Here is a 72,089-nt window from a genome sequence, read left to right on the forward strand (position 1 = left end):
CCAGCCAGCCTTACTGATACAGTGGTGTTAATGGGCAACCAGTGCTTAGAGGAAGTCTGGAAACCTCCACTGAAGTGGAACCATGATGAAGGAAGATGGAAGACTAAGTAACCTCAGCTTCTTCATCTGGTCCTAGGTCTGGGGTTAATGAAACAGCTTGTAGCCAGAAAGAAGAGAAGAAAAGCAAGCAAGCTGGAACAGACCATACCATATACATGCATCTCATAACACATGAGGAAGTGAAGAAACTCCTGGACTTACATATATCTATGTACCATCACAAATATTCACAGTGACCTACAGAGAGACATGACTAGTGCTGCACTTTAACCTTAAAAATCTCAAGTAAATTTTTGTTTTGGGTCAATTTTAATCTGGAGCCAGATGAAAAGAGGCTTTTTTCCCTTATTTAAAATTAAAATCTTAGTTACTATTGCACCAACTATTCCAGTGAAAATTATATATATGCTGAATCAGTGAAGAAGAATGGTGATTTCAGTAAAAGAAGAGCATACACCTGTTATGATGTCCTTGGGCAGACAAGAGGGCAACACAGATAAACAAACAGGAGATGCATTTTGAACAGAGCAAAGGCATTTTGAGTTTATGAAAGCTTAATTCTCTGGAATGGTAATCATGTCTTTGAATGCATTGATAATAAAGCTCTAAGATAAAGCATCGAAATCATCAAGGTAGAAAAATTACCACATTTTAGGAGATAATTACCATTTAGCTAAATATAAATCTTCATGGAAGCAGGTTAGTCTCTCATAGCAAGAAATGCTGTGTTTTTTCTTAGTGTATCTAAGTAATGTGGCATATTAAATGAAGGTACAAAATGAATACAACATTATATATATACATATATATACATATAATATGCTTAATTCTAAAGGTGAAATAATCACATATATGGTGCTAATTTCAATTATCATCTATAATCCCATGATTCATTTATCTTTTCTCTCTTCCCCCTCCCCCCTCTCTCTCTGTGTATATGTATGTACTTGTATGTAATGATGTGTTCACCCATGTATGCACATGTGGAGGTCACGAGTCACCATAATGTTGTTGTTGTTTGCTTTTTTTAAAAATCACCTGAATTTTTGAGACAGGTCTGTCTTTTATTTTATTTTTTTATTAATTTTTATTGAGCTCTGCATTTTTCTTTGCTGCCCTCCCTACCTCTCTCCTCCCCTTCAACCCTCTCCCAAGGCTCACATGCTCCCAGTTTACTCAGGAGATCTTGTGTTTATTTACTTCCCATGTAGATTAGATATATGTATGTCTCTCTTAGAGTCCTCATTGTTGTCTAGGTTTTCTGGGACTGTGACTTGTGTGCTGGTTTTCTTTGCTTTATGTTTAAAAACCACTTATGAGTGAGGACATGTGATAACTGTCTTTCTGTGTCTGGGTTACCTCACTCAAAATGATGATTTCTAGCTCCATCCATTTGCCTGCAAAATTCAAGATGTCATTTTTTTCTGCTGTGTAGTACTCCATTGTGCAAATGTACCCCATTTTCCTTATCCATTATTCAGTCGATGGGTATTTGGGTTGTTTTCAGTTTCTGGTTATGGCAAACAATGCTGCTATGAACATAGTTGTGCAAATGTCCTTGTGGCACAATTGAGAATCTTTTGGATATATTCCCAGAAGTGGTATTATTGGGTCTTGAGGCAGGTTGTTCCTAATTTTCTGAGAAATCACCAGACTGACTTCCAAAGGGGCTATACCAGCTTGCAATCCCACCATGAATGCAGAAGTGTTCACTTTACCCCACAACCACTCCAGCATAAATTGTCATCAGTGTTTTTGATCTTGACCATACTTACAGGTGTAAGATGGAATCTCAGAATTGTTTTGATTTGCATTACTCTGATGACTAAAAATGTTGAGCACTTCTTTTTTTTTTTTTTGAAAAAAATTAAGTAGTGATTTATTGCACCAAAAATTAGAGGTTCAAGGTTTCCATTTTTTTGTAGAATAACTAAATTTATTTATTTTTTTTTTAAACTTTCTTTTTGTTTTATTGAGAAAAAAAAAACAATTTCCGCCTCCTCCCAGCCTCCCACTCCTCCCCTCTCACTCCTCTCCCCGTCCCCCCACTCCTCACCCTCTCCCCCCACTTCTCTCCCCCTCCCTCTCAAGTCTGAAGAGCAGTCAGGGTTCCTTGCCCTGTGGAAAGTCCAAAGTCCCCCCCCCCATCCTGGTCTAGGAAGGTGAACATCCAAACTGGCTAGGCTCCCACACAGCCAGAACATGAAGTAGGATCAAAACCCAGTGCCATTGTCCTTGGCTTCTCAGCAGCCCTCCTTGTCCGCCATATTCAGAGAGTCCGGTTTTATCCCCTGCTTTTTCAGTCACAGTCCAGCTGGCCTTGGTGAGCTCCCAATAGATCAGCCCCACTGTCTCCGTGGGTGGGTGCACCCCTCTTGTTCCTGACTTCCTTGCTCGTCTTCTCCCTCCTTCTGTTCCTCAATGGGACTTTGGGAGCTCAGTCCAGTACTCCAGTGTGGGTCTCTGTCTCTATCTCCATCCATCGCCAGATGAAGGTTCTATGGTGATATGCAAAATATTCATCAGTATGGCTATAGGATAGGATCATTTCAGGTTCCCTATCTTCAGCTGCCCCAGGAACTAACTGGTGACCTCGCCTTGTCTCTCAGATATTTTAGATTCCTCTGTTGAGAGTTCTCTGTTCAGATCTGTACTCCATTTTTTATTGGATTATTTGTTCTTTTGATAACCAATATCTTGATTTCCTTGTATATTTTCGATATCAGACCTGTCTTTTAAACTACAACTTGCCATTTGACTGTAAGTCTCTGGATCCCCCTTTCTCTCCTCCACCTCTTTCCCAAGTGCTGGCTCAGATGCTCTTGCTAATGCAGCAAGCACTTTACCCACTGAATTACCTCTCTAGCTCCTCATTTGCTTTCTGTTGAAGATACCTCTGATAGGTATTTCTGATTGTCAGTTCCACATAAAACTTAAATCTCCAAGGCAAATGTGGTTTACCCAGAACCAAGTTTAAAGCATTGTTTTGTCATGTGATACCCCCTAAGATCCCAGTATTCTTTTATTATACTTTTGCCAACACATATGGTAGAATTCTCATCTTTTTCTCTGCATCATTCATCCTTCATATAATTGTGCTGCATTGTATACAGCTCTAAAATTTGTTTAGTTTGATCAGTGCATATCAGAATGCCGTACCACACTATGCAACCTACCATTCCATGGATCACCACAGCAGACTTATTGTTCACCCCTTCTTAGCAGTGTCCATTAACTTTTCCCTAGAGAATTGTCCTGATTTCCTCTAATAAGTTCTTTTTGGTACTTGAGTCTTTGAACTGAATCCTACCCTTGCATGTGGTCTTCACCAAATGACTTGACACTCGATCTTATGACTTGTCCAACTATGTGAGTTGGAACCCTTACATAAATAAGATGGACAAGCCCAAATTATCCCAAACCAACATGATTACTAGTATACAAATTTATGTTTACAAAATATGCATCACTGAACTTTATTTTGGAAGAAAACAGCATTGAAGATAGCACATTATCACAGCTTCGTAATATGGAAGTGAAAATAAGCCTGGATTTTGAAGATAACATTTTACTATAATAGAAAACAAAGCAAAACATAAGATTGAGAGAACAAATTTAGTTTGTCAGATGTTGCCAAATGTTAAAGAATAATTTGAGGACTTGTGGTTTTCAATTTTCTCTACTGGTGACAATTAAAACATATAAATCTGTGATGACTAGACATATAGACCTTGCAAAATTTCTTTGGTAGTACCCAAATTGGTGAGATGGTTTGTTAGAAAAGTCACTGACTATTTCATTTCAGAAAAAATCATCACTACAAATACCAACTCTGTGATGTATAATCTAATATGAAGAAAAAATATGCTTTTTTCCATAATTTACAGAAAAATGGGGAAATCCTTTCTGTATTCTTTCTTTAAATAATACCAGTCACAATTACTTCTAATAGCTATGACAAACTATGCTTGCCAGTACAATAGTATTCAGTAATTCTTTTTTGCAGCACTGACCACTTAAATCATAATATGGGGAATGTCTCAGAAATATCCCTCCCAAAGATTACTAAGGCACATACATTATTTTTCTGTTATTTGAGAATAATCATTACATGGTATAAAAGAAAAGTTTAAACCATACTTCATCAATGCAAGTATCAAAAGGACACAAACTCTAAGCTGTCACTGGGGCTAAAATCTCAAAAATGAGAGGCTGTTTTAGTCTACCGCGTTCACAAGAAATCTTCTTGTAAGAAATTTCTTGTAAGGGTTTTAGCACGATTTGATCACAAACAGCACATGTAGCTTATTAAATAGACTAGACACAAATGTGCCTGATGTTGCAGAAAATATATCTTTACAATATTTTTTAACATTATTTTTATGAGGGGCAATTTTTTAAAATTCTTCTCAATGAGTACATTCTCAAAATAATGGGCTAATTGGTGATAGAAGAAACAGCAGCAAATATAACTCACTATGCAGAGAGTAGAACAGACTATATCCTCCTGAGTTTCATTAATTTTTTAGTAATTTTGTGTTGGATATTTTTATTTCAACTTGACACAAACAATAGCCATTTTGGAAGAAGAAACTGTGATTGAGGAAAATCCCCAATAGACTGGACTGTGTGCATGTCTATAGCAGTTTTCTTAATTACTGATTCATGTGAGAGATCCCACACAATTGTGGGTGTTGTCAAACCCTAGGCTTGTGGTCCTGGGTGCTATAAAAAAAAGCAGACTGAGCAAGTCAAAAGGAGCAAGTAGGTAAGTGGCCACTGTTAATGGATTCTTCATTGGCTCATGCCTTCAGCTTCATGCCCTGAGTTCTTTAGTCACTCCCCTCAATAATGACTATACTGTAGAAATTAAGCCAAAATAAATCCTTTGAACCCCAAATTGATTTTGGGCAATGGTGTTTTATCATACTAACAACCCTAACATGCTTCTTTTTTTTTTTTTCTGAATTTTTGAGACAGGTTTTCTCCGTAGATTTTGGTTCCTGTCCTGGAACTAGCTCTTGTAGTCCAGGCTGGCCTCGAACTCACAGAGATCCGCCTGCCTCTGCCTCCTGGGTGCTGGGATTAAAGGTGTGTGCCACCACCGCCCAGCCCTAACATGCTTCTTATAAAATATAATAACAACTACATGATGATCGACCTGCCTTCACCTTGATTGCCTTCTCAAAGGGCTTTTTCTCCATCAAGTCATCCTAATATGTCAAAAAATGGAAAGAGGAGAGGATAAAAAGTCATGGGATGAATAGTTTGAAAATTGGTTCTGTGTAATTGAGTGTTGGTAGTACTTGGCACAAAGAGAATCATTAGCCACAATTCATTCAAACTTAAAAGAAACTCTTCTAGTCCATTACTTCTAGTCCATTACCATTACCGTCTCCCTTCTGTTTGTTTTCTCTGGTTTTTCTTCACTGTGGGAAACCTGAGAGTCACACTTTATCTGGAATTAAAGCAATAAGATGACAGGCCACAGCCACATTTCTGCACTATAAGAAATATCCCTCAGGGAGAGCTGAGTTTATAAATCCACTGTGTAAAAATGGACACTAGAGACCACTCCTTATCTCCTGATTTGCATGGAAAGAATCACAAATGCATAGGTAAGAGAGAGCGCCTTAGAAAACACAAAGAAACCAGAAAAGGTGATTGACGATTCTGAATTCTAAATTTTAATAATTCAATGTAACAAAAAATTACACATCTTGCTATACCAAATATTATTGAGCAGAACAAAAATTAAAATAAATTTTTCAACGTTTGCATGCTTATTTAAATCAGCCTGTATTTGAGTTAATACTTAATTTAATTTCCATTATATCATTAGATAACCAATATATGAGTCTGTATTGCTTGTCAGAAATAAGATTTTCACTATCGCAGATTTTTTACTGACTTCTTTGGATAATACTGCTTAGTAGCAATTGCGGGATGCTAAAAAAGAAATCTCACACTAGCTCAGAATTGAGTATAATCAAAGGTTATTTATTTAGGGGTAGATTCACAGATCATAATCCTCTGCTGGAATGGGAAACAGCAACTGAATGCTGCAGCTGGAAAGGAGGCCAGTCACGTGCTTTCAATAGGTTTATATAGTATAAGAGGTCATGCCCAAGTTGGTGGGTAACTTAAAGGCTACTGGCAGAAGGAATTCCTACAGCAGGAGATCAGGCCATATTTGGAAGCTACATCACAAAATAAGAGAAGTAGAGAATTTTACAGAGGACAAATACAGAGATTTGAAAAGCCAAAGTCGTGAGAGTAGGAGTGTCAAGATCATTTTGAAATCAAGCATGAGATTTGGAGGAACTATCCAACAGAAAGGGAAATGACAAATAGCCCAGAAAAACCACAATGTATTGGAGACTAGGTAGTATGAACTATTTAAGTAACTACTAACAGTTCATAGCAAAGTATACTTTTCTTGGTGAAAGAGATGCAAACTGAAAGAGCTAACTTGTACCGAGAAGGTGACTTACATCTTAAAGGAAGAAAAGCTCACACCTTGAAGAGAATGCACTTGCACTTTGATGTTTAGTACGGTCATTCAGTCTTCCAAGTACAGCATGCTGATGATGTAATGCAGATGGTGCTTGTTAATATTTTGAGTATGAGAATGGTAAAATGTTGATTTCAGAAAAAAAGATAGAAGATAGAGAAGAGGTGGGATAAAATATTTGGATGTGTTTACTCTTTAGGGACCAGATAGGCAAATAATCATCATGAGTTATGAGCTGAGACTGAAGGTCAGTACTGAGAGAAAACTGCAGACATAAGTTAGAGAACATTAACCCTGGAGAAAGTAGCAATAAATGTAATGAGAATGAATAGTATATTTCAGTTTTAATTTATAAACATTAAAATAAAGAAGCCTAAACTGGAGTGAATTACTGAAGGAGTACCAATGATATAGTAAAAAGAAAGAATTATACATAGGCAAAAACAAAGGTAGTGTGTGAAGAAAAATGAATCACTCTGCTGAGCCACTGACCAATGAGAGTTCAAATGAGCAGAACAAGGCATCCCTTCTGTCTAGCACAGGGTTCTTGGATGCCATATAATATGCTTCTGGGTCTTTTCTGGTTAGAAACATGACTGCTTAGGGTAATTTGAATGAACTTTCAAGCAGGGCATTTGCATGTTGCATCCTCTATATTTTCCATTATTTTGTGCCCTTTGAAAGCTGTAATTTTAGTATGATATCTATTCCATAGCCAATTTATGGTTTGAGCTATAAGGAATATATTGCTACTTTTCAAAAGAACAAAAGATACCTTTGTCGTTAGTGACTTGTGTAAAACTATGCTGGCATCTAGATACACACTTACAAAACCAGACTATGGCATCCACAAAGACAGGGAATTCATTTAGTTTGACTATTATGTGTTGTGGCACTAAACATTATGAGTGACACAAATTAGGTATTCAAAATAAAATCCTGACTGAATAATGTATGAAACACCTGAGAGAAAGCATAAAACCATTTGCTATTTTATTAGATAATATAAAATTGGAGATATTTAGATTATATGGAAACCATGGAGCAAAATAAACATTACCCCATCTGTGAGAAAAGGTTTCTCTCAGCATGTTTACAGACTAATTACCAGAAGTAAAGTTCCTTCTTTACAACTTTTAGATGCATCATGAATGTACTGGCTAACAAAAGTGCTTAGTTGACTGTACTCTAGTAAGCATTGCAAGACCTTTAAGTGTAACAAAACTAACTGGACAAATTTTCCCTATGACAACAAACAAAACCAACACAAGGACAACATAGTGCAATGTGAAAACAACAATTCATAATGACTCACTCATGACAACACCGTTGAAGTAATGGCAGGTCCTCAGGAACCTGTCATTAATCTCAGTCACTTTACTTAAATCACTGGCTAGGATCGATCACAGAGAAATACACCTACTACCTCTATTTTTTTTCTGTGATAGTGTATTAAGAATAATAACTCTACTACTGCAAACATAATAGTTGAATTTTAGGTGATTTATTTTATTGCATACTGTATTTAGTGATAATTCATGCGAGCATTTCAGTGGACAGAATATTGTACGAGGCTGCAACAGAGCAAAACTTAGAACTAAAAATCAGTCAGCTACCCCATATTCAGGCAGCTTTAGAAGCGTAAGGGTAGGAAGAGTAGAAGTTTCCTAGCCTAGAAACAAGATGCTATATATATATATATGACAGATGAATCATAAACCTCTCAAGACATACACAGCAAGTATCAATAGAAGCAGAAAATACAAAGCTCCATCCCCACTAATACAAAAGAAATCATCCTTGCAGTCAATCTGTGTGAGCTAACTTTTTTCACTAACATCCCAGTAGATCATTATTTTAGTCCTTAACTTTCATCTATTTGTGTTTGTGTTGTAAAACAGGTGACACAATTTCAGAAATTTAGTAAACAAAGTACAAAGTATATCCCAAGGAAAGGTTTTTCCTCTCTCCTCCTTCCAACATGACTTTTCCTTTTCTTATTTTCTTTTTCTTTTGCAATGGAGGGACACTTCACAAAGACACTCAGAAACTTTAGCCCAGATTTAATCATTCAAGTGCAGAGGCATTTGCCCATTGGCCTACTCCTTCCAGTAGAGGAGATGAGAAGTGAGGGAAAGAGTAGCCTCAGTCCCCTCTTTTGGACGAGCAGTCACACGGCAATGGTCATAGAGATCACACTTGTCATTTACCTTCCTTGAGGGTTTTTTGTTTGTTTGTTTGTTTATCTTAGCCTTTCTAAATTGGCTTCATTGAAATTATATAAACTTATTCATTTGATATTTTTCCTTCTATTTTTATGTATAACTAGCACTGAGAAATCCCTGAGGAAATACCTTGGTCTGTGGAGTTCAGGATTTAATCAATAAGATTCAGAGATAAAGACTTTAAAAGTTCAATTTCTCAGGCAAGAGAGTTTAGGAAAAGACATTACTTATACATACAAAACTGAATGATTTTGTCATCTAACTTGTCCATAAACATTTTGTTCATTTTAATGAGATTTTACTTAGCAAATATTGATGTGGGAGTGTCATATATCAATCTGCTGATTTCATTGGTTAAGCAATAAAGAAACTGCTTGGCCCTCATAGGTTAAAACATAGGTGGGAGGAGTAAACAGAACAGAATGCTGGGAGGAAGAGGAAGTGGGCTCAGACTCGACAGCTCTCCTCTTTGGGGCAGACGCCTCAGAGAGACGCCATGCTCCCCTCTCCCGGGTGGACGCGAGAGCTCTGCTCTCTGAAACACACGCAATGAAGCTCCGACCCAGGATGAACATAGGCTAGAATCTTTCCCGGTAAGACTGAGGCTACACAGATTATTAGAGATGGGTTGATTGGGATGTGAGAATTAGCCTGTAAGGGCTAGAGATAATGGGCCAAGCAGTGTTTAAATGAATACAGTTTGTGTGTTGTTATTTCGGGGCATAAGCTAGCCAGGCGGCTGGGGTGCTGGGGATGCAGCCCCGCTGCTCCTATTACAACAAAATATTGTTTTGTTTCTCAAAGAAAATAAAATCAAAATGGATTTATAGAAAAAAAATCTATATACTTATTTTTAAACTAGTCATAAAATTCTCATCTTCTATTTTTTAATTGTAAGCATAGTCCCAGCTGCTAGAAGAATGAAGCCCTTTCCTGCCTCAGAAAGTTTGATATACAGAGAGGTTGTGTAACAACAGAGAAATCATGCTTCTGAACTGGAAATTATATCATTTTAGAACATGGATGTAACTCCTGGTATGAACACTCACTGAACAGACAGGAAAAATGAAAACAGGAAAAAGCACAGACAAGCAAAAGCACAAGAAAAAAAAATCAGAGGATTCAGAAAGCTCTCACTGAGATTTCAAGTTTTTCTTTTTATTCTCTGTAGCACCTATTACACTAGGGAAAGTAAATTCTGAAATTACATGAGATAATTTAAGATGTCTGTGAATTACGGCAACTATTAGCCACAAATTAATCAGAATATGGCTTTGAGTTTGAGAATATCCTCAAGTACCTTACATGATTTATAAAGACTTAGACAAATATTTCTAAACATTTTCTTAGGCATTAATGATGTGTGAGCACCTTACACCTTCAAAAAAATCCTTTTATGGTTTTAATATAAAATTTGAGTTTAAAAGTTTGAGCAAAGCAGATTTTAAGAATACTAGTCTTAGATTATTTTTAGACAGTGCTGGTTTGAGGAGTTTTGTATTACTGAGTTATTATATTTCTTAAGGTGAGACATAGGTTATGGTTCAGATGTGCATTGTCAACAAAGGTCAATAAAAAGAGGAAAACATTCTGACCAGGAATTCCAATCCCTATTTATTTCAGCCTTTTTATAGCTCTAATTTTATCCAACTGTTTATGAGAAATGATTGAGTTATATGAAATGTTATTGAGGAGTTGAGATGATTAGGAAATTAGAAGCCTCTGTTGTTCTTGCGGAAGGCCACAGCTTGGCTCCCAGAACCCACATCAAATGCCTCAAAACTATCTGGGACTCAAGTTCTTGGTACCCAATGCACTCTTGTGATTTCTCCATGTACCTGCACTAATACTAAACACAGAGAACAGCATATAAATAAAATAAAATATATCATTTTAAAGATATCAATAAGAGCTTATTGAGGTTATGAAGAGCTAGTTGATGTCATTCTAATCCATAACCTGTGGACCCAACACCTATGGTAATATAATGTATTGGTAGAACAGCTGTGTTACTGAGGATAACAAGAACACAAATAGCCTGTTCTTCTGCCTTAAAATTAGCAAGCCTTAAGGAGGTGATTGGGCAGAGTTAGTTGACTCCCCATAGGAGGCTTTAACCTCTCTAAGGAGTAGATGGCGGGGTCAGAGGAAGGTAGGAGGAGCAGGAGGAGAGGAGGGAGGGGGAACTAGGATTGGTCTGAAAAACTTATTTAAATAAATAAATAATAAAAATTTTAAAATAATTATTTAAATTTGAGTAAAAACTATTTTACCTAATTTTTTTAAAATGTCAAATTCAAAAATTTAATTAATAAATTATACTTGAAAGGATCACAAATAAATCTGAAAATATGAATTTATTCCTATTTTGCATTCTATGGTTTTGATTTGGAGTTGAGCTATGAGAGACTGTCTTATAATGAAGTCCCTTTGTAACTCCTGTAACAAAACATAAAGTACACACACATTACAAAATTAAAGATAGGCAAGCATTTGAGAGAAAGCAAGAGGGTACATGGGAGGGTTTGGAAGGAGGAAAATTAAGGGGAATAAGATATAATTATAATTTCAAAAATAAAATTTATTTAAAAAATTAATATGCATTTCAAGTACATACTAATAGAAGACTATGTGCATTGGTTGTGCTTCATCTCCTACTTATTTATGGAACAATTTATTTGTCAAAATATGGAACAAGAGATTAGAACGTTAAATCTATACATGAGTCTCACTTGAAAATGACACTTAACATCCTGTTCTCTAAAGGAAACAGTTTCTTCCCTCATCCCAGATATCAATAAATATCAATAAACTCACGTGAATAACACACTGCATTATTAGAACTTGTTATTAATAATCAATTTGGGGAATTGGGTTTGTGACCAAGACAGTGGACAGCTGGGAATGACTTTGCACCCTTCATATTCTCTGAATTGATGTCTCATGAGCAGCTGCTTTCACTGGTTTCTATCTCAGAAAAGAGACTAGAAAATGGAGAGGAAAAAAAAAAACCCACAGAAGCAGAGAAGTTTTATTTGCAGCTGTCAATAACGTTTCCTGGTGCTGCTTCCCCCGCCCCCCCAAAGGGCAAGTTAGCTATCTTGTTCATTTAATCTGATGCAACCACTCTCACTATATTTCAAGCCATTTCCTCAAACATATCCCCTTCCAGTCTGTGTTGCTCTAACAAGATAGCACAAGAAAATACTTTAATCATTTATATGGTCTTTGTGGGGTGCCTCGTGTATGTAAATACTTTCAGCTTGCTTAGAGGCTTCCCTATTTTAATATTCTATTTTATCCCGGGAACATTTCTCTGTGGTTTTACGGCTAGGATGAAATTCTAAAACCAAGAAAACCAGGGGCTTCCAGTCTTCATCAAAACTCTGTAGCAATAAGAGTGGCAGGGCTGCGTCCCCAGCACCCCAGCCGCCTGCTAGCTTATGCCCCAAAATAACAACATGCAAATTGTATTCTTTTAAACACTGCTTGACCCAGTTCTATCTAGCCTCTTCTAGGCTAACTCTCACACCTGGACTAGCCCATTTCTAATATTCTATGTAGCACAGCTAGGTGCGCTTACCAGGAAGATTCTAGCCTATGTTCATCCTGGGTCGGAGCTTCATCGCATGTGTCTGCCCAGGAGCCAGGAGCATGGCGTCTCTCTGAGGCGTCTGCTACGGAGAGGAGAGCTGTCGAGTCTCTCCGCTCACTTTCTCTTCCTCCCAGCATTCTGTTCTGTTTACTCCACCCACCTATGTTCTAAGCTATGAGGCCAAGCAGTTTGTTTATTAACCAATGAAATCAACAGATTGATATATGACACTCCCACATCAAAACTCAGGTTAGCAGTTGGTCTGTTTAAAAGGCTTAATTCTACAGAAGCCTAGATCCACAACTTTTTTTTTATTTTTTAAATTTATTTATTTATTAAGGATTTCTGCCTCGTCCCCACAACCGCTTCCCATTTCCCTCCCCCTCCCCCGATCAAGTCCCCCTCCCTCATCTGCTCGAAGAGCAATCAGGGTTCCCTGACCTGTGGGAAGCCCAAGGACTGCCCACCTCTATCCAGGTCTCGTAAGGTGAGCATTCAAACTGCCTAGGCTCCCACAAAGCCAGTACGTGCAGTAGGATCAAAAACCCACTGCAATTGTTCTTGAATTCTCAGTATTCCTCATTGTCCGCTATGTTCAGCTAGTCCGGATTTATCCCATGCTTTTTCAGACCTAGGCCAGCTGGCCTTGGTGAGATCCCAATAGAACATCCCCATTGTCTTACTGCAACTGACAAAGGTTTGATCTCCAAAATATATAAAGAACTCAAGAAACTAGACCGTAAAAGGCTAATCAACCCAATTATAAAATGGGGCACTGATCTGAACAGAGAATTCTCAACAGAAGAACATCAAATGGCCAAAAGACACTTAAGGTCATGCTCAACTTCCTTAGCGATCAGGGAAATGCAAATCAAGACAACTTTAAGATACCACCTTACACCTGTCAGAATGGCTAAAATAAAAAACACCAATGATAGCCTTTGCTGGAGAGGTTGTGGAGAAAGGGGTACACTCACCCATTGCTGGTGGGAATGCAAACTTGTGCAACCACTCTGGAAAGCAGTGTTTCGGTTTCTCAGGAAATTCGGGATCCACAACTTTTGAACAAGGTTGCAGTCATTCTTTAGGCACTATTCCCATTAAGGGATGAGTGATAGAAATCAACTTTGCCTAAACTAAAAAGCATTTGTTAAAAGAAATTATTAGTAGGAAAGAGTGTGAGATGAATCACCCTGCAAGAATGCAGGGAAGTGATAGGATCTTAAGTGGGAGGAAAGAGTCCCATCCACCCACCCCCAAGAAAGAAGTTAGTGAAGGAACTTTAGGACCCGAGTGAGATATTAAAAAAGAATAGGCAGCTCCCATGTCCAATAGAAAGTCAATGAACTTACCGGCTACCTACAGTGTTACCCTAGGCTTAGAGAGGGCAATGGATGTCAACAAAGAACCTCCAGATGAAAAGTTTCTGCACCCTGACAATAAGCCTCTCCTCCTACACAGCAATCCAAAACAGACCAAATAAAACCAAATTAGAAAAAGCCTAGGTTTAATGGGTAAGACACTCTCAGATGATTTTCTGCCCCACACCCTAGAGGAGATGGGGAAGAGAACCGGAAAAAAATACCTGTCTGTCTTCTGGGCAGTTTAAATACCCTGTGGGAGTGATCTAGAGCATCTCTGGGGGAGGAGCCTTGTTTGGTGGGCTTTCTGAGTTAAGGCGGCGTTTAGGGAAAGAGAGTTGGAAGAGAGGATTGAGGTGGAGCATCCATCAGAACATACCAGACTTTTGGGGTAGATGGATGCCAGGGGCTGGGGTGGAGCTTCCACCAGAACAAATGCCTCCTCCCATCTCGTTTCTCTTTTATCACTTATAAGGAGCAGTAAAGATCATAACTGTTGCTAAGTTTGCTTTTTCTTCTACTTTGTGCTTTTGTCAAAGCGGCTAACATGGTAGGAGGGAGACACACTTTTGCTTAGAGGCATCATTCACAATTCATGCCCAGGAGTTCCTCGTGTCCCCTTAAGACTTCATGAGACACAGTTCACATTTTCCGAGGCTTTTCAAAATCTCACTCTTCCAAAGGATTGCTTCATATTTCTTCTTAGTCTTCAAACCAACTTGCAGAAAAATGCTGATGTGGTTGCTAAGTGACTTTCCATAACCCTTTACTACCTCACTGTGATCACATGTACGGACATTAGTCTGCTGTTGGTTTCACCACCCTATCACCCCTATTCAGACCTCCACACCCAAATGAAAAACCAGAGTTTCCTTGCACATGATAGATCCCAATCTTCAGTCTTTGCCAAGATACTATTTCTAGAATTCTCTCCTTTCCCAGATCACTAGTTTTAACTTCCGCTATACTATTCCCAATCTGTTTGCCCTGTTCTCCCCCATGGGAGAAAGTACCCCTTAAATAGCAATCTCCCAGTTCTCTCAAACCCCAACAGACAAGGCCCTACACTGTGATCCTCACCACCCCTTCGGCTGTCAAGCTCCTCAGATCCATGCTGGTACCATCCCTGCAGGCAAAAGTCAGAACCTATTCAGGATAGTTGGTCAGTCCAGCAGCTGGGACCTCCATGCTCCAGTATGACAAGATGTCCCAATGAAGAGCCTACCTGCACTTCTTCCTGGCACATTCAACTAGGGCAGGTGTTAATAATCTATTATTTTCCTAGCAACTTGCATTTTCTGCTTCCTCAAGAATCAAATGCCTGAGGACTACAGGATGGCAGTTAACTGGAAACTTCTCTACCCACCACATCTCGTACTGAGTGTGAGCTCACTGACTCTGATCCCCCTTCCCCACCTTATTCCATGCCTGCAGAAAGCAGAGAGACATAAACCAAAAGAGTCTGGGATGTTCTGGTGGAAGCTCCACCTCAATCACCCTCCCCTATATCTCTCTCCCCAAACCCCGCCTCATCCCAGAAAGCTCACCAAACACATACCTCTCCCAGAGATGCTCAAGGTCACTCCCACAGAGTATTTAAAATATCATCCAGGAGCATTTAGCCCATTAAACCTGGGTTTTTTCAGAGAGAGAGAGAGAGAGAGAGAGAGAGAGAGAGAGAGAGATTATTAGCAAAACATGACCTAGCTGACAGAAATAAAGAAAGTGAAGTGTCAAAACAGTAAGCTAGGATGGAGAGGAGCTTCAGAAGTTCTTGCCAATGCTCCACAGACAATTTAAATTCATCATGGCTTCTTTTTGGATACCCATGCTGAAAGAATTCCCATCACTTTGTGGAGTTTCTAAATCCAATGATGGTTTTCCTAAAATTGACTAAACTAAATGGGGCGGGCTTTTGACAGTTGATATTAAAAAAAGAGTCATGATAAAGGTGTTGGGCAGAAAGGAACAAAACCGAGAGTTGATACCAGAAGGAAGGAGAAAGTATGATAAATATGCCAGAAGAAACTAAGGGTTGATCTTACATCTTTCACAGAAAGTATTTCAGAAAATAAGAAAGCAGAACAGAGTTGTTTTTTATTTCATATAACACTTAGTACCACCATGTGTAATAACATCTAGCACAATTGTACATCCAATGCAAATTACCCATAAAACCAAACAGGGTGTGTGTGTGTGTGTGTGTGTGTGTGTGTGTGTGTATTGAGGGAGTTGCACGATTCAGAGTAATGTACATTTATGAAATACTCATTCTAGAAGAATTAATTATGTCATCACTAGAAGAAAGATGGGGTACAAATAAAAAAAAATGGAGGTTTAAACTAAAATGCCCTTTGATGGTTAAACCAGGACCTAATTGCTGTATTTTCTGTTGAAAAACAATGGTCACACTTGTGATAAAGTAATCAACTGCTTAAAGTAATCAAAATGCTGGACCAATAGACTAATAGAGGCACAAGACCCTCTACACTTACTAACTCATATCATTCACATTACTTTTATTTTAGGGACCTCACCAGTTTGCTCAATAAATTGATAAAAAGGGTAAAATACAGTCATTCATAGACAGTTATTGTTGATGTTCTGCAGACAAGGAGATTAAAACCACAGAGCCCATAATGGGAAATACACACCGAATATGATAACAGCTTCTAGCCTAACATGTATTCCCATTGCCTGTTCTTTATCAGCTGAAGTTACTCTGAAAATCTTACTATCACTTATTTGAAAGGAATCTCTTTGACTGAGTAAGAATGATGAAGTTCAGCCAGTTTATTTGGATAAAGGTCCCAAACCATGAGTATTCAAGCTAAACCAGTCTGCTTTAGTGCCCTTCACCTAAGTCACCAACAGCATCAGAGTAAAAGTTAAAACTGGTCTCAGAGAAAGAGCCGTGATGCAGACTAGTGCCCTAAAACACTCCAGAGAAGGCAAAATCTTGCCAACAATTTTTTCCCGCGAGCATACAGAACTTCTTTAAATACAATTGAGTCATGCTGTAAGAGAGTTCACTTTGAGTCATCCTCACTGATAATTCACAAAGTACCAAACAAAAGTTTGAATTAAGTCTGAAGAGATCACTGACATGTCCACCTGGTAGCTTGTTAACGTGCGAGGCTAAGAAAACAACTCTGGGCTGTCCTTTGCTGAAGCTGATGATGGTATTTGAATTAGAAAGAAAAAATATTCTCTGGAAAATACTGAGAGAATAAATTATACAGAATGTCTTTGTACAATGTGAGCATCTTGAGCTAATACTGGATGTTGTACACTTTGATAACCCTCAAACCACTTCTCACAATAGTACCTTCCAGTGAAATCTTCAAAGCTAATGGTTTCAGTTCTAAGCCATGAGCCAGTAAATAATTTACAAACTACCAAGCTTGTTTGTATTGTTACTGGCTCTACTGGTGAGGCATGGAAGATGTCTCATCCCACAAACAACACATCTCACTTGCTAAGAGTTTTCAAGTTTGTAACATGGTGTGCTGAATTTCTTACTACTGAAGGCAACAACCAAATTTCCCTGGTGAAGTGCTTAGTCAGTTCATGAATATCCCAGTGCAGCCCAATTTTCCATTCTGTACCTAACAAGTTTCTGTACTCACTTTCTGCAGGCAGTAAATGACGAGTGGAAAATATCACGAAATATTTGTTGAGACAATTACTTTTCTTGTACATAACAATGAGGTCCTGAAATTTCAAAATAAATGATCACGTTTATAAAAACAATATATCATTAAAACATTGACGGTCATCATCAGTGAAAGGAAACATTTTCCCAAGTATTTCCAGCCAACCTGAAAATAGAAACTTCCTCTGCCAAAAGATGCTCTACCTGCCTAAATGTTCCAGTGAAGAATATGTTGGATAATTTCTCCACATGCCAAAGCCTAACATGCTTTTTGTCCATTGTTATTTTCCCGATAAGAGTTCACAGCCTTCCTAGTGCTGTGACCCTTTAACACAGTTCCTAACGTTGTGGTGACCCCAACCATAAAATTATTCTCAATGCTACTTCATAACTGTTGCTTTGCTACTGTTATTAATTGTAATGTAAATATCTGTGATCCTTGTGAAAAGGTTAATCAGCCCCCAAATAGCCCAGGACCCACAGATTGAAAACCAAGGCCTTACATCTTCAATCTTATGTGTATAAATATGGATATCAGTCACATATATATGTTAAATAAATAAAAAGGCTAGTAACATTTGGATATACCTAATTGTATATCAAATAGTTACTTAATTTTATAAAATTTTTAAGCCTAGGCAAGAATATCATTCAAATAAAGGATAACTGTTCCTTAATCCTCACCCATACACATGTCTCATAATCTATTCAATAAAATATGAAAGGGTGTCTATGAAGTGACAGTGACTCAGAAATACTATCTCTTTTCTCTACAAATGAAATTCATAATAGGAGATAGCATGTTCATCTGGGAATAATGTAGAGAAAGTATCAGTTTAGACCACATGTATCTATCCTTTATCATCAACCAGGAGTCAGAGAATTAAGACATCTAAACTAGTGGTTTCCAAAAGAAATACCATACCCCTGAGAGCTTTATAAGTAACCCAGAAAACTGTATTGCATATGAACAATTCACCATTACCATTCCTCTTCACCAATTTTTTATTATTATTATTATTATTTTATTGAGAAAAGGAGAAAAAAAACAAGTTTCCACCTCCTCCCAGCCTCCCATTTCCCTCCCCCTCCTCCCACCCTACGCCCCCTCCTCCCTCCTTTCTCCCCCTCCCCCCACTACTTTCCCCCTCCCTCTCCAATTTTTAACAAGCAAATATGGTTTTCATGGCTCATAATAATTCAAAAAATTACCAAAGACCAAGACATATTAAAAGTCTGAGTTCACTTAGCATAATGTGAACTATTCCTTTAAATGAGCAACGCTGAGTGATTATTCATTGTATTCAAGGCATTGCGGACATTCCTTTGGAAAGTTTCTGCAGACAATGTGTTGTAGACTTCTGACTTTCAACTTTTAAAGTTGGCACAATTACAGACTAGTCAATTTGTTGACTAGTAACAGATATTCAAAGCAGCAAATCACTCCAGGTAGCCAATAGCATGCTTGACAAAACTTAAGTATAAAGTAATAAGATGCGTGGCTTCTCTGTGGGCAAAAGCTGTGGAGACATGTCAAGACAGGGTATTAGTCATCATTTTTCATGTATTTATGCAGACCAAAACCCTGAATAAAACAGGTTTACTTATATTGTTTATATGACCAAATCATTATAAATGTTATTACCATATTTCATAGAGAAAGAAAAGAAAGGATGAAAAAGACAATGTTTTTAATTCTCTCATATCAGAGAGGAATGCACTAACATTTTCATCCATCTTTGCACTGTAGGCTTCATTAATTCACATTTTTATTTTAATGATCCTTAACTCAACCACTTCCTGCCAGTGTAATATTTGAAACTGGCTGTATATATGACTATGACAGAAACCCAAATAAGAAAACAAAGCTTTTATTAATTGTTGTATGAGTCTATTGCTAGTCTATGAATACTTTCCAAGGAATTAAAAGTGAACAATAAAGATAAACAAAAAAGTTAGTTGTATATTATAAAAATACATTAATTCATAATTTTCTACAAAATAAGGTCTTAATAATAGCTACCATGTATTGAATCTTTGCTTTGTGTGATGAAATAAGTCTTTAGACACACTGTCTTGTTCAAAGTCCACAATGAATCTTATGCAGAATTCTGCAGTTTGTAAGTGATAGAAACTCTAAATAAATGTGTTCACATTCTCTTTGATCAGTTCTCTGCATGGATCTGGCATTCCTGGTCTGTGACAGTCTATCATATGATTCATTTCCCTTCATCACACTTTCCCCCCTTTAACAAATTAAGCATAGATTCGATTTTTGCATTTCCATATTAAAAAAATAACATTTTTTTGTTCTGTTGTTCTGTTCTTGCTTTTTTCTATTTTACAACATGCTGAAGTTCTATTGCGCTGGTCCACAATCAACCCTTTATATATTGACTAAAATAAGAAATCCATTAAAGTGCATAATAACTAAACAAGGTTATACATAACGTGTAAATAAGGCACATATTTACTAAGTTATGAAATCCATTAATTAGTGTTCGATGGATCCGAGAGTGAAAGAGCAAACAGACAGAAACTGCTCTCTCTTTAACTCTGGATGTTTTCATTCCGCTTTATTATTTCCCAATTACAAAGACATTTTGTTATTTTTTAAAAAGCAGCACATTCATATCCACTATTACTCAGTAAATACATTCCTCCTCATAATTGCCCATGGTGTTGTCTGCAGGGTGTAGATGCTAGCTGGGACAGCAGTAACACACTGCATCTACCAAGTCACACCTAGGATGTAAAAAAGTCAGAGACAGCCTTGTTCCCACTTTTATAAGTCCTGTAAGAGGAAGAAGCCACACAGCTGTAACAAACATGTAGAGTATCTAGGTCAGTACCACCAGGTTCCTTATTGTCAGTTCAATCCCTGTAAGCCCCTGTGAGCCCAGGTTAATTGATTCTGTGAGTTTTCTTGTGGTATCCCTGACCCTTCTGGCTTTAACAACCCTTTCTTCCTCTCTTGTGTAGGAGTCTCCCAAACTCTGCCTAATATTTGACTGTGGGCCTGCATCTGTTTCCATCAGTTGTGGGATGACCCTTTTCTGATGACATTTGGGCTTGGCACAAATCTGGGCACAGGAGATGGCCAGTTTGGGTTATGTATTTTCTATTGCCTAGAGTCATAGCTAGGGTCATCCTTGTAGATTTCTGGGAAATACCCTTGTGCCAGATTCTACCTGGCCCAGGAATGCCCCTCCTCTTCAGTAGTCTCTTTCAGTTCCCTTCCACCCACTGCCACACTCAACCTGATAACTCATATTCCCTTTCCCACTCACCTTCAATCCACTCATAAAGTCTCTTCTATAGATTTCTTCTTCACAGGGAAATCTGGGTGCCCCCACCATGAAGCTTTCTTGTTACCTAGTCTCTCTTGACCTGTGGACTTCAGCACAGTCATCCTTTATTTTACTGGTAATATCTCCTTATGAGTTAGTATATACCATTTTGTCTTTCTTGGTCTGGGTTATCTTACTTGTTGAGGACCAGCCTTGACAAAAATACCTTTTTCCAGGGTAGGGACATGGGAATTTTAGAAACATAAGTAAAAAGAAAATATGCAGACTTATAACTAATAAGACAGAAACCATACAATAATACTGGGAAAATATTCTAGTGAGTACCGAAAATGCCCCTATTTATTTTTCCATTGCTTTTATACCCAATGTAAATGGTGGGGGGACGGGGAAGGAAACAAAAGACTTTACTTAAACATGATACAAAGGACATTCAAACAACCAATTGCTTTAACACTCTGAGGCATCAAATCATTGGCATTCTGTTGTCTAGGTAGCAAAGCTGCTCCACATATTCTGAAGGCCGCCCCTCCCTAGGTGAACTCATAGTTATAAAAGAAGGAGAAAACGTACATAGAAAATGACAAGATCACCTGAGTAAATTGGGAGCATGAGGACCTTCATTAGAGGGCTGAAGGGAGGAGAGAGGCAGGGAGGGGAACAGAGGAAAATGTAGAGCTAGTTCCGGGACAGGCACCAAAGCTACAGAGAAACCCTGTCTTGAAAAAACAAAAACAAACAAACAAACAAACAAAAACAAAAAAGTATGTTTACATATCCTGACCATCTGTCAGGATTAAATGGAGCTGTCTTAATGTCAAAAGAATCAAGCAATCACATCCTGGGTTGGGACATGCAACTATGCTTGTTGTTCATTTGAGCAACCTCCAGACTCTCTGACCGTCAGACAAGGTAAAAATGGGCCCATATTTTGGGCCTTCACACTTACTCAGGATGATTTTTCTAGTTCCATCCATTTGGCTTCAAACTTCTGTGTGTCCTTATTTTTAACAGCTGTATAATACTCCATTATGTAAATGTACCACATTTTTATGATTTTTAAAATAAAATAATAAAATATATAGTCATTTTAAGCTGCTGCTCAAGTTACCTGTTTTCTAAAAAAACATTCACTAAAATGAATAAGAAACAAAAAACTATCAGAATAAATGAAGTACTATCTAAATAATCTAGATATAGCTAGAGCTATCACTTTATAATTTTCTATTTTTATTTACTGAGAATTTCATACATTGAGACATATTCTTCCCCCTCCCCAACTACTCCAAGAACCTTCCCATCTCATTACTCACCTAACTTTGCATTCTTTCTCTCTCTTTGTAAAACAAAAACAGAAACACACACACTGATTTGTGCTAGACAACTACTTCTGAGAATATGGCCGGGCCATAAAGTATGGTTGATATATCCACTATCATTCTATTGATGAAAATTGATTTTCCTTTTCCAAGAATTATCATTTACAAAGAGCTTCCCCATATAGGGGTGGGACTCTGTATCTGCTTTCTTATCTCCATTCTTGTATTTCGTCTGTTTTTTTTCTTTTGCATATCTTTTGTGTGCTTTCAAAATCTCAGTTTTGAAGGTTTTTGTATGATAAAACTTTGGTTTTATCAGTTCCTGTGTATCTAGAAGACCCTGTTTCCACCTCAGTCTCTTACAATCTTGCTGCCTCTTTTTCACATACATCCTTGAGCCTTTAAGATGTGGGGGTGATAAAGGCAGGTCATTTAGGACTGAGTGCCCCAAAGTATCTCTCTCTGCACATTTTCCACATGTCGCTCTCTATATTGGTTATTGTCTATTATAGGAAAATTAGGCCTGAGTGATGTGCTGATCTATATGTATAATAATATGTTATTAGGAATCACTTTATTTCTGTGCTCCTTTAGCAGAATACTAGTAGATTTTTCCCTAGGTCAATGGTCCTTTTTAAATGGAGAAATTATGCATATGCTCATTCATGTTATACATCTCAAATTATTGGGATAATACTTTCCCTTTAACAAAACTGAAATTCTACAAGGCAGACTTGATCTGATTTCTAAGATTGTGTTTTACAACAAGATTATTTTATAACTAATAAAGTCATCAATTGGAGCCACTTTGAACTTAGAACCTTATTCAATTAAAGTTTACTTCATTTCTAAGGAACATAGTAGTAATTTCTTATGTGTCAGGCTATAGTTACTACCAAAAGTATTATGCATGCACATAAGTATAACCAAAAATTTATATATTGTATATAATTTTTCTTTGTAAATTATATATAATGAGAAAAAAATAAGATAGTACAATGCAAGTAAAGATCATAATTAAAGTTATATGACTATTGTCTCTCATATTGTGTTCACCACTCTTCTTTGATTAAATTGGTGAGGTAAATTATGCAATGCTTATGTTATTATGTGAACTGAAAAAAAGGTAACTATATAGTCATTGTTTTGAACTTTAACACAAGAGTGACTTAAACACAGGCATAAAACTCAAACTTAAAATCAGGAAGGTTATCAAGTACCCATGAGGAGGTAGCATACACAATATGAATCCAAAGAAATAATTATCTATGGATGGAAACAGTACAGTAATTTAATTCTTTATAATTACACTTAGAGCATTGTGAAATTAAAATTTGAATTATTCCTGAAAAAAAATCTCATTTAATATAAGGGGGTATGGTCACCTGTGGAAAATGAAAACTACAAAGAATAAATTAATGGATATGTTAGGACCAGTATATTTAAGATATATGAGGATAAAATTATGGTATGATTTCTACAAGGTTCAATACCAACAAATTGCCTGTAGAAAGTATTAAAAATTAACTAACTCTATGGAAAAAAATCCCAAGACTCTAAGAATCAAAATACCTTTGTCCAAAATCTAAGTTCAAAAGTAGGCAATGTTTGTCTAAGATTTCTTGTCATGATGCCAACAGAGCAAAGGCTATAGACACACTGGAAGAAAAAAAAAATGCTGAAGCAAGATAAAGATAGATGGTACTCTTTGCTGAAAACAAGTTTCACATATTGGAGTACAATCAGTTTTATTTTGAAGAAACATGCTACAATTACATTGTAAGGTATTACTGACTATTTAAGTGCAAGAAATGGGTTTCATAAGTCCTTCAAAATCTTATCTGAGACAAGCATTCAAGTGCAAGTAAACATACTGGGGAACATACTCAAAGAGAGTTAGAATGAGAGACAAGAATTACACAAGAAATTAAATAGAGAAACCAATAAAAAGCATACTCTTCACTGTCGTGGGAACCTGGTCCTGAATGTTTTGGGAAGCTGGACAGAACAGGTTGAGTAATAGTATCAGAATTGCAAAGAAGAGTCAGAGGATATAAAGCTATGCAGTGTCATCTCACTTTAGGTCACAAAAAGGACATAAAAGACTTTCTCCTATGTTGTAGCTTAAATATGAGTATCTCCTATAGGCTGACGCTTGAACACCTTGTCGCCAGCTGGTGGCACTGTTTGGGGGAAGAAATGAGCATTTTAGACTTGCTGCTTAACTGTCTGAGGCAGTCCTTCAAAGATTATAGGGCAGCTCTGCCTCCTCTGGCCCTGGTGCCTCTGCTTTCTATCTGCTACTTCACTCAGACTAGCAACCGTGTCATCCCTCTGCCAGGGACAGACAGCTCCAGTCACCATGTCTTCTCCACAATGACATGTAGTAAGCAAATGCAACCCTCTCCTTGAGTTGCCAGATACTTGAGAAAAGTAACCAATATATCACAAAAAGCAAATAACTTATCAGTTCTTAAAATTGACAGAAGAATAGCTAGTCTTCAGGTACATAATCCAAATCCTATACCTAAGGTGAAAACAAGAGAGAGGGAACATGGGGGCAAAGTGTAGAACAGATCAAGGGATAGTGGGATTTTAGCATTGATGTTTTGTGAGATCATTGATAGAGTTTAATGTTATAACCTTCAATCAAGAAAACAAAAGAAGCTTTGTTAAAGCTTGATTTAGCCTGCTTGTTACACGTGCTAATTTATTAAATAGCATTACATTTTCATTGAAACCCTCTTGCATGCTGTTAATTCTAATCAGCATATTTGATATTGAGTAGTCAACGTCAAATTCATTTCTGAGCAACTCAGCAGCTTGAAGCAAAGTAATAACCAGCACCTACCAAGAGGAAAAATTAAATGTATAAAAAGAAAAGCAAAACCAAATAGCAGTCCCAAGTGCCTCCATTTCATAATTAATCCAAACAAAAACATGTTTAATCTGCTCTCAACTGTAAATAACACTAACAACATATTCATAGCTCACAAATGAAATTTCAGAACAATTTCACAACAAAATAAGATGAAAACAAATTTACCATGAAATGTCTCATATTTCAAAAAAGAATAATTTTCTCTAAGTTTAAGAAATAGAAAGTCAGAAAATTTCATTTACAGTGGGATGCATGTAATCAGCTTTCCATGCAAAATTTTATCATCCTTTATTATATCTTATGGCATCTTTCAAAGATTGAAAGAAATTCTAATCAAAAATGTGTTCCCATTTTTCGTGAGTTAAAAGATAACCACTATATATATTCATATGAACCTGAGACACTTATGAGACAATTTATTAATATTCCAATTATCATCATTATTTATAGTTGACAGTTCCACAACAAACACCTTCTTTCAAATGAAAGTAACCAATAGACAAAGATTCTTGGTTCTCCTACTCTTATGGGTTACTTTGACTAGAAGCAAATTAAACCTGCACAGCAGTAGATGATCAACACAAAACAAACTCAGTGATATTTTTATATGGTTGGTTAATATGGGGTTTGTTTGTTTTATTTTTTCTTCTGTTTTGAACCTTACAGATCTTTTACTTTATGGCTTCTGATTTTGATTTATGCTCTCTCTCTCTCTCTCTCTCTCTCTCTCTCTCTCTCTCCCTTTCTCTGTATGTGTGTGTCAGCATTTGTATATGTTTCTTGTGTTTTTTCTTTGTTGAGGTTTTCTGTTTGTTTTTATTATTGTTATTATTAATCTGTGGATGTCTGGCTATTTTTTAATGTTAGAAAGAAAAAAAAGGTGCAGATTTTGGTGGGCCAGTGAGGAGATGGGGAAGATTTTGCTATGAGAACTCCTTCAGCCATTAGCTTTTAAGATACCAGCCCACTCTGGGCATGGTCTCATGTATTATAAATGCAGATGAAAAGCATGCTTGGCCCATTTGGCTGCTGGATTCAGTTCCAGTTCCCAGTGCATGCAGAGGACTGTGTATTAGTACTCTTCCTGTGAGTTTATTCCCAGATAAATAAATCTTTGTTGTACTTCATCCCAGACTATTGTGAAAGTCCTTTGTACACCAACAGGATTTGGGTGGCGGTAGGGAAAAAGAAACCATAATCAGTATATATCATATGAAAAATATTCTCAATAATTAAAAACTGGAAATTGTAATAACTAAAGAAATACTCATCTAGGGTAAAATTTGTCCCTCGTTTGTCAATCTCTGCTTAGTGTTTTATACACCCCTTCGACTTTGTAACTGTCTAATATATTGTTTTATCACAGCATGAAGAAATGGCTTTAAGTAAGTTAAGAGGTTATTGTAATGGAGAACAATAAAATACAAAATTTTAGCTCTTCTTACACTGAGGGAGGAACTTCATTTTCTTCCCCCCAAATCCAGGCTAGTTTGTGATGGATATAACCAAGAGTATACAGAAGAAATCCAAGACTACACTTTACAATGACTTCCTGTGCATGAGAACTTATTCCACACAGAGACAAGTTGATGATACTAAGTCCCTTACTGTCAACACTAGAATGGTTGAGACATTAGGGTTGAAGATGGGCTCAAATACAGCCACTAAACACCAGATGTATGAGTGAAATTACTTTATTATCACAGAGGAAACTATTCTCCAGGTAAATGTTACCAAGTGGCCCCAGAAAATGTTAGGTGATACAGAAGAATAATATAGCAGAGACCTGCTTGAACTCATATCCCACAAAGTCATGAAATGAAATTAAAGTTGTGAGACCCGGCATGTTAAAATTGACATTTGACAATGGATTGGCAGAATGGTCACGTAGCCCTTCTTGTGAAAAATTCGCTCTACTCAGCATTGATTGGAGAGTGACTCTTGCCATTATCATTGGTATGATTTAAGTTTCTGTGTGTGTGCAGGTGTGTGTCTGTCTGTATGTATGTCAGTCTAGTAATCACATGTAGAGGTCAAAGGACAACTTCCAGAAGTGAGTTCTCTCCTTCACCATGGGATCCCTTGGAGATAACACTCAGATCTTCAGGCTTACACCACACATGTTCTAACTGCTGAGCCATCTCTCCGCCACAGGTACTGTTATTATTAATGCTAACTACTCGAGTCCACTCTTACATATTTTCTCCTCTGGCTCCTGATAGGATCCAAAATACACATATGTATCATCTATTCTAACATGAAACACTTTCATTGGAAAAATCTCTAAACAACCTTGACAGTTACCTATTCTCACCTTGAACATCCAAATGATCACAAATTCTGTCTTATAAAATAAACCCAGTGCTAATTGTTGAAATAGGGTGCTGAGGGTAAAAGATTTCCAAAGGACAAGTGACTATGGAGCACTCCATTTCAGGACTCCATAGTCAGTAATGATCTGCTATTGATCTGATTCCACTGCCTTTGGTTCAATTGTGAACTGAGACCACTAGTTCAAAATCTTGAAAAGAATCTGTTCACTCAGTTCATCCCTCTTTACAAAAATCTCTTTCACTAAGGCTTTTACATTTCAGTATCCTAGAATGAGTTCTTGTAAAGCAACCAGTTCTAATGGGACAAGGTAATGATGTGGGTCATATGATCCAGAAGATCACTGTGTGTTGGTATGAGATGAGAAGAGATAATCTTTGAAGAGGAGGTATAATGAAAACTACATTTTGAAAAGTAACTAAGGTATAATATATATTAAATATAGGACATTAAGCGGTGTGAAGATCTACCAATTATCCATATTCTATAATGTCCCCACTCACAGTAATCACTAACAGCATGTAGAACTACATATATTATCTCAATAGATGGCATGTAATAAAAAGATGTGTTACATGAGAAGTAGAAAACTAAAAAGGCTGAAGAGGACATCGCTGTATCCCAGAAGTAGCTACTGCAGCTTCTATCCTAAGCTGGACACTGAGGGAAGACAGTGGAATTACTAAAATTTAGTTTAAGTGAGAAAAGCTGGAACTTGGATATCTGAGAAAAGAATAAGGTTTTAAGAGTGAAAAGAGCAGATTATTGAACAAACATATTCTTTGCCCAGAAGGTACTTTGATCATTTCAACATTAATAAAACAAAATCAAGAAGACTTAGAGAAAACATAGTTAATATCCCTGCGAAGTTTTCCATTACTATAACAAAATATCTGAACCTAAGAATTGTCTAAAGGACTGAGATTACTTTTAAGCTCTGCATATTGGAGACTGCATGCCCAGATCAGACAACTCCCTTATGAACATCTGACACTAACCTAACAGTGGTTACTGTACCATGGCTGGAATACTCATAGAAGCCAGAGGTCAGCCTAGTGAACAAGAAGAGTAAGAAATACCAATGCCAGAGTTGTGTTTGCTCTGAGAAAAACACAACCTTCTAAAAACAAATTAGAGGTTAGTTTCTTAATGCCATCTAAGGATACATCTCCAGTGTCTTCCCACTGCTCTCCATTTCTTAAAGGTCCACCCCCACCTAACACTACCCCAATGAACACCATGTTTCCAACACAAACCATAGTAATCAACCAACGAATCAAATAAGTTAAATAAAAGCACCATTTCATTTGTACTTGGGAGGAACACAATGGCAAATATGGCATACTAGAAATCTATATTGATCTTCAAGTAAGTCTCAGGCCTTGGAAAGTAACACACACACACACACACAGAGAGAGAGAGAGAGAGAGAGAGAGAGAGAGAGAGAGAGAGAGAGAATGTGTATATGAACAAATAAATATATAAATATAACCTGCTGCATCTAATTAGTGCTGCTCATATATTATATATTTTTATTCTATTTAAATTGCCTTTTTGATGTCCTTTCCATATTTTCCTGGGTCCCACTACTAATACCATTCACTAGTTTTTATTTCTTCTCATTTGTCAATCATTCATATTCATTTCATACTCATGACACATATTTTCATTAAAAAGGTATGTATTTGTAATACCACAAATCTGTAATCTTAGCACACAGGAAGTTAAACGAAGAGGATTGTAAGTTTGAAGTCTGCCTGGTCCATGTAGTAGTCAGACCTTTTTTTAAAATAAATGAATAAATAAATCAACTATTAACAAACAATTAATATTTTTTCCTAATATAATTCTAGAATGGAAACAAGAAGACTTATAACATGTAACCTAAGGTCAATAAACCTACAAGGGAAACTACAGCCAATTGTTTAAATCTAAAATGGAAATATTCCACCAAGTCCAATAATATGCATGGCCTAAAGAATTAGGTATTGTTGCAGATGTCGATTTCTGTGTTAAGCTCTACCTGGAAATGACAATGAAGTTGTAAAATAATTGGTTAGGTCCTGTTTATATATTTGGGGGAAAAATAGCTAAGTGATTCTACTGATTCCCCCATATTCCTCCATTGAAAAGCCAGAATTTCAGTGTCTCAAAATATTCTTTACAGAAAACCACTTTTTCCACATATGATCTCAGAAACTCTTTACTCTAATGTCCTACTTTTAAATTCTGTATCATAATATGCATGTGAATATTGATGTCTTAAGTAATAATTAGCAAAGTTTGTTACTATGAACAGTGAAAGCAGCAGCATATTTGTTACTTACATCACTGGAATTTTGCTTCATTGCATGCTTTAATAGCTGGACAAATGAGTGGCTATCTTTCTCTGGCAATATATATATATATATATATATGTATGTATATAACTGGAATATTATTTAGTTATCTTTAAAAATGTATGTTGAAAGCATTTCTCGGAATTTTGGTATCAAATGAGAAATATAGAAATAAATGCATAGTAAATAATAATTTGTTGGACTCTAAATATGTATGATTAAATGGAATTTAAATATGTTTTCAACAATGTAGAATTTTCATTTTGATTTCTTATCAGCATGACTGTGTAGTCAGGAAGAGGCACTGTGGCATATCTCAGAAGCAGATAATGGGGATGTGATTTTCTTCTGCTATAGAATATAATCCCATGATACATAAAGAAAAGGAAAGACCAGCACTTTCTCTTGCATGGCCTGTGGAACTCAAGAATACTGTATTCTGGAATTTGAGTTATACTGTCTATCAATGAAAATCAATCACCTTCTATCGCAAACCCAGCCCGTAGTTTATTTGGCCTGGATTTCCTGGGGTCTTATGGACCACGTTTGGTCTCATCTAAATGTCTGTGAAATCTTTAGCATGTTGCTGAGATATGGCTATCTAGTGTTGGGATGGCCACCTGAGTATATATAGGAAATGGAAGAATTAACTTGAAAATAATTGTTTCACATTCAATCTTTGCTTCATTGGAAGCATGTTGCAAAATAAGAACCCCATAGCTTTGCAAATAAGAAGTCTGGGAAATACCTTACAAAGATCTATGAGATATAGATTTAAAAAAAAAAGCCTACTAAAAATTTCTTTACTGCTTCTTTCCTAGATGGAGATAGACAAAATAAAATAACAAAACTAGGCAAGGTAGTATTTTAGCTTTTATTTCTCCAATGATTTACTCAGTCTATCAATCCTCATGAAAACCTTGCTGGGAGAATTTAAAATAGTAAGCTGACTTTATAATACAGTTTGGCAGGTTCTCAAAATGTTAAATATACAGTTTCCATATGAAAACAAAATTAACATATGGAGCAATTTTGCCCCTAGTGCTCACCTCAAGAGAAATGAAAGCATATGTCCACATAAAACTTATACACAAATGCTCATAGTAGCACTATTTTATAATAGTCAGAAATGGAAACTATCCAAATGCCCATCTAACTCGTGAATTGATGAACAAAGGGTTACATAACCATACTGTAAGCCACAGAGCTACAGAGAAAACACAATCCTGGCACACATATAACATAAATGAAATTTAAAGAATACTACACTACATATATGTCAAAGATAAGAGTCACAAGCTGAGGACATAGGTTAATATACCAAAGTGCTCACTGCACAGGCATCACAACCCACAGTTGAATCCCCTAACACACCATAAAGGTTGGATCAGCAACACAACATCTGTAATCCAAGTGTTTGGACAAGCTGTCAAGCTCCCTGCATGGCTTACACAAAGATGAAGAGACCATGTCTCCAGTGGGTATTTGGGGATGTGTAATGAAATTAGATTCTGATCAACCCTTGAAAAGAATGCAAAAATACTAAAGACTATTGAAACTTATACTTTAAGGGAGCAAACTACATGAAGTTTTGCCTATTTTTATAAGTCTATTTTACATGGAAAAATTTCATTTCTGAGCTAGATGCCATTCTAATTATCATATAAATTGTCATAGATGATGTGTATTGTCAAAGTGCAAGTACTAGGATTCACCAAAACAGGACTCAATATCTGTTCATGCCTAAGTAATAACCAGGTTGTAGAGTTTCCCTGAAACACAAAACTAAAGTTTGTTTGCAGAAACTATCAGAGCACTGAAAGAGTTTACAAAAACTCTTTGAGGGGTTTAAGAATTATGATTGACAGACATATTTGTAACTGTAACAAACAAATGAGGAAAATAAACTTAATGATGGATGGACTTATTTGAGCTATCCATTTTAGGGATTTCAATGAATGGCAATTGACTCCACTGCTTGGAGCCCTATCAGGTGAGGCAGAACATTATGGCAGAAGAATGTGGTGAAGGCTCTAATGGAGCAAAGCTGTTCAACTCATAGCATCCAGATAGTACAGGGAAATGAAAAGAGAACAAGGCCAAGGTATATCATTTCAGGACACGCTCAGGAACCTACTTATTCCAGCTGTGTTCCTCCTCCCAATAAATTTGATCAAATTATAAAGTTATTAGGGTCTTAACCCATCGATTAGGCCAGAGTTACCAAGGATCTGTTCTCTTCTCAATGACTTGGTGAGTGAAGATACCTTATGTACACTTTCTCTTCTCACTGCTCATATTTTGTCTGTTTTGAAACTGTGAAGGTCTTGTGCATATTTTGCTAGACTGTGTGAGTTCCTCTGTGTATCAGTACGATTGTGTCTAGAAGACACTCTTTCCTTCAAGTCATCTATCACCACTGACTATTATAATCTCTCATCCTCATTTTCCACATAGATCCCTGATCTTTGAGGGGAGGGGTTTGAAAAGACATCTTATTTAGGGCTGAGTGTTCCCAAGTCTCTTACTTTCTGTACATCATCTAGTTGTGGGTATCTTTGCTAGTCACTGTCTACTGCAAGAACAAACTTCTCTGATAAGAGCTGTTCCATTCTCCATGCATATAGCAATATATCATTAGGAGTTACTTAACTGCTATGTTTATTTAGCAAAATAGTAGTTATAGGATTTCCTCTAGGGCCCATGACTTATCTAGTCTCAGGTTCTTGGTCATTTTAGCACTTTCATGTATTGGTTCCATCTCATGAAGTTGACCTAAATCCTATCAAAAAGTGACTGGTTGGTTATGCCAATAACATTTGTGCCACTATTGAATTGCATGTCTTCCAGGCAGTTCTATGTTATAGACTGCAGGTTCTATAGCTAGGTGAAAATGATGATTAATTTTATGCACCAGCAGTGTATAAAGTCCTTTCTACCACCATGAATACTAATTAATCGGGCTGTAACTTCTAGTTAAACACCAACTCAATTTCTGCATATTCAATAACATAAGGAAGCAGTGTCTTCAGCAACGGGGCTATCAGATTATGGTGACTAACCTATAGCCTTCTCAATATCGCATGATGTTTTCAAGTGGTCTACATGTCCCTTTGACAAATAACTCAACAATATGTAACCCATTTCTTCCACTAGAGATTTTTCCTGGTGGCACAAGATGTCTATTTGGTTCCCAGATGGCCAGGTCCCAGAGGCTGAACAGTCCAGAGGCCTAGAACAGAAGCAAACATGACTGCCAAAAAAAGAAAATGAAAGTCAATGAAACAATTCCTAATGGTATTCTGTTATACTCATAGATCATTGCCTGCATCATTGTCATCAGAGAAGCTTCACCAGCAAGTGATGGAAACAGAAACAGAGAGTCACAGACAAACATTAGGATGACCTCAGGTAATCCTCTGAAAGAGACTGAGAAAAGATAATGGGAGCCAGAGAGAGAAAAAAACAATGCCAGGAAATACACAGAGTCAACTACCTGGGTTCATAGATACTGAACCATCAACCAGAGAACTTGCATGGGATTGACCTGGGCCCTTTCATAGGTGTTGCAATTATGTGGCTTGATATTCTTGTGGGACTTCTGGCAGAGGAAGTGAAGGCTGTCTCTCACTCTGTTGCCTGCTTTTGGGACCCTTTCTTCCTGCTTATTTCATGCAGCCTTAGTAGAAGAAAAGTTACCTTATCTTGCTCAATTAGATATTCCAATGCTAGCTGATACACATGGAAGGCCCGCACTTCTCTGAAGGGAAAGAAGGAGGTAGAGGATCTGGGGAAGAGGGGACGTTACGGGAGGGACTAAGGAGAGAGGAGAGAAGGAGTGAAAACTGTGATGGGGTGGGGAAAAACAATTAATTAATAAATTAATAAAAACAAACTTTTAAAGATGTCTATTTGGGAGTTTGTCTCAAAAATTATATGATCTTTCCACCTAAATTATAGTAGTATGTTCCCATTCTGGTTTTTTGTTTGTTTTGTTCTTTTTAAAAAAAGATTTATTTATTTATTATGTGTTCAGTGGGAGAGGGTACCAGATCTCATTACAGATGGTTGTGAGCCACTATGAGGTTGCTAGGTATTAAATTCAGGACCACTGGAAGAAAAGTCAGTGTTCTTAACTTGTGAGCCTCTCTCCAGCCCAGGTTCCCATTTTGAAGAGCCTTTGGTGTTAGTTACTCAAACACCTATACCAAAAAAAATAGAAAGAGCAAATAATAATGTAAAGATACAATTTAAAAATTTGAAAAAATTTTAAGTTTTTTTTGGAAAAAGAAATGTAAGGAAAAAGCAATCCCTAATTCAGTAAATGGTAAGAAAAAATAATATAAGGAAATTCATAGCAGTAATGAAAATAAACACTCAAAGCAATCTCCATGAAATCAGTAATAAGACAAGGTTGTCCATTATCCCCATTCTGTTTCAACATAGTCCTTTAAAAAACTGTCTAGAGCAAAAGGAGAAGATAAGAAAACTAAAGGGATGCTGATGGAGGAAGGTCATTGGCTAATAAAGAAACTGCCTTGGCCCAGCCTTTAGGTGGGTGGAGTAAACAGAACAGAATGCTGGGAGGAAGAGGAAGTGAACTCAGACTCGATAGCTCTCCTCTCTGGAGCAGATGCGATGAAGCTCCGACCCAGGATGGACGTAGGCTAGCATCTTCCCGGTAAGCGCACCTTGGGGTGCTACACACATTATTAGAAATGGGCTAGTCCAAGTGCAGAAGTTAGCCAAGAAGAGGCTAGATATAATGGGCCAAGCAGTGTTTCAAAGAATACAATTTGTGTGTTGTTATTTTGGGGCATAAGCTAGTAGGCGGCCGGGAGCTGGAGCAGCAGGAACGCAGCCCACAGCTCCCATCTACAGGATGCAAATAGGAAAATAAGAAATCAAGCTACACATACTTGGAGATGACACGATAAACATAAAATAATCCCATTAATTCTATCAGAAAACTTTTAAAAATGATCAAAACTGTAAGCAAATAAAAGGATACAAAAAACCAAACTAAGAAAACTATCCTATTTTATGTATCAGCAAACATACTAAGAAAGAGCTCATAGATACACTTCCATTCACAGTAGTCTCTAAAAATTAAAATATATAGAAATAATCCTAAACAAGGAGGTGAAAGACATCTATGATAAAAACTTAAATTTGTTAGAAAAAAGAAACTGAGGCGCAGACACTAGAAGATGGGAGGTCCTCTCATGCTCATGGACTGGTGGAATACAGAATTGCGGAATTTCATTGATGAGTCTCTCAGGTAGAGAAGAATGTTGTCTTTATATCAGGGGTATGGTAAGCGTAAAGGACAAACCTGAAAGAATTTACATTAAATTTCAAATTACTTTTCAGTGAAATTTGTTTATGTACATCTCCATTTAAACTAAAGAAATTATGATGTATATAAATAAGTGTAAGTACATGCACAAGTATTTTAAAAATAATTTATTGTAATAATAAATTGCATTATTTTTTAATTTGAAGATATGCATGATACATAAGCTATTATGTGTGTGTATGTGTATGCACATGTATGTATGTGAGTGGTTATTAGTTATCAGATACCAAAACAGTAAACATAGCCACAAGATGGATAGCAACTCTGGAAGGTCATATGTTTATTGATCACACGACATGAAACAGGAATTTTGTTCCACAGTTGGCTTTCAAAGACATGAAATATGAAATAGGAGTCGAGGCCATGAAGCATTTCTGAAAGGACACTGTGAATTATGGAACTCTTCTTAGTAGAATCTTGTCCTAAATCACTACTGGTCTTTCCGATACATTTTTTCCCTCATCTTATGAAGCAGTAAAACTTCAGGAATAAAAAAGACTGCTTCTGTGGACACAACATGAAATGGGTGTTGTTCTTAACAGAAAGCAGCAAGTCAGGATAAAGAAAATAGTGTTACCTCTTTCACAGACAAGTCAGAGTTAGAGTGATCATCAGCCTTGGAAATCATTTCCTTGAAATATAGGACAGTTGTGTTCTATTTCACACATAGAAACTACATCAGAGTAGACTCAATCATAAGTCATTCTACCAAGTTGTAGCATTAATTCTTGACCATTTCAAGTACATAGCCATGCTACAAAAAAATCAGGTTGTGGTTAGCAAGACCAACAACCTGCATACTGATGCACGCGCGCACACACACACACACACACACACACACACACTTATAAATGCACATAGCATGTAAACTATACAGTATACCATACATAGCATGGTATACTGGGGAAGATGTTTTGGTTTTATTCCTGTTATGATAAAAAAAAAAGTACTCTGTAAAAACAAGTTAGGGAGTAAAAGAATTTCATCTCACACTTTCAGGTTATGATCCATAATGTGGGGACACTGAGGCAGGCAAAACTTGAAGCTGAAAGTCTCAGACACAGTAAATAACAGAGAGAAAATGAACACATGCAAACTTATACTCAGTTATTTTTTTCATTATTATATAGATCCGGATCTCCTGCCTAGGGAATGGTTCCACCCACAGTGGGAAGACCTTCTCACCTTTATCAAGACAATGCTCCACAGTACTAAGTGAGGGCCTTCTCCCATGTGACTCTAGTGTAAAGGTGATCATCAAAACTAATCACCACAGACACAGAGAATCCAAGCACGTATTTTCAATTTTTTACAGTATTTGCCATGTTTTTTTCCCACCATTTTGATACTTTGTTTTCTTGTTTAAGGTGGAACAAACTTTTTTTTAAATAAAAGTATTGTTTGATTTTGACATTCCTTTGAAGCTTTACCCTTGTGCTAATTAATACATTGTTACACTCTATTTTCATTGTTAAAGACTCATACAGATGAGAGAGTAAAGATAATAAGGACTGGCGTAAAACTGGAGGAGGACATGGAATTAGCATCTGATGAGATAAAAAGCAGTGTGTGGTAAAAGCGTGAAGTGTAGGAGTGGGCCTTATATCAGAGCACAGACAGTGGCCAGGAGTTTGGTTTCATCACGACATGCTTGGAGCCCATAACTCTTCTCACTAGCCTTTATTATCCACTTAATTCACACAGAGATGTAAATAAGTGAGTCTTCCTTGTTCCATAGTCTCTGTATTTTATGCTGGGTGTGGTCTGAAGGCCTGTACTAATGGTCTGAAAATCCTTGTGTTTACAGTATAAAGACAGGTAAGGGTGAGGCATCAGAGAAAGCCCTATCATTATCATAGTCAAAAATCACTCTAAATGCAAAACTGTCGCATACATATCCTATCACAGGATATTTTATTGGATATTACTAAGGAAATGTTACCTCAAGCTCCTGTACCCATAGCACTGGAAACATCACATAGCCACCTAAGGTCTAGACACAGTTCTGGCTGTCCCAAAGAAATAAAAAGACAAAATATCCTAGTAACTGTGGCATGAAACAGATAATAAAGGTAAAACAAAAAAGAAGATAAATTTGGATACTTAAAATTAGTGAAGACCATAAAGAATTATGAATAATAAAAATCAATGAACTATGGGAGAGTTGGAGTTTATAAAGGAATCAATAAGCATTTGTAATTAAAAGTACACTTGATGATCTCATAAAAAGAAACTTTTTAGAGACGAACGCATCATCTCTCAAAATTTCTTAAATGCCGTGGCTTTTGTTTTGTTTTTCCCTCAGCGTTAAAACAGAACAGTGTTTGTCTGAATGAGGTGCTCTGTAGTTGTTGAGGGTGGAATGCTGATGTGCATTCTCATTGGTTAAACGCACATGTGGTACAAACATAGGGACCTTAGTGTGAATCCCCAAAGTCCAAAGCATCCACTTAAAAATACAGGTCTGAAAAAGCATGGGATAAATCCGGACTAGCTGAACATAGCGGACAATGAGGAATACTGAGAATTCAAGAACAATTGCAGTGGGTTTTTGATCCTACTGCACGTACTGGCTTTGTGGGAGCCTAGGCAGTTTGAATGCTCACCTTACGAGACCTGGATAGAGGTGGGCAGTCCTTGGGCTTCCCACAGGTCAGGGAACTCTGATTGCTCTTCGAGCAGATGAGGGGGGGGGGGGACTTGATCGGGGGAGGGGGAGGGAAATGGGAAGCGGTTGTGGGGACGAGGCAGAAATCCTTAATAAATAAATAAATTAAAAAAAAACAATTTGGGCATTGTATTCTTTGTATCAAATTGCTCTGTATTTCATGGGTCTTAATTCTTTTCAAACAATACAAAGAATATTTTCCAATTTTTATTTGTTGTGGGCATTTTATGTGTTTAGCACAGTAACTGTCATAATAGGCAATTTATATAATTGAATAAATAATTGTGTGATTAATAAAAAAAAATACAGGCATGGCTGCACAAGCCTGTAACACTAGCATATAGAAGCAGAGCAAGATGATTATTTAAACCTTTCTGGCTCGACCTTCTGGGCAAAATGGTATACCTCCAATTCAGTGAAGGACCCTGTCTCCAGGCAATGAGATGGAGAGCAAGAGAGACACCTTCACATCTTGTCCTGGGTACCAATGGCTATAGACACTTAAATTCAGCTGTATACACAACTTAAAGGATACCTTGCACACGTCATCCCCAAACATACCATTTTAAATGTCACTGAGACAACTGCAGCAAACAGCATGTGATGCTCCCAAGAGGAACTGAGTCAAATAGCAGTGTTGGCAGAGGAACTCTTTGAATTTTAGGGTCTATGTCCTCAGTGCAGCTCTTTAAATTCTGTCAGCAGCTCATTTACGCCCTATGCTTTGTCTGTTCTATTCTCCATGCCGTTGTGTATTTGCAGCTGAATTTATATAATTTAAAAATTCTCATAAGAGAGAAAGAAAAGGAATCAGATAATCAAAATTTATCAAACCCTCCAAAACTACCAGAATGCTTTGCTTCCACTTCCACAGGAGGACTTGTTTTAGCCTGACTTCCACTATTAAGGTTTTTGCTCATTTTTCTATTTGATAGATTCATGATTCTAGGAAAGGCCTTGATAATAAACATCTATTAAAGAGTCTGACCACTGTTGACATTCTCATTATATTTAACCACACCATAACACAAGCATTCTCCATTTTCATATACACAAAAGCTCTGGTACAGAGGGACCATGGTCCATGTTGGACAAGGAGCAAAGCCCAAATCAGAGTCTTTATCTGCCTAAACACTACTCTCACTCCTTGTACAAGTAACAGGATGAGCCAGGAAGCCGTACTCACAGCAACACATATGTAGCACAGAATTCCCTCTCCTTACTATATGTGTGTTTTTGTTTTTGCTTTCTAAGGGACTCCCAAGCATTCTTGAGAAGTCCATCTAAAAAGGCACAAAATATAAAAAGGGTAGGCCAGGCCAGCTGCCATGCAAGGACAGTATCATTCATTTGGTGCATCCCCAAGTCTGGGAACACCACAATATTTGTTTAAAAACTGAACAAGCTAGTAATACTGAAGAAGAGAAAAACAAGTTTGGGGATAGAAATGAAATAGTAAAGTAACAGTGCATACCAATAGAAAAGAAGTCTTTTATTCATTTCCTGTGCATTTGGGATTTGCATGAAATGAATAACCTGAATAGATGGGAAGACTCTGATTTCTAGCAGAGGTTTGCCTATTCACAACAGAAACATGATGAATATTTCAAATTCAAGCTCACCACATTTACTTGGAAAATGCTTCTTCTTAGATCCTGTCACTTTCACGCTATAAAATGGAAAGGTCAGAATATTTCTAGAAACATTTTCCTCTATGGAGACAGCATGACTTAAAATGACAGCCGAGAAATATTACATAATGTCCCAAAAGTTTGATGCTACCTGTAAGTCTCTTTAAGGAAAAGAATCATTGTGACTTAGTGCAAAAAGCGTCTCTACCTTATGAGTAAAGATGTTTCTCTAACAACTGTGAAGTTGCTTAACTCATTTGTGATTGATGCCAAAAATACCGAGGATGACGGTATTGAAGAAGAAACTGAAATAAAGTGTTAAGTATGTTACATAATTTTTAATTGATAGAAGGAATTACTAGAGCCACCAGAAATTTATTGTCATATCATTGATACAATGAATGATAGCATTATTCCTGGGGTTCAGGCTCAATATAACATAAGGTATATACCAGAACAGAGAGTTCAAAGTATTTCTTTTCTTCCATCAAGCATACTGTATTAAACACATCCAGGAAAATGCATACGTTAATGTTTTTCCTTGTGCCAATTAAAGTCAGTTAGAATCCCCAGCTGTTAAAATAAATGCAAGAGATGAATACACTCTGCAGAGTGCCCTTTCCTTAAACTCGTTTGCAGATAACAGAAGAAAGACAAATGTACTCCAGTGTATGGGTCTGAAATGCATCATATGTGAGACTGCAGAGAATATAACTGAATGTGTTTAGTAATGAGATAGAAAAGCACCCTCCTTTGTGGCTATTGTCTCAGGAAAAGGGTAGAGAAGAAACATGAGGAGTTTTTGCTAGTCCCTCCTCATTGTCCTCCACCCACTCACCCAGTGCCAGTAGCCACATTCACACCTGACAACCTCTGCTTTGCTGATTACTAGGTCTTTACTCCTCTATTATACATGTTGCAAATACAAGAAACTTTATTCCAGCCCCAATTATGTACCAGTGTGCATAAGTATTACTGGTTCATAATATATTATTTCAGTGTCTGAAGCCATCTGTGAATGACAGTGGTGGAACAAATGGGTGACAACCCAGGAATCTGAGGCAGGGAGATCACAAGTTCAAGGATAATATGGTTGACACAGACGGATTTTGTCTCCAAAGCAGTAGTTACAGTTGCGAGTGTTAAATCAAGACCCTCTAGGATCTATGTGCCTTAACCTTCACATTCTCTCACATTCGTTTCTGCTCTAGAACTCATGAGAGGAAGAAGAACAAAGTGGTAGCTTGGTGCATGCTCTTCTGGGGTCTGTCTGACTAGGGACAAAAAAGACAAGGAACAGTGGATTGAGCTGAGGTCTGCTTCTTTTCCATCACTCTCTCTGTTTGGACTCTGATGGCCTGCCAAGTTGGACAGCTATCACAGCACAGGTAAACACATCACTGAAGTTAGCTGTCCCTGTTCAGGAGCTGCGGTCCAGAAACCATGGCCCTGTTAATCATTCCTGCTTATGTCCGTGCTATACTGACAGGGAGCACAAAATCCAGGCGGTTAGCAAATGCCTTTCCTATCCTAAAACTGCCTAGTACTTAACTACTAAAGGGACAACATAGTCTGAATCTTAAACTTAATTACTGAAAAATAAATAAATATTTTGCTACCAAATCTCTTTAGAAACCAAAGCAAATGTTTCCAGGGATCTGTTCCCAGTCATGAATATTCTATATTCATTACATCACAAAAGCATTCTTTCTTCTCTGGTATATGACGTTATGTTTCTTTTTAGGGTCTCAGAGATACTGCTATCTTCATGGTCTCAATTTTTTTTATAACAAATGATCACAAAATCTAAGTAAGAGCTTTATAGATATCTGAGGTAATTCTGTCCTGTCATTTTTTTTTATGTACGTGCTGACTCAATGTCACAGAATAACTGAGCTGCTCCTGCCTTTCCTGGCAGTCCAGAGAGAGAGTAATGCATACAAATCATTTTACTGCTTAAAAGTTTTGAATAATACATGCTAACCTTGTCATACTAAGTGACAGACAGAAATGTCACCATTGTTTGCCAGGGACAAATAATCCATATACTTCATGTATAATTCATCTGATCTTTAAGAATGTTTAACAATATTGAATTTAGATAAATTTCAATGTTATGATGAATCAAACTTCCTTTATCAATTTCCACATGTGCCTCATCAATTTAAGTCTCCATCTATATTACTTCCATGTTGTATTAACTGTGACATATCTAAAGGAGATTCATATTCCCAGGAAAAATTTATGGTTCCACTGTCCATAAGCAGAGGCTTCTTTGTCAACTCTTAACTTGGAAGCCCCAAAGTACCCAAGCTTTGCAAATCTGCCAGACACCCACTTGCAAACATAGATATCTGTAAGCCTTTCTGAGCTAGAGCCTTTGGTCTCGGAACAGAGACAGAAGAACAAACACCTCAACATGAAATTTCAATCCTTTCTGAGCTGAAGCTTCAGTGACTCCATTCTTTTCTGTCCATTAAAGCTGTCCAAGGGTAGGACTGGGAATGGATCACGAGGCAAAATGGAAAAGAGTGTGTTGTGCAGCTTTCAAAGTGAATGGAAGCCCCTGCATGATGGGTTAGAAGACCCCTTTCCCTGTAATGCATGCTCTCCAGAGCACAGGCCCACAGAGCACATGTTGTGGTTTGCCTGAATATCAACACTGGAAAGGTCTCACCTAATATTATCCTGTTGTTTCTCTCTCTCATATCTCTGAGGATTCTCATCCTCTGAATAATTCAAGTGTTCTTCCCATGACTGGATAGCATTTTATTCTGTTTAAAAAAAATGATGAAGTTACATTTCTCATGAATCACAAGATAAGAATTTGGGCATTGTCTTCAACCCCTAAAAGGAGATAAAGAAAAGAAAATCAAGTGCATGTATGTCATATTAAAAAAATAACATTTGAACTGTTATGATGGCACATGCCTTTAATCTCAGCACTTGGGTATCAAATGCAGGGGGATATCTTCAGTGATATTTAGCTTGTATTTTAATAAATAAAACTTGCCTGAAGATCAGAGAGTAAAACAGCCACACTGATCAACCTTACAGATCAGGCAGTGGTGACACACACCATTAATCCCAATAGCCATAGAATCTAGTTTGCCATAGAAACCAAGTGGAAGTAGTGCACACTTTTAATCCCAGTCCTAGAGAGGAGAAAAGATGGGAGGAGACAGCTCTCAGACACAGTCTCATTCATTCTGAAGATTCCTGGAGGCAGGACTGCCATTTCAGACTGAGGAAGAGCTAAGAGCCAGTGCCTGGCTGATTTGTGTTTCTGACCTTCAAGTTGAACCCCAATATCTGTCTCTGGGTTTTTATGATTAATCATGCTACAGATACTGTGACTTTGAAGTCAGCTTGGGCTGCCTGGTGAGTTTCAGAAAGATCAGGACTATGTAGACACACCGTGTTTTTTAAAAAATTAGCAATAATAATATTTCATTAACTAAAACTACCCTTTCCTCTCTTTGATCACCATCATATATATATATATATATAATTTATATGTCAGCTCATCTCTGAATATACCTAGGTATACATATAGATACATATGAACAAACACAGATATATGCAGAGAGAGAGAGAGAGAGAGAGGAGAGAGAGAGAGAGAAAATTCATTTTTTCCTAGTACTCTGGAAAAGCAGACCATTTTCCACTGAGTTATCTCCTTTGTGGCCTATTCATAAAGTAGTAGAAAATTATAAGAGAAGTTCATTTAATTCTTCAAAGATGAAAATGTCAGCAATGCAGAGTTGAGTAAATGAGCCTATGGGAAATTAAAATTATGTATTGGACTTAAACGGACCTTTTTTTTTCAGAAACGTCTAACACATTTTTGAAAAGTTTGTAAAGCCCTTCTTCCAAATTCCAATGTGCAAAAGAGTTTTAATTCCTGAAGCTTTTGTAATTCATTACACACCGTTACTGTTTTTCAGGGATAGGTGTAGACTTTTTGTTAGATGTTCCAAGGGAGGTTATGATACTCACCCAATAGCATATGATATTGCTTTTTCGACAAGGTAGGAGCTCCTGTCTCTAGAGAACGGGTTTATTTCTAAATGTAAGCAGTAAAGTTTGCCCCATTTGTAATAAAGAAAATCCAGAATGGTACAGGGTGAGAGTAAAGTGGATATGAAGAGATAGGAAAGTATGGGCAGTGGATATAGTTAAGCTACATTATATGAATATGTGAAACTTCTCTTATTTAAGAAACATTTCATGAGAAAATGCCCCATTCAAATTCATCATTTTGTATAATCCAAGTACACTAATGGCAAATGACAAACAAAAGAGTAACTCAAAGATTTCCTGGTCTAAAGAACTTAACATTGGCCATTAAATAAGTGATTTATAACAATATCTATAGCAAATTTTCACATTTTAGCTACAGTACATACACGCCTGTAGAGTTCCATTATTTCTCCAACAGTTCTAATTTCATTGTGGAACATTCACCAGATGGAAAGGGGCCATTCTATGAGCTTTTGGCAGATCGAGTAAAGTTGGCTCTGCTAAATGAAAATGTCTTGTTTGAGGAGCCTGTGAAATTGGCAATAATTGACATTTGAACACACAGAGAATTTTAAAACTGCTTTTTTTATTTGCAACAAGAGATTCTTTTGAAGAGATTCCTGTTAACCCTTTAAACTTTTGATTTACTTTTAAATCCAGGCCTTCAGTTAGCACTTACGATTTTCTATTAAATATCTTCCATTGCTGATTCTCACCTTTATTAGAAGTAGTATTTGTATAATGATGCGAATGATGGGATATGGGGATTGAAATTCATTCACTGGTACTTGAGAATAGCTGGATACCTTATAATCTTCAGTGAGAAACTTTGGAGACACACATATGGGGTGAGGGTTTTTAAGGTGCTTTATTCCTAGTTGATAGGAAGGACTATTCTTTCCTCTTACTACACAATACTTCCCTCTTGTATTGCTTATTATATTGTTTTACTAAAACAAAATTCCTCGCAAAAGCAACTTAAGGATGTAAAAATTTATTTTACCCCACAGTTTGAGGTACACTCCATCATTTTGGTGAAGCCAAGATGGCATAATCTTTGAGATAGTTGGTGACATAGCATCTGTAGTCAAGAAGACATGGATGGACATGGTGCTCAACTTGCATCCTCCTTTTAATTCAGTCTAGTATCCAAGTCCAGGGGAGGTACCATCCACATTTTAATGGGTCTTCACACCTCAGTGAGCCTGATCACGATGATCTGTCATGAGCATGCCCAAATGCCCTTCTCCCATTATGTTAAGAACTGTGATTAACCACCACACTTCTATTTAGGTTTGGGGGTAATTAATCTTGGATGTCAGATTGATTTGTTTGAGGATAGATGTTAGGTGAGCATTGTTCTGATATGTCTGTGAGGGTGCAGACAGAGCTATTAATTTGTGGAGAGATCCACCTTGGATTCGAGTGGAACCAAATAATATAGGTTAGAAGCCAGAGTGCAATAAAAGGAGAAGCTGAAAAAGTACACTAATACAGTCAGTCTGTCTGTCTGTCTTCCTGTCTCTCTCTCTCTCTCTCTCTCTCTCTCTCTCTCTCTCTCTCTCCTGACCTCCATGAGTTGAGATAATTGGCTTTACCATGTCTTTCTAGCCATGGGTGAATTGATCTTTCGAAACCAGAAGCTACAATTCTTCCTGTGAGTTTTTCTTTCATGTATCTGTCACAGTGACAATAAGTCTGAATTATACAAAGGTATATAATCACAATTTCATTGCTGTAAACTCCCTCCATTTTTTATAGTAACAGTGAGGGAAACTGTTACCATTTCATTGTGGCAGACTGTATTTAGAACCAAGATGGTGTACATGGTCAGTGGTCTCACTTCACTGTTTTCTATTTACATCTCTGTTTATTATTTTTTCTAGCTGGATATTACTGATGAAAAAGATAAACAAATGTGAGCACTCCAGGGAAGGGGTGAGTTTGCCAAACTAATGCCAACAACAGTCCAGTAGAACATTGGATATCTTTGACTATGATTTTCTTGGAAGATCTTTGTGTTGTGACTCTGACAGCTACAAACAAGCTTATTATTTTTCAGGAACTCAAAGACCAGGAGGATGGAAGAAACCATTTCTATTAACAAAATTCTAAGATAGATGTTTAAAGGAGCCTTTAAACTGAGATCATTCTGCATACTCTGAATTTTAAATGTAATTAAATATTTTTCAAAAGCTTCATGCACTTCTATAGAATATGCTATAATGATATTTCATTATTCAAAACTTGTTATTCTTTACACTTTCCAACCAGTGGTATAAAAATCTGTAAAATTCAGAAAATGAGAACTACAGAGAAGGCTCAGAAATTAAGAGCACTTGCTGATCCTTGAGAGAAGAGGACCTGTGTTTGTTCCCAACATCCACATCCCAACACCCACATGGAGACTTACAATCATATGTAACTTCAAGTTTAAGAAGTCAATGACCCCTTGCCCTCCCTGGGCACCTACACATTAAGGGTGCACAAACAGACATTCAGGTAAAACACTCAAACACATAAAATGTTAAAAATGGTTAATTAAATAAGATGAAACTTACAAAATGAAGTACATTTTTTCCAAAACATTGAGTGTCCAGTAGAGAGGCTTAGCTGTCTTTTTCAATCCATTTTGGGATCTTAAAGATTGAAGCTACATTCTACGCTCAGAGAAGAGGGCAAGTGATACAGCAGATGGCGTAAAGAATACCCTGAGAGTTTGTAAACTTCCATTCGAAAATAGTTAACTAGGGAAATGTTTACTAAAAAATTAACCAAAAGAAGAATAAGGGAGAGAACAATAGTGGAGATTACAATTAATGTAAAGAGAAAATGATGCCAAAAGATGGCCCTTTCCAATGTAGTCTGCAGAGGTATGTATTATATCCTATAAGATGAAGTTGTTCACTCACTTAGAGAAGAAAAACACGACGAATCAACTGGTTTGGAATTTAGCTTTGTCTCACAAAACATCTTGATTGGAGATTTTGAACTGAAAAGACTCTTCCAGAAAAAGAACTACAAAACAGGAAGAAATCAGTAGGGTCTGATTTATTTTGCAGATGAGAACAAGCTGGACTTGGATGTAAGGATGTGCAGATTTCAAAAATTTTACAAACTCTGTATAATTGATTGAGTACTTTTACAAGCATTGTTAGAAGATGCAGAACTTTGGGACACATATGCTTTGTAACAAATGATTTTTCAAATGGGTGGTGTGGCTCATGCATGCGATCTCAGCAGGCTGGAGTTGGAATTAGGAGGAAATCTATGACATTGGGACTGACCTGGTTTATGAATCAGTCCAGGCTACAGAATGAGACCCTGTTACAGAGAGGGAGGGGGAGGGAGGGAGGGGGAGGGGGAGGGAGGGGGAGGGGGAGGGAGGGGGAGGGGGAGGGAGAGGGGAGGGAGGGGGAAGGGAGAGGGAAGGGAGGAGGAGGAGGAGGAGGAGGAGGAGAGAGAGAGAGAGAGAGAGAGAGAGGAGAAAAAAGAAAACTAACATCTTACTACCTTTAAAGAATAAAGGGATACTACCTTTGGAGATATGTACAAGCTGTTGGTAACATTTCTTCCTGTTAATTACAAAAGTTAGTTGTGAGAACTTCTGCTCCCAGTTTAAAAGATTTAGATACAGAGGGCTTACACTATAGCCAAGGACAATGAAGACAATCTTCCCTGATGGAAAAAGGACCTTCATTCTCATTACACTTTCTAGATCAGGACAAGTGCACAGAATCCCTTTCACTAATAATTCTTAGTTTATCTATAGAGCTACTGAGAGGCTTGTTCCCCCCATTATTTAAAAGGAAGAATTCAGAAGAGAACATCTGAATCATTTTTGATAAACTAGCAAATGAGAGTTAGGCTTCCTCAGACACTGAATTTTGCTCTCTCTTGAAACTTCAATAACTGGTCTTTTGGGAGCAGAGAAGCCTGGGCTCCGAGGCGCCATGAGCACTTAAAATACCTCAAATCCATTCCTTGGAGATGTAGGAGAGGTAAGTGTCTAGAAACTGCCAAATCTTGCCTTTCCTATAATTTTCAAGTAATATATATTAAAGAAAAGAAAAATTTGAATGCTTGGGTACCTATGACACAAAATAAAAACAGAAAAAAAACCTGAAATATCCTGTCAAGAAGGGAGAGCAGTAACCCTCGACAAAGACACTGTCGTCAGTAAATATCAATGGCTGTTTAGCCTATGTAACATTGAAGCATGGTTCATTAGTAGTGTTAAAAGACAACAAAACCAACTTCCAATGCTCCCAAAATATCAATAACATGGTAAATATAAAAATTATTTCTCAATATTATTTAGGAGAAAGTGCAAAGAGGGGCCATGCAGATACAAAGAAAATTTTCAGAAAATAAATGACATACACGGAATGAATCAGTACATTAGAGGAAACTAAGAAATAAAGACACCAACGTCTAAAAGGAAAAAAAAAACACTTAAATATTCCAGGAATTCTCAGGTTAAATGAAGAAGATGAGTTCTGCCTTAAAAAATTCAAGTGGTAGATATTTGGTGCCAAGAGTAGTGAAATCTGCATTGGGAACTTGATAAAGCTAAGTCTATATAGCACTGAAAGGCACAGGGAACCTAGCTGACTGAAGCTCAGTAAAAAAATCCTAACAATCCAGAGTGACACAGACCAATGACCAAATCAAAGACATTAAAAATAAATATAATGTGTACCCCCAAGGTTTAAATAAAAATGTCTTCTTTTAGTGTTATTTTGACTGTGTGTCATGTGAAATGCTTTTGAATTGCTGAATGACCTTTTATATTTTTCCTCAAGTGATAACAATTGAAAACGCATGTAGCAGGGAGAATACAAACAAGAAAGCCAACTGTGTTACAGGAGATACAGTGCAGACAATGAGTGTGGAAAGAATATGATTGATTTAAGTTACTATCCTCTCAAAAGTTGTCATGTGCTGCTCGAGTTCACCAAGAATCGGGATCTGTAATTAGTCTTCATCCCCACCCAGTCATCCCCTTTTACATCAAAGCATGTCAATCTTAAAGACCCTTTCTTTGTAGGTGCGCTACACCTTCCAACTCTGTGAGAGGGAGTATATAACAGCCCCAAAGTAAAAATATTGTGTCACAAAAACAGACATATAGCCCGAAGGTATAAAATAAAATACCCAAGCATGAGTATTCATAATTACAGACATCGGATGTTTGACAAAAATGCAGGAAAAGGTATGCTGAAGAAAAGACAGCATCTTCAACAAATGGTGCCTGGATAATTGGATGTTCTCAAATAGATAAATGACGTTAAATCCACATCTATCACCATGTACAAAACTTAGATCCAAGTGAAACAAGGACCTCAGTTTGAAACCTGGAAAACTAAACCTGCTAAAGAACAATTAGAATCTTGGAAGATATAGAGGTAGGGCAGGACTCTCTGAATAGGGCTCCATTTGCCAAAGAATTGAGGTCAAAAATTGGCAACTAGAACTTCCTAAGACTAAAAGCTACTGTACAGCTAAGGAAAATGTCCAAAGACTAATCATTCTCTTCTTCAGATTTTTGCTCAGTTATGCGCATTTTCATCATATTCATATAGCCAGGAAAAAGAAACAAAATAAAATGTCATTCAGCAGATGAATGGGAAATGAAAAAGTTGTACATATATGTGATGGAATACTGTTTAGCTATAAAAGACAATGAAATCATGACTTTACAGGTAAATGTATAGGACTAAAATAGATGATAGTGAGTGAGATCACCCAGACCCAGAAATGCAAGCGCATGTTCTTTCTTATAAGTGCTTTCTCACTCCACATCTTCCATTGTGAGTATACAGCATGGGGTAATCACAAAAAACCAGGGAAATATGCAGGGACCATAGGTGGGTGGACGTTTTGGAGGGGGTAAACAGGATTAAGATGATGTGAAGTAGGAACTGGAAAAACGTAAGGAGGGTTCTTTAGAGGAGAGGCGGAGATCAATACAGAAGGAGTAGGAGAGAGAGAAATAAATTTCATCAAAATTATTTGAAAATGCCTCAAGAAATTATGTTATTTTCTAATTACCTGAAATAATTATACACAAAACATATAAGTGTATTTGTATACATATATCTTTTATTTATTTATTATTTTTTGGCTTTTTAGAGATAGGATTTCTATCCTGTGACTGTTCTGGCTGTCCTGAAACTCACTTTGTAGTTTATAATGTCACCAGACTGTCCTTGAACTCATATAAATCTGCCTACCTCTGTCTCTCAAGTGTTGGGATTCAAGGCACGCACCACCACTGCTGAGCTAATATATATCTGTAAAAATATATCTTAAAGTCTTGAATATGCCTTTACACTGTGTGGATATATGTCACTGTTGCTGGTTTAATAAAGAATCTTATTGGTTGATAGTTGGACAGGATAAGATTAGGTGAGTGAATCAAACTGGGAAGAAGGGCAGAGTCAGAGGAATTGCCAGTAACTGAGACAAGGCAGAATGTAGATTAATATAAGCAGGTTAATTTAAGTTGTAAGAGTTAGCTAGTAACAAGCCTGAGCTATTGCCTGAGCATTTATAATTAATATTGAGCATCTTTGTGGTTTTTTGGAAGTGCTGGGACACTCCACCTACATTAAAGAAAGTGTGTGTGTGTGTGTGTGTGTGTGTGTGTGTGTGTATGTGTGTGTGTATAAAACAAAAGTCCCTGTACTACACACAAGAAATCTCCTTTTGAGTGGTAGGTCAGAGTAGTACAAGAAATTTCCCCAAACCATATACATATTAAATGAAAGCAGTTAAAGCAGGGCTAGCTCTGGAATGCCAGTATCTGAAAGCAGAATTTCTCCTTGTCCAACTCTTAGATACTGAAGCAAATCAGACAGTCTGTTTGGGCCAAGGTGTTTTTCGCATGGAGATATTTTAAAGAAGGACACTGTAGTGACAACCTTATAAGGTTTTTGTAAGCAGTCAATGAGTCAATACATGTAAAGTACTTAGGAATGTGATATTGGAGGCATAATGTACACCATCAGTGTTATTGCTGCAATTTGTATTGATACTGGTCTATACAGCAACAAAATACCTGGAGCATGATAGTTATTCAATATAAAGTGAGTTTCATCTCTCTCCCTACAAGTCTCTTGCCAACAATTTCAAACAAATGCAGGCTCCCTTGGTTAAATGCCTGGAACATACTGGAGTCTTTGAAAATTCTCATACTGGAAATTAAACATGGATTATAGTTTAATGGGAAAAGGTGTGAAGTGTGAAGCTTTATAGGATTAGTGATCTCACTCGGTTCTACTTAAAAAAAAGTCTCCAAATCTAAAAATGGAAGATTTCAAGCATTAGTATCTTTGGCGTTCTTATGGTTTTCCTAGTGTTTAGACTTCTCTTATTTGCTTAGCCCTGTATTCTATCCCAGTTTAATTTCCAAACTCCTGAAAGAGTACATCTTATTCCCAGATGCAAAATAATCTCACATGAAACTTGACAAGTGCCAAGGTCATAAGAATCAAGCCTTTTAAATGTCTCTGCCACTTAAAATATATCTAAAAGCTCTCCCAAAAGGATACATCCCACCCATTGGCCAAAGTCAGCATATTTGGAATAAGGCCTTGTGGGATTTTCATAAATAGGAGGTGGTCTCATTACTTATTGTAGTCTGGATACCACTGATACATTATAGAGTTTTGTGATTCTGTTTAAGTACTCAACACCCAACCTGACCAAGTACTTGAATTTAGGATAAGGGGAAAAATCAACTTCATTATATTAAGTGGTAAGATGAACATGATGCATTCTTTCCATGTCTTGAGATGCATTAAATGTGAAAAATACATAATAAGTATAGGCCCCACCTTGTAAAGAGTGGTCTCTGATCTTACTGAGGTCTTTGGGTTTGAGTTTACTTTTGATTTTTTTTTAAGCATAAACTATTAAACTAAAACTTTTCCAAGCTCTCTGTCACTATTACAATGTTAAAAAAAATGACAGCCTGAAAAGAGAGTGAAAGGCTGAGTATGGAAACTGCTTTTCAATATATCTAGAATATGAAAAATAAGCAAACTGGAAATATAAAAAGGAAAAGCATTTATGACTAGTATCAAAAGATGCCCTCACACTAAACAATCTTTAAAAAACTTGTTTGTTTGGTCTATTTTCCATCTCCTATTGTTCCTTCAGTGTTTGTTTTCATGCATACCATATTCTCCAACCAGCTATTCTACTAAAATATGTCCTTGTTAGATGGTTAATGGCAAAATCACTTCACTATTTAAGAAAAAAATTATCGTAAATTAGGGTTAACATGGTTTTGGACTACATATCTTCTGCTCATATTAGCTTCCTGTTATCTTAGGAGAATGATGAAAATAAAGTGGTTTAAGAACTCTCCACATGTACCGTTAAATTTTGTTCCATATTCCTATAGACTTACGGACTTTTTCCTCAGCTTCTTTGATATTCCATTTAGAATAAAACACCAATGAGCCAAATGTATCTGCCTACCAAATTGTTTCAGGCATAAAGTATCTTTCTTTAAATACTAAATTTCAAAACTGCCTTCCCTAAAGATTTCTTTCATCATGGACCATAGTTCACGAAGCATGATATTTGATTTGAAAGTATCATAGAGCACAAATATGGAATAAAAATATGAATGTAAGAATGGGGCACCTATAGATCCTTTAGGACATAAAGTAAACCTTATATGATCATGCAAGTTTTCAGCATCCACAATAGAAATAAGGTCTTTAATATTTAGTTATCTGTCTATACAAAATAAGATCAAAATCAACTACACTAACTGGGTACTGTTTGTTTTGGCATAGCATGTTGTGATTACTACAGTCATGAGACCTGCCTCATGACATCTTACCTATTGTGATATTTCATTTATGTTCTAATAAATAAAGTTTGCCTGAAGATCAGAGTGTACATGAGCCACGAGAGGTCAGGCAGTGATGTCACACACCTTTAATCTCAGTACTAGGGAGTCACAAGCCTTTAATCCCAGCACTAAAGGGGAACATAAGACGGGAGGAGACAAAGGCTCTGGGCTCAGCCTGCAGTTGCCCAGCTTTGGTAGAGGTAAGAGACAGTGGCTGACTGCTTTGCTTCTCTGATCTTCAGGTTGAACATCAATATCTGTCTCTGAGTTTTATTACTCATGCTACACTTGCCCACCTAGTTTAGCCACAGTCAAGAGGATACATGTCCTCCTGGACAGAGACCATATCCTCCCTACTCCCTGTATTAGCACGGGCAATAACTGAATGAGGTACTCAGTATAGGAAACAGTAATCTCCATCCTACAGAGAGGGAAACTGGAGTGGCAAGACAGTATGCTTGTGCATGTTCTTTGTGCCGTCTAATGACTGCATTCAACCCCAGTTTCAACATTTCATAACTGTCTGACTTCCATAGTCTTGATTTTCTTTTTTTAAAAAAAAATATTTATTTATTTATTATATATACAATAGTCTGTCTGTGTGTATATTTGCAGGTCAGAAGACAACACCAGACCTCATTACAGATGGTTGTGAGCCACCATGTGGTTGCCGGGAATTGAACTCAGGACCTTTGGAAGAGCAGGCAATGCTCTTAACCACTGAGCCATCTCTCCAGCCCAGTCTTGATTTTCTTATAGCTATTATCAACTTTGAAGTTATATTCCTATTGGCTAGCTTTCGCACTACTAGAAATTGCTACACATACTGGGGAGGAGGGTGTAAAGTCATCAGCAGTATTTCTCAGCCATGAACCCTGCAAGTTATAATAATTACCAGACAGGAAAATTTTCCTCATTGGTATAACAGTGGCACATGTATTATAGAAGCAAAAACTATTTTCTGATTAGCTTTAAGACCTGTTCCACAAGATGGGACTCATCTCTGCTACAATTTTTTTTAACTTTTTTTTTTTATTGAGAAGAGAAAAAAAAAAACAAGTTTCCACCTCCTCCCAGCCTCCCATTTCCCTCCCCCTCCTCCCACCCTTCTCCTCCTCCTCCCATCCTTCTCCCCCTCCTCCCGCTCCTCTCCCCCTCCCTCTCCAGTCCAAAGAGCAGTCAGGGTTCCCTGCCCTGTGGTAAGTCCTAGGTCCTCCCCCCTCTGTCCATTTCTAGGAAGGTGAACATCCAAACTGACTAGGCTCCCACAAAGCCAGCACATTACATAGGTTCAAAACCCCGTGCCATTGTCCTTGGCTTCTCATCAGCCCTCATTGTTCGCCATGCTCAGAGAGTCCAGTTTTATCCCATGCTTTTTCAGTCACAGTCCAGCTGGCCTTGGTGAGCTCCCAATAGATCAGCTCTACTGTCTCAGTGGGTGGGTGCACCCCTCGTGGTCCCGACTTCTTTGCTCATGTTCTCCCTCCTTCTGCTACAATTATTAGGCCAAGAATCCATTCCTAGGTAGATCTTAGTACCTATGGGAAAACTAATACTATTGTTCTACAAAGTGAACATAGTATTTAGATGCTTAAGTATTATCTTGATATCAATATATTAATGCGTCCCCCAAACTTCATCACAAATGATCCTTTTTGCAATAGATGTCAATAAACACAGTGACCCACAACTGATCAGTGTTCAGAGAAAAAGAAATTGCAGAGTACTCAGTCCTAAACAGAGCATTTATTTATTTGTTTGGTTGGTTTGGTTTTTTTGAGACATGGTTTCTCTGTGTAGCTTTGGTCCCTGTCCTGGAACTCGAGATTGCCTGCCTCTGCCTTCTGAGTTCTGGGATTAAAGGCATGCACCACCACCGCCTGGCTAAATGGAGATTTATATCACACTCCAGTGTCTTGGGGATCATTACAAGAGAGGTGGTTAAAAGATTTTAGGATCCACCGATTGTGGATAACTATCATGAAATAGTGTCTGAACACAGAAGGACAGTTATACATGAAGTCAAGTGACTGTGAAAATATGTACACAAGCTACAGCAGGGAAAGTCCCACAAACTCCCAACATAGATGCGGTACTGACTCATAAAGTTCCATTCTAGCTGAGGAGCTATAGAAAGTTGCTGGCTGCTGGGAGAGGGAGAGCCAGTGTTTTCAAAAATGAGGCCACTGAGGAGCTCCCTATGTTCCAATAAACGGCTCTCCACTCATGTACATACTGGAATCACTGTGTGAATTCTCTAGGTTAAAAAAACAAAAACAGCACACCTTTAATCTTAGCGTTTGGGAGGCAGAGGCTAGTGTATCTGAGTTCGAGGCCAGCCTGGTCTACAGAGTGAGTTTCAGAACAGTTAAAGTTACATAAAAGAAAAAAAAAACAGTCTCAACAACAACAACAACAATAATAATAAAACTGAGTTAGGGAATGATGGTAGGTGATTGGGGAAGAATTTGAAGAGAGGATATAAGTAGTAGGTATGATCAAAACACATTATACACACGTATGAAATTCTCAACAACAGAAACATTTCAAGACTTGATTGCTCCTTATGAAATAGGTAGATAACAATATCTCACGTGGGCACAGTAAAAATTAAATGACATAATACTTGTGACTTGCTTTGAAAGACCTACTGTATGCTGTCTTCTAAATGCGGCAACTGTTATGCTGTAGGAAACATTTTTACTAAGTAGGAGTAAGCAAACTGCTCAAGATTATGTCCCCCATAAGAGTCCTTGAAAATAAAGCCACCTTTTTTACTTTCAATTCCAAAGTTTGTCTTCTTTCTGACTTTCCATGGTTTGCCATTCATGTTTGAAACCACTGTCTTCAGCATGATAGATGCGAGACAAAGTAATAGATTGAAAACTGAGATCACACAGGTTTTCAAAAGGATCCACAATTAAAACAGAATTAAGGAATAGTTTGTTTTACATTTATCACATAGATTGTTTCATTTATCACATAGACTGTTTATAATTAATATAACATTTGATGTGTAAGTTATGCAGAATGGTATAGTTGGAATCTTAAAATACAATACCTAGTATATTATAAAAGTCTTATGAAACACAGGACACTTTAAGGAAAATTTTAAAATTAACAATATCCATTCATCAAAGGTTTCCTTGTTTGTTGGTTTGTTTGTTTGTTTGTTTTAACTAATTTTAACTAATTTGGATGAATTAGTGGATAAGTGTTTTGACTTTTTAATCCAAAGTATTTTAAAATGTTAAAAAAATATTAAAATTGCTATTTATTTTTTGAAAATAAACAAGTCTTCTTACCGGCTGAAATGATATTTGGAATTCTCTTTTTGCAGACATGCAATATTCAATCAGATTAATTTTTAATTTTCTAATTTTTAAAGGGCAAATCTGAAAACTAGATTTTCTTCCTCACAATACTGAAAACATAAAAATGTCAAGATCATCAATCAAACACCCATAATTATGGAAGGATACAACGTCCGTGCTAAACCCAAATTACTTCACGCTTAGCAGTTCATGCTTAAATGATAGAATACAGCTAAGTGTTTAGACAACAGAAAGCAAGGGGCAACTGGAGTTTTAGGCGATTTTAAATAAAAGGCAGACTTTCCTGCTATAGCCTATTTTGTCTCACTTCCATGGGAATATTAAAAACAGCAATAGATCAGAGAAGTCACCAAGTGTGCTTGACTGTCAACCATACACGAAGGGTCGCTAGGTGGTGAGGAAGCCCACCATGATTCTCTGCCACCACATGAACTCTGCTCCTCGATATGAACATTACCAAAGAGGAAACCGCACATGGGAATCCAAGAGTAAAATCACCGCCTCCTGTCAGATGGCAAATGAGAACCGAGAAAACTCCACACCCACAAACATACCACCCACTCCACTTTCTGACAACGGTGAATGCCAATCAATGAGAGAAAAGGAAAGCAAGCAATGAAGTTTCTTATTAGAAATAATTAAGGGCATCTATTAAAACATGTCCCTTTACACCACTAGTATAATTTTGTTTCCAAATTTAAAAACAGTAATTGAGACTGACCATCTATCGGAAGCACTATCTCAGTGGGGTTTGCCATGCCTATCTGCCTTATTTTCTATTCCCATTGTGATCCACAGATTAAAACAGGAGCTTCTAATTCCGGGGTTGATGGAGGGGGAGGGGCAAACTGCTTTAACCAACCCCAGTAACTGACAGCTTGATACTGATGAGCAAGGTGGAAGGATATTCTTTTAGGAGAGAAAGCAAACAGAGCTGAGTATTGTAGCCTTGAGCAGTAATTGCTCTGTATGTGGGGCAGGGGTACTGTGGGAATGTCAATTCAAGCAGATTTCTTAACAAATCTTAAAAGTAGTTAAAAGTTAAAAGTAGTTTGGATGAAAACTTCCCATGTATAATATGAACATTTTCTTACATTTATAAGCACTGTATTTTGTTAACCATCATATTTGTTTCCCAAGCAAAAGAAACAACTCCTTTTCACTGTACTTATCTGAAATCAAAGATTTATTAGCCATACAGAATATGGCTAATATGAAACAATTACTGCTGAGTCCTAAAAATATTACTTGAAATAGCACAAGATTGAAAAATCATATTTAGTACTATTGAAACATGATACACTCATTGCTTTCAGCTTTGCACATATTTCACTGGGGCACCCTTCCCTATTGCTCAGAACAAGGGAAATTTGGCAGCCATACAAGTGGCTAATTTGAAGAAGACCTAATCCGAGATTTGTCTGCTCCACCATGGCAGACAAGATATGAGATAATGCTGAGAAGAGACAGTAACAAACTAAAGGCAGACAGAAAAGGAAGTTCAACTAGACACATTTTACCTACTGAAGATGTCCAGAAGTGGAAACAGATGGACAGCCCTGCAGGGGAAGGGTGTTTATGACCAGGTGACAGTCCTTCAGGCAATAAGTGATGATCAAATCACACCAACAGCTGGCACTGGTGGGTGAAGTCGTTGTAAGGAAGTTTCAACCACAGCAACTGAAGCTCACCCTACGACCTGACTACAAGAACCAAGAGTGACCCCAAGAGCAAAGTTGGCTTAAAACTGAATCCTCAGACTCTGCATACAAAGTTGCTAATATTTCCACCACCCAGGCAGATTTTTCTCCTAACCTAAGGGTAGGGGCAGCAGATAACAGGACAGAACAGGATGGCAGCCAGAAGGAAGCCTGAAGGAAGGAAAAGATCATTTGCTTGAGAGGACAGCACTCTGATCCTCTTTTGGTACGCATACTATAGATACTATTCTTTTTAAAATGTTATCAAACCAAAATATAGCATCAAACAAACATTATTTGGTAACCGTGTATGCCATACCAGCTCCCATGGTGTAATGGTTAACGCTCTGGATTCTGAATCCAGGGATTTGAGTTCATATCAACAGTGGAACCTGTTCCTTAAAGAAGTGACCTGGCCACCATCCTCATCAACTCAGACCATGAAACCAAATATAACTGGGCTGCCCATGCATGCTTCAGCATTGTCAGGGGCATGTTTCACTTTTACTTTTTCATTGTTTTGTGTGTGCCATGCCCATCTACCCTACTTTCTTTTTTAAAAAATTTATTTATTTATTAAAGATTTCTGTCTCTTCCCTGCCGCCGCCTCCCATTTCCCTCCCCCTCCCCCAATCAAGTCCCCCCTCCCTTGTCAGCCCAAAGAGTGATCAGGGTTCCCTGCCTTGTGGGAAGTTCAAGGACCACCCACCTCCATCCAGGTCTAGTAAGGTGAGCATCCAAACAGCCTAGGCTCCCACAAAGCCAGTACTCAGGACGACGAGGGGTGCACCCACACACTGAGACAATGGGGATGTTCTATCGGGAACTCACCAAGGCCAGCTGGCCTGGGTCTGAAAAAGCCTGGGATAAAACCGGACTCGCTGAACATAGCGGACAATGAGGACTACTGAGAACTCAAGAACAATGGCAATGGGTTTTTGATTCTACCCTACTTTCTTATCACATTAAAATATGCCAGTGGCATTAATAGTCAAGACATTTCAATTTTCATAAAGATGAAGACAATAATAATATAAAACATAAATGTATCTGTTTCTTTGGGGGGCAAGTTTGGTCACTCTAATAAATTTTCTCAAAGAATAAAAACAAAATATGAAGTTTTAATAAACTCAAGACCTGTAGGGCAGTGTAATAGTAATAAATGTACATGACCCAAATGGGGATACTCTCACAGAAGATAGGAAATAACAAGCATGCAAGACCTGATCCTTGTGACTTGTGACAAATATTAATGCCATCAAGTAGGGTACACCTGTCTAACAGAGACAAAAATCAAGAAATCAGACCAAGTAATAAAATTATGCTGTAGTTATCCAGGTGGCATCAGGGTTTAGACAAGGAGGTTCTTCAAGTGGCAGTGATCAAAGTTTGGTATGTCATCCTTCCAAGCTCCTTCCCAAATACTTCTATTTAAAGTCTTCACACTGATAAAGCAGATGCTGCAGTGTTGCCCTTAGTTTTACCTAAATCAGAGAGTTAAACATGCCACTATTAGACTATTGACAAGTCACCCAAGGGAACAGAACAGAGGACTACCTAGACAAGAAGGAAATCAAATACAAGGACATCAAGTTGACTTGAACATTTTGTCTCTGAATGGCCTCGGCATCTTATAAAATGCGCGTCAAAACACCTGTATTGAGAGAAGCATTTATCTCTAGAGTGCTATTCTTAATTAACCCAGATCCCAGTTTGTAATTTGCACAAGTTTTATTACCGCAAAGTTTCCTCCAGGTGTCTTATGTAGTGTCTTCACAGAAGTCATAGCACAAAAAAAAAAAAAAAAAAAAAAAAAAAGGCTGAAAAAGAAACAAGGAGCTTCCATCAGATGCCTCTTGAAACGGCAAGAGCCTGCCTAATACTCACGGCTGCGGTAGCTACCAGAATGGTTGATGATCTACAAGGCACCCCACAGTACTGAATGGGACAGCAGAAAATAATTCCACATGATTAAAATACTTGGAAAAATACTATGGAAAATTTAAACTAGAACAAGCTACAATAGCCCAGACCTACAATCACAGCACATGGAAGACTGAAAAAGGAGGGTTCTGAGTATATGATGAGATCACTATAGACTCATAGTAAGACCTTGTGTCAAATAATAAAGATGATGGATAGATAGATAGGCAGACAAATCGACAGACAGAGATAAGCACATACTAATTTGTAAGTAATATTTAGTTAATAGAATGTTGGCCCTTTAGGAGAATTCTGACTTTTAACCATAAGCAGCAAGAAAGTCTTACAATGATGTGCTGACTACATCTGCTGTTCTAGAAGTAGACTGCCACTAACAGCCAGTGGAATAGGCATAAAAATAATGAACAACCCTCTATTTAGACTAAGGTACAAATGCGTGTTGACTTTAGTAGTCCTAGGGACTCAGTATCGGAGGTTTTATCTCCAATCACCTTACACATAACCAAACAAACTCACAACATAATAAATAAATTTACCTATAACACAGTGTTCTGGAAACAGAAATGTTAACAGGAACTATGAAGAACACTGCTGGTTTTTTTTAGTTATGATTTTCAACCCGACTACCTAAATATCCTGAAATTTTCGGTCTATTACTTAATCGCATTCATTATACCTAAGTGGCCATTGTATCTTCAGACTTACCATTCTCTTGATGAAATAACAGGCATTCAACTTGAGAAACGGTGGTAGCTTATAAAATGTACAGGCATAGATTTTGTATATTTCACCAACACTGTAAAAACTACTGTTCTATTTCCAAAGATGAAGATGTTTCTTCTGGTGCCAGATAAATGAAAAGATGACTGAAATGGCATTTGAAGCTATGCAATTGAATGAAGCTAGTCCAGAATCATCATGGGAGATCAGAGTTCGGTTCTTCTGAGACTACATAGCTCTGTAAGGGGAAGAAAGTTAGTAATTTCAACTCCTCAAAAATCCAACAGGAACAGTACCACTCTGAATCTCTTTTAAGTAAAACAAGCAAAATATCTTTGCATATAACTACTCATGACAATAATATTTAAAATGCTAAGTAATTTAAACACCCTGAATGTCCAGTAACAGAAGTTATTAGACAAATTATAGACTACCCATTGACTAGATAATATAATATTGATACTTCAAAAACTGCACTATATAATTTATATGTATTTGTAGGAAAGTATAAAGGTAAAATTGATATAAGTCTTTTATTAGAAGAAATCATGGTACTGTGTAAGTTAGAATGGTATCATAACAGAAACTTAATTTGCTCCTCCATGACATTCTGCAGTGTCCCTCAAACTTAAACACTTGGGAAAAATAGAATCAATATTCTTAAATGGCTCATGTAAACCATTCTCCTGAAAGTCTGGCAACCTATGAGAGGACTGACACATCTTCTGAATATTTGAAAAGCTCAGGCAAACACTGACTCTGTGGAACATAAGACTAACATTTATTTTATTTTGTTGTTACCATATAGACTGTACCTATTCCAGTGAGTGAAGGGAGTTTAAAAAATCAAATTAATGGCACAATGAGAAGATGTATTCAGTTTCAATAAGATTCCCAAGCAGATGGAATCCATATGAATGAAAATGCAACTGATTTCCAAGTACTCTGAGTCTTGTTCACTATTTTACTAATTATTAATTAGCCAGGGTCTCACTCCTTCTCTAAGTTAACTAGGGGGTAAGAAAAGGGAGCAAAGCAAGCTTGGACCACTCAGATTCAAAGGTATTAAGCTGGGCAGGTTTGGAACACTAATGTATTTTTTAATTCCCAAAGTGATTTTTCAAAGCAGAATCTTGGAAGGACTGCCAAATAAAATTAATCCTTAAAATAATAATGCAGTATTTTTTTTTAAAAAATCACAATGGAGAGCTGTGGGTTTAAGGAGAAGATTTAAATATTCCATGTATTTTAACTTGTATCTCATCAGGTCACCTATGGATGGATGACTGCTACCTACCATCATTTCTTAAAGTTATAGGGAGAGAAATAGGTTTAAATATAAAGGAAATTCTTATCTCCTTGTGTGTATGCTTATGAATTACTATGTAGCCTTATAATGTTTCATCAAAAATTAATTCTAAATGCCAATAGTTTGTAATAAATAATGTGTTCATGAGAAAACAGCAATGACTAATTCCTATGCTTGGCCAATGACGGCAATAGGAAAATCTAAACATGAGATTGCTCTTCAGCTAAAATGTAATTAGGAATAGATTCCTACACACTTGCTGTTCCTTGCAGATTTAAAAACCTTAACAGTGAAGAGTAAATCTTTAAAGGCAGTATGGACTTTCTGAGCATATGAAAAAATGTCCATTTTTCAACAAAAAAGATTTACTGCATGCCACATACTCTATTTCCCTAGTTTATATTTTTATAGGTATAGCTCTAAGCTCATTGTGATGGGAAGGGATGTAATATATACATTAAAAGTATTGCTACAAATTATGATAAGTAGGAAAACAGAAAAATACAAAATGTGAAATAATCATAAATGTTCTGACCTCTTACATCCTCAAAGGCTTTTCTGAGTGAATTTGACCTGGGATATGAAGAACTAGTAACAAATAAGCAGGCAAAGAATGAGATGAAGATCATGTACAAAGGACAATTTCTAGCTCTGGGTTTAGCTTGAACTCAGCCATAAAGGATGCCAAATCAAGGGATGTAAAAATGAGATTGGTAGAGTAACAATAAATTATTAATAGAAACCTTATACAAAGAAAAAGAAGCCAGGAGTTTTTATGCAAAAAAAATGACTTAGCTATTGAACATTTACCTGCTGTCCTTTCTCCATCCCCCCTCTCCTCACCAGCCCTGACATATTTTCAGCAGCAGATCCATCTTGTATTCATAGATTAGTTTATCTCAGAATGAGGATGGAAGTCTTAACAAGGAAAAAAGATGCAGTTTGAATCACTGACTGCAGTAATCTAAGCTAAGGGTAGCAACAGAGATAAGGCAAAGGTAGACTTACCCTGTAGCAAAGGCTTAGTGTTCATTGTCTAGTATAGAAGATCTAGACAAAGTGAACAATTTGAACATGACATATGGAACCTTTATGAAAATTTCCCATGGATGCCACCAGGCAGAAAGGTTATGGAGGTGGAGGAAGTCAAAGAAGCTGGCTTCTGGACTCCCAGAATCGTCTTTACTATATGAATCCTAGCACTGCATTAAAATTTGACAGATTTAGCTGGGCGGTGGTGGTGCATGCCTTGAATCCCAGCACTTGGGAGGCAGAGGCAGGTGGATCTCTGTGAGTTCGAGACCAGCCTGGTCTACAAGAGCTAGTTCCAGGACAGGCTCCAAAACCACAGAGAAACCCTGTCTCGAAAAACCCAAAAAAAAAAAAATTGACAGGTTTGATCTTATTTGATGAAATACATGTAAGTTAAAAATGAATGCCATTCCTGTTGTACAGATAAGAAAACATGAAGAAGCTTTAACAAAAAGCAGAAATTTGCTCAACAATGCAGAGTTTATAAATCCTGGGAGCATAGCTACAAGGTCTTACTCTGACTTTCTTCACTCGAGAACTTTTAGAATTCTCCAAAACCCGGCCATTGGAGTAGAACCAAGACGTTTACAAGTGTTCTTACTCCCCAGCTTTGTAGTCAAGAATCTATATCAGCTACAGGGGAAGAGCTCATTCTGGAGAATAAAAGGGAGGTGGAACAGAGCAAACATAGAAAAGTTGTTTAGAACCCCATGGAAACTCTACAGAAAGATGAGCAGCTCAGCATAAAGTTAGGCCCAATACTGATAACTGAGGCATCCACTCAGGTTCAGGGAATATTTAGGAAGTAAATTTGTAGAATATGATCATATGACATTTGCAAGAGCACCATACAGAAGCATCCATGGGGATGCCATCCATCTTCTTGTCTTATTCTACTCCCAAATCTCTTTTTGAATTAATGCATATGATCTGGAACTCAAGGATGGGTGTCTGAGACACACATTTGAAAGCTGATTGGACAGTGAAAGATTCTAACGTATGCTTTCATATGGTCCTTTTCATCTATAAAACATATGAGAACACATTTTATAAAAATGTATGATTACAAAAAGACTTTCTGGTGAAAGTTACAAAATAACAGGTCATCTATTTCTAGATCTAACTTTAAGGCAAGAGTATGGAAATAATTTTTTATATCAGAGATACACAGTTTCCAGTGCCAAAACTGAAAGAGGAACTGAGTGAGTCATCACCAAAGTGGGCCAATTGTCTGCAAACTGAAGAGAAAATATTAGATGGACATGCACTCAAGTATAGCCAGCTCCGGAAATTATTTTAAATGGATAAGCCTTATATCATTTTCTTAAAAGCCACATGATATGTCTTCTGATGGGTCTGTTAGGAACAGATGCTTCCTGTGGTTGATAGCACTGTTATTTTTCATAATAATGCTGTCCCTGAATAACTTAACTCAGCAGTCAATGTTATCTTTGCCAGTAGAGGATACAGGTGGCAATGTACCTGACACAGAATAATAGCCCCTGCTGCACTGCTTCTATGTCAGATTAAAACCCCTTCTATAGTCTTTAAATCAAAAATGAATATTTAGGGAGACCACTTTAGGTGCCACTGCCATATTCTGACAGCTTGATCTCACTTCATCTACATTTTCTACCCACATTTAAGTGAATGCAATTGTCCTCTGGGTTTCTAAGAATTGGGCATCTTTGAGATGATGAGCAAATGTAAGAATAAGATGGAGATAGAGGCCAAGGAAATGTGTGTCCATATCATGATACATGCCCCATTTCTAGTCCAAAATATCTATGCATAATGGTAATTAGATAAATTCTCTCAAAGACCATGGTGATAGCTTATAAATCATACCTAAACAACAACATCCCCCATCATGATGCACATTGATCAGAAATGTCCATTTTACTTGGAAAATAGCAGGCAAAGAAATCCTGCTTTGGAAGCGCAAACATTATGTTGATTTCTCATATGCTGGAGAATTGCTCCTTCTAGTTCATCTTGCTCACTCACAGACTAGATATTACTAATCTGTTTCTGTACCATTTCCCTCAGACTCTGTATATACCTAGACAGAGCACTAAGATAGCTTCTATTAACTAATCAGAAATCAGAAATGATGACCTGATAGAGATGACTCAGGGGTTAAGATCCCTTGCTGCTATTATAGATGACCTGGGTTCAGTTCCTTGAATGCACATGGTAGGTGAGGAGATGACTCAGGGGTTAAGATCCCTTGCTGCTATTATAGATGACCTGGGTTCAGTTCCTTGCATGCACATGGTAGGTGACCACAGGCTGTAACTCCAGTTCCAGCAGAACTAATACCCCTGCTAGTTTCTGTGGGCAACAGGTGTTCATGTAGTGCACATGCACAGATACAGTCAAGACACTAATACTTACAAAATAAAAATAAATATTTTTTAAAGAAATCATACCATTAACAGCATGATTCTTTCTAACTTTTACAGATGTCTCTATTACTTTAAAGTCATAAGGAATCATAACTATCTATCTAATGATGTCTAGAATGTACTTAAGTTGGTGAATAAAAAATGCATATATAGTTAAAATTAAAATTTTCTATATAGGCTGACCATGCTTTCTCCAAGAAACAAACACTACATAACAAAACCCCAACACCAGGCATAAGAATCCCTCCTTTGGGTTGTTGATCAGGGTTGTGCAAAAGATTCCTAAAACAATACAGGCTATTGCTCTTGCCCTTGATTTCCCCTCACTCCCAAGAGATGTAAGGTAAATTTCTATTGCTGAAGACACTATGTACTTCAGATAGCCTAGAGTCCCCTAAGCTGGAACTAACCTGAATGCCTCCTCCTGAAGGATTAGCTTCCGTGGGGCCAGAAAGCACCCTTCAAAACTTCCACAGAAAAGAACAATCAAAAGGCCTATCTGGCTGTGAAGCTTTCTACCCACAACACTGAGAAGCATGACATAAAAGTATAAGGGTGTAGTATTGGCACACTAACTAACCTTAGTGACATATAATACTTTCTAATTGGAGTTAATACCTAATCAAAAAGGACAAAAATCAAGCCTGGTGCTGGAAACCTAGCTAACTATTCAGGGCTAATAAAGTCATGGATCTTGGAAGAGAACCTACAACCAACAATGTACTAACCTAGCACAATCCTTAAACACTTTAAATATTAGTCCTTATACCAACATATAAGTCTAGTATTCACCCCTCATCAAAGAAACATCTTTTTCCAACAGATGGAGAGGATTATAGGAAACTACAACCATTAAAATGCAGAGTTGTGAAGCCCAGTCTCAGTGGATACTCTTATAACACAACTACTGCAACAAAGGCAGAAGGATTATTTGATATGGTATTCCCCTCTTTATACTGTGAATATCATTGGCTAATAAATGAACTGCTTTGGGCCCATAGCAGAGATATAGGGGAACAGAGCTAGGTGAGGAAAACTAAACTGAATGCTGGGAGGAAGAAGGCAGAGTTAAGAGAAGCCATATAGCCCCACAGGAGACAAACACCAGAACTTTAGCCTGTAAGCCACAGCCACGTGGTGATACACAGATTAATAGAATGGGTTAAATTAAAATGTACGAGTTAGACAATAAGAAGCTAAAGCTAATGGCCCAAGCAGTGGTTTAAATAATAAAGTTTCTGTGTGATTATTTAGGGGCTGGACAGCCCCTCCTAACAACAATTATTGTGCAAGCAGGGGTGAGGTGTGGGAGGGAGTTGTAAAAGCCAGAGGAGGGGGTTTATTGTGAGACAAGTATCCTAGTAATGTCAGAAGCTACACCCACAAAGTCTAACTAACATGGTTGCCTAAACACGAGCTGATGGACAAAGGGCCAGGAGGCCTAAATATTTATTCAGAAACTTATAGGCAGCTAAGGAATGCTGTGGGGTGGGGAATAGTATTGCCGAGGGAAGAGCACACCAATTTCTTCTCTGGTATCAAAAGGTCAGCTCTGAAAACATCTTATAAGTAACATTATATAAACTGAGCAATTTATACTAATGTATTAAGGAACATTTATTATATATTGTAATACATAATAGATCATACATAAGAAAGTTAAGGGGCTCGTGATGTAAATAAATATGTTAATCTCAAAAAATAAAAAACTGAGTATGAGATGAAATTCAGTTGTCATCCCAGAAATGTACAAAAATACTGAATGTATGTTATAAACTATATATTAACACTTAAGAGGATGATAGTTTTGACAAGGTATACAATCTTTCTGAGCATTCAGATTTTCTTTACACCTGAAGATATTGTGAGGATCAAATTAAATAACACTCTGAAATTTTGGAAACATTATTTTCTGTAAAACTCCTTATTGTTAACAGTTTTATCCAGAATGGCATAGCAAAGGAAAATCTATGAAGTTAAATTTAAATAATTATAACAAAAGCCCTCATTCAACATTCCTGGAGTACAAGATCCCCACTTTAAAATTCACATTCTGAATATGGTTTCACCTGAGACGGCAGAGGTTCTGAGAGCCACCTGGGGCTTGATGTGCACAGAACGTTTCTTTTATACTGTTCCTTTCCGACATTTGTGTCTATGTGATTGGCCATGTGTGCACTTAAGTAAACAAATCTCCTTGCAAGTGTGTGCGGTGATTGGTGTGTGCATGCTCAAAAGGAAAACGAACTGAGTAAATAGGCATCTTCGCTTCTGCAACAAAGACACAGGAAGGAATCAAGGAGAAAAATCTCTGCTTTGAAGAGATAAAGAAAGCCTATAATCAGAGCCATCCAGGCAAAGGCATTACCTGTGGGAGGCTGTTCTACTTTGTACTCACGTAGTACCTTTCATCCAGAAAGCTCAAATCACATACTATTTATTAAGCCCCTTCATGTACACGGACCTCATTGATCCTCTCAGCAGGGTTATAAAAGCATATTATGGACCTCTCTGTGGGCATATGAAAACGAAGGCACTGGGGAATGAAGTGCCTCATCAAAATGCACAAAAGTAAACATAGAAAAAAATTAAGAATGTAAAAATAATTATGGGTATGATACACTTTCTTTGGTGCAAGCCCCGTTTTTTATTTATTTATTTATTTTAGTTATTTATTTCCATTAAATTGCAAACACTGTAGCAGCCTTGCATGTGACTGAGCCTTGTTGGGGGCCAAGGGCACCTTTTATTAAAGTGTTACCTGAAATTTCAACATATTAAGAACGCCTGAGATTCTCAATCAGGACCCAAAATGTAAATGTCTACCAGATCCTACACAAAAATCTAAAATTAATGTTTATCTAATTATTTATTTTTCATTTCAGTTTTTATTTTTTATTGGAAACTGGGGTAAAAGAGGAACCAATGTTGACAAAACATACTCTGTCCAGCTTTGCAAATCACGACTCCTTCTCCTGGTATAATAAGCATTTAAGCTCAGTGGGTGGACTAAATCAAAACACAAACAAAGCGTGCCCTGCAGTTGCCGCATGTCAGACCTCCCCACCTCGGAGCTCCGCTTCACTTGTTTCTCACAGCATCTCTGACACCTTCAATCAAACGGATAGAGTTATTCGGCCTTCCCAGCAACAAGATCTATATTCCTACACCTTCCATTCCTTAGCAAGCAGAAAGAAAAAAAAATGTCTGCCTTCCTCAAGGAAACTGATAAAAGAGGCTAAATACAACCTCCTTGGGAACATCATATTTCCCTTTGCATCAAAGGCTAACAGTCTCTGTGCCATGGGATGGTGGGGATAAATTCTGGAGAAAGAAACGGAATTCACAATTAGGATTATTTCATCTCAGCACTGGAAGTTTACTTGAGAAGAAATTTCTGCTCTCTCTTCATTTAGACTCCTATTGTGATCAATAACCTGAACGCCAAATCCCTGAGCTAATTGTCTGCTCCTTGGACTTTCAAAACAAGGCATACTAGAATTTCTCATAAACATTTAATAAATCATTTTGGTTTTTTTTCTCTCTCCACATGCATGATTTATAAAGTAAACAACAAAAGGCATACTTATAAAACAGGCCACAAAGCCTGTTGATTCTCACTAGACAATTTTTCTTCAGATACCATTTCCAAATCTGCTGAAATGTGTTTTGGCAGGATTTAAATTTCTTTTTCATAAATAATATATGTACAAAATAAAATTAAACATCACTACCACCGCCAGCAACAAGATTCCCAAGATGTTATTGCCACTGATTTCCTCAGTGGTGTTTATCTGCTCCTTCCTTATATAAACATAACAGCATACAAGCACAGTGAAAATATCCCAGACAGCAGCCACCACCAAACACAAACTACACTACAATTGCTAGTCACACACACACACACACACACACACACACACACACTCCCTTGATGGAAAAAAAAATAAACATTTGCAACATAGAAGGCAAAACTAGGAAAGCTCACTTAAGACAACAGAACCACACTTTTCAGATTATACTGCCTTTTCACAAAAGAATGCCATGCTTTCATTTAAAGTGGATACTGCCAAATACTACCAAAAGTTAGAACAAGACTCCCATTAAAAGAACAGCAAGCAAGCATCTCTTCATGCTCATACCTCAAAAAGATTCTAATTGAAAAAGAAAGGTAAAGAAAAGCAAAGATAGAAGAGCAGGGGCAAGGACTCCCCCGCTTATTGCTTTCAATCTCTGTGGGTGGTTTTGGCTTCATTTCTCCACCTAGATGTCTACCCTCCCACTCTTATCCATCTTGCAACTCAGGACACTGTGCTCTGTAGCACAAATAATAAAAACCCAGAGACAGAAATTGCAGTTCAACCTGAAGGTCAGAAAAGCAAAGCAACCAAGCACTAGAGGAGGCTTACTTCTACCAAGGTTCAACGACTGTGGACTAAGCCTCTCTCTCCTCCCATTTTATATTCCGTCTAGTGCTAGGATTAAAGGCATGACTCCCTAGTCCTGGGATTAAAGCTATAGGTCACCACCACCTGAATTTGCTTCTGCATTGATCATGTGTAGCCAAGGGTAGGTAACCTTGAACTCACAGAGATCCATCTGCCTGTCTCCTAAATCCTGGCAGTAAAGGTGTCACCATTACCTGCCTTCTAGTGACTTTTTGGGGGAAGAAGGGTCCTATTTAGAAACATTGACTATATGCAAGGTGTAACCAGTCTCCTATGGACAAATGACAGTTATATGAAGAATAAACCAAAGTTTGCATAAACCTCTATGGTTAACAGAACAAAGTCTGCACATAGGTTAATTGCAAATTACTTTCTACTTTAGAGGAAAAGGAAAAGTCCAAGTTAACATTTGAGATTCTTTTAAAGACCAAGTTACCGAATATTTGTGAAGTCCCCTGAATGGACTTCAGAGAAGAAAGTTACTCCCTCTGGAAGCAAAACAGTGTTCAAGTGAGGGATCCTCATGTGAAGTAGAGAGATCTGGATTCCTCAGCAACACTTGACACCCACGTGCTTTCGCTTTATCATCTGCTCTACACAAACCACAATCCCTAAGCATCTTGTTGTTTTGCTTGTGATAAAATACTACATTGATAAACTGAGAAGAAAATATAAATTAATTATCAGAGTTGGAATTTTGATTACCAGTTTAGCATTTGCTAGAGCTTTTTTCCTTTTATTTAAACTTACCGATTTTTCAATGCTTGTCTGTGCATCAATTATCAACCTTTCAGCTTTCAAATCTGCTGTTCTTAACTGCGGAACTTGCTTTAAGCTTTGCTAAAAAAAAAAAATAAAGATATTTACGGAGAACTTTACAAGCTCTCATCAGAGCCTCACACACACAGTTGGGCCTTCATATGGTCTGTCTTCTTGTTTTTATATAAGCTGGCTACAAGCTGCCCTGCTCATTAAACGCCACTGCCCCTTGGTTAGCTAAGAAGATTGTCCCCAAAATTATGTCTTGTCAGATGGCAGGAGTATTATGGTTTCACACAGCACAAGAATTCATTTTTAAAATCTCTGTTGTAATGTGTTAAGAGTATCAGGATGAAGAACCAGTAGAAGGGTAGGTGGAAAGATAGATAAATGTGTTATTCTGCAGAGCTTGATTAAACAGTTATGGAATCTGAGAAGCCTCAAGAGTCAGACAGTGACATGTGGATCCATGAAAGATGATGAGAGTTTCAGTATAAACCTCAGTTAGTGAGGACAGAGAAGAGCTCATGGTCCCATCTGAAGGCCTTAGTTGACGGATGTCCCAGCTCACAGATACCAAACTGACAGAGGGTGAATTCCCTCTTAGTCAGCTTTTTATTCTTCTCAGAGCTACAATAAATTGAATGAGGCTGACCCAGTAGAAAGAAGAATCTATTTTTTCCTCACTCTAAATGACACACTTGAAGCAAATAGTATCTGGGCATAATGAAATTAACCATTGAAATCTCCTACCTAAAAAAATTAATTTAATTAATGTTCCTAGTCTCTACATCTCTTCCAATAACTTCACCACTTCACTGTCTTTTTATAGAAAATTCTCTAAAGGTTTATGGATGACCACCACATTGAATTTTCTTCCTCCCCTTATGCCAAAAGCCTCCCCATTCATCAGATCAACATAAAGTGTCAAACTTGCCACTGAACCCGACACTCTTTGTTGTGAAGAAACCTTTCTTACATGGCCTCTTCTTTAATTACTGATGTTACACACATATACAAGCCAATAAATATATAAATGCAAACTGCTGAGTTTATTTACTGTTGTTTGTCTCTGTTTTTAAGGATAACCATTTTGTTTTGGATAAGCAATAGACTACATCTACCTCCTCTGCAGTCTTTAATTGCCTGTAGCCCTTCGATGGGAAAGAAACCACACAGTTTTCCCTTTCACATTGGTATGGCAACTGATGTTGGAGCTATTCACTTCTTGCATAGGAAGTTGTTGAGATAATCTTTTTGTACACTGTGTAAAGATGTGTCTCTGTCCTTCCTCAGCTGCCTAAGGAAACTTCTGATTGGTTTAATAAAAAGCTGAAGGGCCAATAGCTAGGCAGGAGAGAATAGGTGGGTCTTTTCAGCAGGAATAGGAACTCTGGGAAAGCATCTAAGGTGGGAGATTCACCCACCACATGCAGATGAGGAGGAAGTTGAACTTATAATACTGAAGAGAGGTAATGAACCACATGTCAAAATGTAGATTACTATAAATGTGTTAATTTAAGTTTTAAGAGCTAGTAAGAAGCAAGCCTAAGCAAAGGGCAAGCTCCCATAATTAGTAAAAACTTTCCATGTCATTATTTGAGAGCCTTAATCACTATAATACTGTATTAGAATTTGAGGTTAGGCATTTTTCCTCCGGTATTCCTCTTATTCCTTAGGATTTCTTTGTCTATGCAATTTTGCTACTTTTGTTGTTGTTGACTATTTTTGACATTGTATTTTAATTACATTTCTCCATTCCTTTTCTTCCCTCAAATCCTTTTGTATACTGCTCCCCGTTGTCCTTCAAATTCATGGCCTCTTTTCATCAATCATTATTGCACGCATATATTAATTTATCTTGAAATGTATATTCTCTTATACCATGCTGTATAGTTTTAAAATGTAGGGTATGTGAGATATTGATGGTACTTAAAGCAGGAAACCCTTAAAATAATTCATCCTTACACAGGAAATGAAAGAGTTATTGGGATCACTGAAACAATTTTTCAGTGATTTTGTTTCTGAAACTGTAGTATAGAATTAATAAACATGTGTGTGGTGCCTAAATATATGATTTTATCTAATTTACTGAGTATTTTTGAGTCGTGTGCTACTTTTCTTTACAGAGATACAATATCTTGTCATCTACTTTTATTTTATTTTTTGATTCCTGAAACATCCACATTTTTCTTTCTTCTCACTTTCTTTTAGCAATCTGCCACTCATCAGCATCCACAGCTAAAGATATCATGCAAAATATTAGCAAACATAAAAAATTATTTGTCAAATA

This window comes from Microtus oregoni, unplaced genomic scaffold (genome assembly GCF_018167655.1).
Source record: "Microtus oregoni isolate MIOR12 unplaced genomic scaffold, Mior012 000005F_ref0000423, whole genome shotgun sequence".
Classification (NCBI taxonomy): domain Eukaryota; kingdom Metazoa; phylum Chordata; class Mammalia; order Rodentia; family Cricetidae; genus Microtus; species Microtus oregoni.